The sequence below is a fragment of the Bufo gargarizans genome, chromosome 2 (assembly GCF_014858855.1).
Source record: "Bufo gargarizans isolate SCDJY-AF-19 chromosome 2, ASM1485885v1, whole genome shotgun sequence".
Taxonomy (NCBI): domain Eukaryota; kingdom Metazoa; phylum Chordata; class Amphibia; order Anura; family Bufonidae; genus Bufo; species Bufo gargarizans.
The window spans coordinates 417833043-417905131 of NC_058081.1; positions in this window are offsets into that span (position 1 = coordinate 417833043).

The following is a 72089-nucleotide window of genomic DNA, read 5'->3' on the forward strand; positions in this document are numbered from 1 at the left end:
TTTCCATCTGAACACATGATTCTCTGCTTCTTGCTTGTGGGCCAATGATAAGCAAGCAATGTCAAGTTCACAACAATACTTAGTGCACAAATAAGTAATCTGTAGTCACACCTGCTAAAATGTGAAGTTGCACGTAGTGCGAAAAAATATTCTAATCAATGCCGATTAGCGCAATCACGAATATATTGGAGCACTTGACTCTAACTGCATATAAAGCAATTGTAATGTAAAATAATCTCCAATTCTCGAATTTGCAAATATATGATGAATATTCTACAAAATATTTGTGAAATATAGTGAATTTGAATATAGCCCCTGCCGCTCATCACTAGTTATGGCTGATAACTGAAGGACAGTCCAGCAAACAAGCCGACTCCAACCTCATTCCTTGATGAGCTAGGTTGCTGATAAGTGGATTCTAAAGTGTCTGAAGAAATGCGAGTAAAGACATTGGAATAAATTGTTCACTTCCTCCAATGTGACCTCGTCCTTTGATTTATGAATATCATTTCATAAAGTCTTGAAGTCCTATATGTGGATGGCATAAGAAATGTCCATGCGAGGTTTGACGGGCACAGAGTGGAGGCTTGGATGAAATTTGTATCAGCACAGCCAGTGGATCTCTGTCCTTTCCTTTGAGTCCAGGTAAACAGGAAAATGTGGCTTTTGGGTTCAGCTCTGAGCCCACTAGAATGGCAAGATGCTTCTGCTTCTCGACAGCTATGTGGGCAGACAGGTGCTTGGAATACTCTTTCAGTTTGGTGTATGAGAAATTATACATTGGTGTCACGCTGTACAGAGTCCATTGTTTTTGAAGGAGCAAAGCAGCCTCTGCCGGATCAAGAGTTTCCTACAAGGGGGTGCACTGAGGGATTTTTCTTTTAGACAAGCTTTGCAATGCAGCCCGTCAATGTGCAGAGGTCAAGCTTCCGGGAGGATACCTCGAGCTGTGAAAATGACTGCTCCTTCATGCCGATGACCTACTTCTGGGGGTTAACACTAAAGATGAGCGAATTGAAGCTGACGAAGTGGAATTCATTTAGAATTTCAGAAAAAAATTGATTCTCAACTAATGCAAATTTCCTCGCGCTTCATGGTAACAAATCACAATTTTTCTAAAATGGTGACTACACGTGTGAGGACTAAGGACATTGGGCATGGAACTCTGGAAAGGTGGGATCAGCCAGATTGACATGCCTGCCTGCAGCCAATAAGCAGCCAGCGAGCCCTGTGATTTCACAGCCCTATAAATACGGCAGCCATTTTAGAGTCTGCCATTTTTTAGCAATCAGAGTGCAGGGACAGACGTGTGAGGGCACTAGGAACAGCTAATGGAAAAACGTCTCTGTTTATTTTTATTTTTTCTAAGGATTTATAAGTGCAGGGAAAGGATAGGGAGGAATCATCTTAGGGCTGTTTCACACAAGTGAGTCCATTGCGGGAATCATGCTCCGTGTGTGAGTGTGATCCTCCTCTCTGGACTTGCAGGAGTGCACGGCATTATGATGCTTTATAATGCTATGTGCCTCTGCTTGACCTTATTTCTACAGAATCATACTGTCAGCTTTATGTCACTATGATTCTGTAGCAGTAAGGTCAAGCAGATACACACAGCATTATAAATCATGATAATACCATGCGCTCCTGCAAGTCCAGAGAGGGGGATCACACTCACACACGGAGCGCGATTCCCGCAATGGACTCACTCGTGTGAAACAGCCCTTAGTGCAGTGAGAGACGTCAGAAGGCACTAGGGATATTGATCGGAAAGTGATTTACAAGTGCAGGGAACGATTATTTGGGGATCCAAATAGTCATTAGACAGCTCTGTCAGTCCAGTTTTTGTTATTGGGCTGCAAGTGTTATGTTGGAAAGCTTTTAGTGGCTTATATCTTAGTATTTTGTTCAGTACGACAATAAAAATATATACCCACATTTCACTTCTGCAGTTATTTCTGTTGAAAGCATATAGGGGCGTATAAGTACAACAAGAAAAATATATACGCACTGCACTGTTGCAGTTATTTCTGGTCAAACCATATGGGGGCGTATTACAGTAAAAAAAGGAAATATATACGCACTGCACTGTTGCAGTTATTTCTGGTGAAAGCGTATAGGGGAGTATTTCAGTAAAATAAGAAAAATATATACGCACTGCACTAATTAATTGTTTTCTGGTTAGAGCGTATAGTGGCCTATTTCATTCCAACAAGAAATATATACCGTATTTTTGGCCCCTGCGTCTTATGGGGCGAATACTTATGAAGCGCTTACATTATGGAAGCACTTCATTAGTACCTGAGGATCAGGAAGCGGTGAAGGCTTTGTACTCACCGCTTCCTGGTCCTCGGCTGTCGGCTGTGCATGGCTGCGCACAGCGTGAGTCGCTCTGTGACATCATGCTGTACATGCTGGTTCACATAACACAGCTGACAGCCGGATGAAGAGGATCACGGGTGGTGAGGAGCAGCAGCGTCCAGGAGCAGGAGAGGTATGTGTTTTTTATTTTATTTTAGAAAGCATGAGGCTGCTGGGGGCATAATGGGGGCTTAAAAGCTGATAATTGGGGCTGATAATGGGTGCATAAAAGCTGATAATGGGGGGCTGATAATGGGGAGGCATAATGGGGGCTTAAAAGCTGATAATGGGGGCTGAGAGGCATAATAGTTGATAATGGGGCAGAGAGGCATAATAGGGGCTGAGAGGCATAAGAGCTGCTAAGGGGGCTGATGAGAGGCATGGGGCTCTTATCTGAGGTCTAATTGGGTGTCATTTACATTGGGGTTTGAGCTAAGGTATGATTGGGGGTCTGATTTAAGGTCTTATTGGGGTCTTATTAACATTGGGGTTCTGATTGGTGCTGTCAGCTGAGGTCTGATTAACATTGGATGTGTATTTCAGTAAAATAAGAAAAAATAAAATAATATATATATATATATATATATATATATATATATTTATATATATATATACACACACAGTTTGATATTTAATTGTTTTCTGGTTAAAGCGTATAGGGACCTATTTCAGTCCAACAAGAAATATATATTCTCAGGTCACTTCTGCAGTTATTTCTGTTGAAAGCGTATAGGGGCATATTACAGTAAAAAAAAAATATATATACACACACACACATATATACACACACACACATTTCACTGGTGCACTTATTTGTGGCAAAAGAGTTCAGTAGCCTATTTCAGTACAGAAAGAAAAATATATACGCACCTCACTGGTGCAATTAATTCTGCTGAAAGCGTTTACTGGCCTATTTCAGTACAAAAAGAATAATATATTCTCAGTTCACGTCGGCGGCAGCTAGACATAGATCAGAACCTGAACCAGCAGGTGGTGGCATACTTGGACAGCACCCTGCCAACCCACATTAAAGATCCGCTGGACTACTGGTTAGCCAAACTGGATTTCTGGCCGCAACTAGCAGAGTTTGCCCTGGAAAAGCTGTCCTGCCCAGCTAGTAGTGTGGCATCAGAGCGGGTGTTTAGTGCGGTGGGGGCCATAGTTACCCCAAGGAGAACTCACCTGTCCCAAAATGTGTAGAGACTAACCTTTGTGTGGGGGCAAAGACTCCTTATTCTAATTTATGCTGAGTTCCAAATCATCATTGCCCATAGATTTAGTAATGGGTACCCATTGAGGATTGATAGACCGACACTCAGTGATCAAACAAGTCTGTCTATTCAAAGCAAAATGTATATAATCTTATACAGTTTTTTGGGGGGAGGAAGAAAAACACCCACACACGTCTTTTTAATAAAGGTCATGATCCCATTTGCTTACAGAGCAGAAAATATTAAACAACCACAATTGCTGAGATGAGGGTAATCACAAATTAGGAACCTAGTTTCTAGGAAAATTATATTGTTTCATACCAGGTGCAAACAGTTAAAACTGCAATGACATTTAAAAATGAAAAAGACAGAAGAGGAAGTATGTGAAATATGTAACCATTATTTTAAAATAATCACAACAACTTCAACCTTTTAAGATGGCTGACATGAGACAAGAATAGATCTCTTGTCCTCAACCTTTTAAGATGGCTGACATAAGACATGAATAAATCTCTTATCCCTCACACTTTGTCAAGATGAATCAGGCATAGATCAGCCAGGATTTCCAATCACCAATTATTGATGCATCAGACTATATCATCCATGGTGCACCACCAACACTTTGATAAAAGAGACCGGTTTCTTTTGACTACCTGCCTCAGCTATTGCTCTGAAGCTGCAACCCGACTGATGCCAAACATCTGATGCCAAGTGCCCCTTCTTGCACCCAACTTCGTCAGCGGGTACTGGTATTGCCACCCACTGCCACACTCTGTTACCGGGTCATGTTGTGGTCTCCTGATGAAGCTGCTGCTGCCATCTTCAAACTGTCACCTTGCCACTCTGTGACCTCCTCATGCTGCTGCCATAGCCACACTATGTCACCTTGCCACTCTGTGGTCTTCTGATGCTGCTGCTACTGTCATCTCCACATTATGTTGCCTTGCCACTCTGTGGCCTCCTCATTTTGCTGCCATCTCCACACTATGTCACCTTGCCACTCTGTGGTCTCCTCATGATGCTGCCATCTTCACACTATGTCACCATGCCACTCTGTGGTATCCTGCTGCTGCCATATCCACACTATATCACCTTGCCACTCTGTGGTCTGCTCATGCTGCTGCCATCTTCACACTATGTCACCTTCCCACTCTGTGGCCTCCTGATGTTGTTGCCACCTCCAAACAATGTCACCTTGCAACCTTGTGTGGTATCCTGCTGCTGCCATCACCACGCTATCTCACCTTGCCACTCTGTGGCCTCTTGATGCTGTTGCCACCTCCAAACTATGTCACCTTGCCACTCTGTGGCCTCCTCATGCTGCTGTTATCTCCACACTATGTCACCTTGCCACTTTGTGTTCTCCTTATGCTTCTGCCATCTTCACACTATGTCACCTTGCCACTCTGTGGTCTCTTCATGCTGCTGCCATCTACAGACTCTGTTATTGTGCTACTCTTTCAAAGTGTTTTTTTTCCGGTAAAAATAATGGGTGACTGAAAAACTCCTTTTGCTGTATGGACTGAATGCATCATGTGAGGTTGTGTGATGTCTTAAAGTGGTAGGAAAATATATATTATGAAACAACAAATATACAAAAAGTTCATAAAAACAATGACAACCTCCTGATGCTGCCGCCACCTCCAGACTCTGTCATTGTGCCACTCTGTGGCCTTCCCATGATGCTGTTGCTGCATCTGCCACCTCTAGATTCTGTAATTGTGCCACTCAGTGGCCTCATCATACTGCTGCCATATACAGACTCTGTCATTGTGCCACTCCGTGGCTTTCTCATGATGCTGCCACCTCCTAACTCAGTCATTGAGCCACTCTGTGGCCTCCTCATACTGCTGGCACCTCCAAATTCTGTCATTGTGCCACTTGGTGGCCTCCTAATACTGCCGCCACCTCCAGACTGGGTCATTGTGCCACTCGGTGGCCTCCTAATACTGCCACCACCTCCAGACTCTGTTATTGTGCTACTTGGTGGCCTACTCATACTGGTGCCAAATTCATTTTTTTGGGCATTAGCAATACTGATGGATTATTGAGCAAATTCTCACGAGTGAAGGCGTATGCTCCACAGACAGGATCTGGTTTTTGTGGGTTATTGTTCTGGCGGATCAGAGGAAGGGCAAATTAATCAGTGACTCTGTCCGTGGGGCTCTACTTGTATACACATTTAATAGAACAGTTTCTGTAGACATCTATGTGGAATCAGCTGGCGACGGTGTCAAAGGAGTGTGTTTCTTCTTGATGCTAACATCGATCTGTAAGTTCATATTTGAGTTATTTGGTCAGTTTTGGCCCTGTGACTGCCCTAGTAATTGAAGTGTGCAGTGATTTTAAGAGAGATGCCAGTCATCTGCATGTCATACGGACTCACAGTATTATTTCACTACCACAGCACACTCCCTATGCGTGTTACTACAAGGCAGTGTTCTACACCACTATAAAGGCTCTCAGCAGACAGTAAATAGCCCTTTTTTAATGCGATTCGCCACAAATAAATTCGGATAAAATCAAATTTTTCTTTTCTCATCTCTAGTTAACACCTCATCGGTTGGTGTTAGCATATCCTTGCGATAAATGATGTTCCTGTTCACTGACTGTAAACAGAGATCTTGACAGTCAAATGTATCAAACTCTGCCACCATCTTTCTATGCGCCACGTCTCCAGTTCCCTGACTAGCCAGATTAACCAGCATCTGTTCCAGGACATGAAGTAGTGGAATTAAATTGTTCATCCTGTAGTCCTGGTGACTGACAAATAACATGGCCTCCTCAAAGGGCCTGAGAAAACGGCAGGTGTCATGCATGAGCTGCCACTGGCTGACATTGAAGGTACACAGGGGACTACTCCTGTCCGCTTGGTTCATCAAGAAATCGTTGATGGCCTTTCTCTGTTTGTATAGTCGGTCCAACATATGGAGGGTGGAATTACTATGGGTGGAACCATCGCATATCAGCCTATATTGGGGTATGCCGTTCTGCCGCTGCAGGTCAAGGAGGGTGTGCTTTCCGTTGTGGGTGAGGTGAAGTGCATGCAAAGTTTCCTGGACATTTTTAGGATGTATTGCAGATGGGTGGAAGACTTCATTAACCACTTGACAACCAGATTGAGCACGTGTGTCATGCAAGACTCATGGCTCAGCCATCCTTGACGCCGCGCCAACACTATGTTCTTCCCATTGTCGGTCACCGTTGTTTCGATTTTCACGGAGAAAGCCAGGATTTGATTTCTTGATGAAGGACACAGAGCAGTTTCTCCCCTGTGTGACTCCATTTGCCCAGGCAAACCAGGTACAGAACAGCATGATAGTGATGAGAGGGGTTGCACATGGCTTGCATACACATGCCTCCAACATAATTCTTGGATCGCTATATGAAAATAATGTATTTGGTGTAAATTGTACAACGGGCATAGTTGGAGACATTGACTTCACAAGAGATAAAGAGCAGCGTGGTTTGCTTTGAAATTAAAAATTTCACCACTGTGTAATTTGTCCCATACAGCAAAAGAAGCTGTACAGTCACCCATCAATTTTCCCTTTTCACCCAGCTAAACGGCAATTAGGCCCTATTTTTATTTCTATTTTTACACTACACGAAAGGCTTTTCAACAGATAAGTGCAGTGCTGAACTGCAATAATATTTTTATTACAAGTGCAACACTGAATTGTGATTATATTTATATTTCTCCACTAATACATGGCAAACTGGGCTGTAGAATATATCACTGCATTGCTGAACGGCAATTAGGCCCTAATTTTTTTCTACTTTTACACAACACAACAGGCTTTTCAACAGATAAGTGCAGTGCTGAACTGCAATAATATTTTTATTTTGCCACTAAAACACGGCAAACTGTGCTTTAGAGTATATCACTGCACCGCACAAGGGCAATTAGGCCCTAATTTGTTTCAAGTTTTACACTACACAAAAGGCTTTTCAACAGATAAGTGCAACACTGGACGGTGAATATATTTTTATTTTGCCACTAATACACGGCAAACAGTTCTTTAGAATATATCACTGCACCGCTGAACAGCAATTAGGTCCTAATTTTTTTCTACTTTTACACTACCCATAAGTGCAATGCTGGATGGTAAATATATTTTTATTTCCCCATAAATACATGGCAAACAGGGTTGTGGAATATATCACTGCGTCGATGAATGGCAATTAGATACTAATCTTTTCCCCCCACTTTTACACAGCACAAAAGGTTTTTCAACAGATAAGTGCAATGCTGGACAGTAAATATATTTTAATTTCACCACTAATACACAGAAAAAAGGTCTTAACATATAAATGCACCACACAAGGGCAAATAAGACGTACTATAGAAATATTGTAATATATTGTAATAAACCTTGTTAATGGCTGTATGAAAAAGCACTTGCGCCCCAATAGCAAGAACGGTTTGCTGGAATGACAGACCTGTATAATGGCAATTTGGATCCCCAGTCAGTGCAGAAAGGTTGTAACAGGATTGTTCCTGTTACCCAATCTGCAATCTCCCCTACTGAACCCAGTTCTACATAAATGCTGTGGAATGATTCCTCCTTATCCTTTCCCTGCACTTATAAATCATTTTTTCACCACAATTAAATCTTTCCTATCACTGTCCCTAACGCCTGCAGACGTCTCTCCCTGCACTAAGTACACTGGTAAATGGCAGAATCTAAGATGGCTGCTGCTATTTATAGGGCTGTGACATCCCTTGGCTGGCTGCATGCATGGGTGATCCTGCCTTTCCAGAGTTCCTTTCTCCATGTCCTCACATGTGCAGCTGCCATTTTAGTAAAAAACGTGATTCGTTACCATGGAGCGCGAGGAAATTTGCCTTCGGTGCGAATTGAATTTCTCCTGAAATTCGGAACTAATTCCACTTTGTCAGCTTCGATTTGCTCATCTCTAGTTGGAAATAAGTGGAGAGCAGTAAGAACCATCACAAACAGGAACAGTGTTCTAAAACATTTATGTAAAATTCAGGAGCATCACCAGCTAGGTGAAGGACTTAAATATGCTAGGTAGATATATCAATGTCATTACGCCTGGAAAAGCTCTTGAATTGCACCACAATGTGTGGGTCACACTTGCTGCACTAAATATATGAAATTTATGTACAATCATTTTGCTTCATTTATGACATGCTAGACACAAGGGGAAGAGTTATCAAAAATGTCTTAGGCCAAGTTTACACCAGTTATTTGGTCAGTTTTTTTCATCAATTATTGTGAGCCAATTCCAGGTGTGAGTCAAAAGCACAGAACAGGTGCAGATCTTTCCATTATTGCTTATCTCTGTGTAGCCTCCACTACTGATTTTGGCTAACAAAAACTCAGGGAAATAACTGACCAAATAACTGAAGTGTGAACTCAGCCTTAGTTGCCCATAGAAATCTTTCAGATTTCACCTTTTATATTTCACACCTCCTTTAGAAAATGAAAGGTGCAATTTGATTGGTTGCTATGGGCAACTAAGCCAGTTTTTCTTTACACCACTTTTGATAAATCTTCCCCTTGTCTTTTTAGACAACTTTTTCACAATTTTTTTGTAATTCTGTGCCTTTTTTGGCACAGTCTTAGACAGTTTTTGGTGCATCTTTTGGACAAAAACAATACAGGCTCCAAGTTGGTATAAAAAGTGGTGTAATATTCTGATGGTATAAAGCCCTATGGAGCATTGTGTTGCATCTTCCCTTCAACAATATCACAGATTTGGATACATTTATTAACCCAAATAATACATTTGTCACACAATAAAAGTGGCGCCAGCACAATATTCTGGCCCAAAATTAACCATAATCTTAAATCTTAATCTAACTGCCCCATTGTTCAGATACATAATGGTATGATTATTCAATTAAGGTTATTTAGAAACTTGCTTAAGTTTACATTTTGGAAGCAAATGAAAAATAAACAGAAATTTTCATGTCAAAGGTATCCACTTAATTACAAAAATTTCATGTTGCTTTTCTATTGAGAAAAGTAGTCTATTTGGTGATTTCTCCTTTCCCACATTTCTCCTTTCCCACATTTCTCCTTTTCCACATCATCTAATATCGATGGGAATATGTCATCAGGAACATCTAACTCCTCCTCTCTCTGCATCTTGCTGACTTTTCTAGGACTTGGAGACTTTGAAGGATTATTTAGAAGAAGTAAAGCCAGCAAAAGAGGATTATGGTCATCATTAAGACCCCCCCCCCCCCAAGGGGTGCAGACTGTAAGGTATTGGTTGGAAATCTGGCAGCGGAAAAATAAAGGCTTCCATCTTATTGGTATTCAATTACATATCTTAGTATACGGCTGATGTAGAAATAAGTAAATGTAGGGATATATAAACATAGATGACACAGAATACATCTCCCTGCACTCTATCTACACTCTTCCTCTCTAATAATCTTCTATTAATCGTTTTCAGCAACACTGTCCCTAGCACATGAGCTCTTACGAATCTCTCCCTATGCTTAGCTCACAGGACAATGGTGGAGATCACACAGGTTGAAGGTTTTATAGAGAAGTGACATCACAGGGATGGCTATCTGTAGATTGGCTGGCTGCACTGCATTATGGGTTGTGTCCTCTACACTTAGTTTAGCTTTGTAACATGCCTTTTTAGGAAAACCTGATTCATTACCACAAAGTGTGAAAAGTTTCCTGATTCCTTACCACATTGTGAATCGAAGTTTTACTAAACTTCAGACCAAATTTCACTTTGAATGCTTCACTTTGCTCCACACTAGTTACTAGGTCTGTACAGTTTTAGTGATCCCATTTAGTCAGATTCTGAATTTTGGGTGAGAAACCTAAAGATTTTTTAAAATTGTTCAAACAGTTTAGATAAGAAGGCATGAGGCCTAAAGAGCAGTAGATGTACAGTCGTGGCCAAAAGTTTTGAGAATTACATAAATATTGGAAATTGGAAAAGTTGCGGCTTAAGTTTTTATAATAGCAATTTGCATATACTCCAAAATGTTATGAAGAGTGATCAGATGAATTTTATAGTCCTTCTTTGCCATGAAAATTAACTTAATCCCCCAAAAGAACTTTCCACTGCATTTCATTGCGGTCATTAAAAGACCTGCTGAGATCATTTCAATAATCGTCTTGTTAACTCAGGTGAGAATGTTGACGAGCACAAGGATGGAGATCATTATGTCAGGCTGATTGGGTTAAAATGGCAGACTTGACCTGATAAAAGGAGGGTGATGCTTGAAATCATTGTTCTTCCATTGTTAACCATGGTGACCTGCAAAGAAACGCGTGCAGCCATCATTGCATTGCATAAAAATGGCTTCACAGGCAAGGATATTGTGGCTACTAAGATTGCACCTCAATCAACAATTTATAGGATCATCAAGAAATTCAAGGAAAGAGGTTCAATTCTTGTTAAGAAGGCTTGCGGGATCGGAGTGCCACCAGTGCAGAGCTTGCTCAGGAATGGCAACAGGCAGGTGTGAGCGCATCTGCACGCACAGTGAGGCAAGGACTTTTGGAAGATGGCTTGGTGTCAAGAAGGGCAGCAAATTAGCCACTTCTCTCCAAAAAAACCCATCAGGGACAGATTGATCTTCTGCAGAAAATATGGTGAATGGACTGCTGAGGACTGGGGCAAAGTCATATTCTCAGATGAAGCCTCTTTCCGATTGTTTGGGGCATCAGGAAAAAGGCTTGTCCGGAGAAGAAAAGGTGAGTGCTACCATCAGTCCTGTGTCATGCCAACAGTAAAGCATCCTGAGACCATTCATGTGTGGGGTTGCTTCTCATCCAAGGGAGTGGGCTCACTCACAATTTTGCACCAAAACACAGCCATGAATAAAGAATGGTACCAAAACACCCTCCAACAGCAACTTCTTCCAACAATCCAACAACAGTTTGGTGAAGAACAATGCATTTTCCAGCACGTTGGAGCACCGTGCCATAAGGCAAAAGTGATAACTAAGTGGCTCGGGGACCAAAACGTTGACATTTTGGGTCCATGGCCTGGTAATTCCCCAGATCTTAATCCCTTTGAGAACTTGTGGTCAATCCTCAAGAGGCAGGTGGACAAACAAAAACTCACTAATTCTGACAAACTCCAAGAAGTGATTATGAAAGAATGGGTTGCTATCAGTCAGGAATTGGCCCAGAAGTTGATTGAGAGCATGCCCACTCGAATTGCAGAGGTCCTGAAAAAGAAGGGCCAACACTGCAAATACTGACTCTTTGCCTAAATGTCATGTAATTGTCGATAAAAGCCTTTAAAATGTATGAAGTGCATGTAATTATATTTCACTATATCACAGAAACAACTGAAACAAAGATCTAAAAGCAGTTTAGCAGCAAACTTTGTGAAAACTAATATTTGTGTAATTCTCAAAACTTTTGGCCACGACTGTAGAACACAATTATGAATGTATGATTGAAGAAGTGAAAATATCACTACTCTGCTATATTTAAAAAAAAAATTATCTAATGTCTTCCTTTTATATTTTAAAGTGCATCTGTCATCAGATTTCTACCTATGAAGCTGGCTGACCTGTTACATGTGCACTTGACAGCTGAAGGCATCTGTGTTGGTCCTATGTTTGCATGTGCCTGCATTGCTAAAAAAAAAAATGCTCTTTTAATATATGCAAATTAGCCTCTAGGGTCAACAGGGGCATTGTCATTACACCTAGAGGCTCTGCTCTCTCTGAAACAGCTGTCCCCTCTGCACTTTGAATTGCAGGACCAAGTGTGATAACTTTTTCACTGCCTGGCCTTGTCAATCTAAATTATGAGGATGTGGGAGTTTCAGAGGAAGCAGAGCCTCTAGGTTTAATGGCAATGTCCCTGTTGCTCCTAGAGGCTCATTTGCATTATTTAAAACATAATTTTTCTTACCAATGCAGGCACATGAACATAGGACCAACACAGAAGCCTTCAGCTACCAAGCGCACATGCAACATGTCAGCCAGTTTAATAGGTACAAATTTGCTGACAGATGCCCTTTAAAATACATTTGGGGAATTGATACCCCCTGTGCTGCCAGAGGAGCATGACTCGTCATAAATTAATCATAGTCTCCAATTATAGACAACCAGACAAAGAACTGGCAGGACATAAGTGAATCCAAGCCAAAACATGGACAGAAACAGACTGAGGATAAACAGGCAGAGAACATACAATATTCACTGAAAAGACTTCAGGAACTTAGCAAGACTAAAACATAGTTCAAAGACCTCTGGGACACTGTTCATACATAGCAGAAACATAATGTATAGAGAAACTTATCAATACGGAGCAGGTACAAAACTCTAAAGGAATATTTTAGACATAGCAGGTCCAGATACAGAAACTTGGCAAGGCAGAATAGACAAGGACTAGAACTAGGGACTACACGTAATCCAGACACAGACAGATCTAGTTCAGTGACCAGGCAGCAGGGGCATGCTTAAGTGTGGGTGGCTTGATGGATGTAGTAGTTCGCCCGACGGTCGTTTCATGGCAAACTTTGCTCGTTCTCGATTCACCGAAGATGCAAACATATGGCGATGTCCGCCGGCGCCATATTCTTTCGCATTGCGCCGATCTTTGGCCCATGACACATCCATCAGGTGGTACAGAACATCCAGAGATGTTTAGGCACATGGACACTCCCCCTACCCTATAAATAAATCCGATCTGGCCGCCATTTTACATTCAGTCTGATGAGAGGTTGATGTGTGGAGCAGGGACAGACTGTTAGGGACAACAAGCGCTAGCTAATAGGGCCACAAAAGTCCATTTAAGGATAGATATAGGTGCGCTATCAAAACTGAGGGGTGTGATATACTTATAATTTCTAACATAGAAAATATATTATAGTGCATTTGCATTATGCAGCAGTTCTGTGTGGCTCTGCTTCGATACTGCAGCTATACAGAGTGACAAACGCTATTGGAACAACTAATTGCAACTGGTATGATATACCAGTTGCCCCCCCAAAAAATTGATTAAGGCAGGGGTGTGATATACCTTTAATATAATTTCTCTATAGTGCATTTGTGTTGTGCAGCAGTTGTGTGTGGTTCTGCAGCGATACTGCAGCTATACAGAGGGACAAAAGCTATTGGAACAATGAAATGCAACTGGTGTAATATACCAGTTGCCCCCCAATAATACTGATTTAGGCAGGGGTGTGATATACCTATAATATAATTTCTATATAGTGCATTTAAATTTTGTAGCAGTTGTGTACGGTTATGCTGAGATACCGCAACTATACAGAGGGACAAAAACTATTGAAACAACTAATTGCAACTGATGTGATATACCATTTGCCCCCCCCCCCCCCACAAAAAAAAACTGATTGAGGTAAGGGTGTGATATACCTTTAATATAATTTCTATATAGTGCATTTGTATTGTGCAGCCGTTGTGTGCGGTTCTGCTGATATACCGCAACTATACAGAGGAACAAACACTATTGGAACAACTAATTGCAAATGGTGTGATAAACCAGTTGCGCCCCCCCCCCCCAAAAAAAAACAAACTTATTGAGGCAGGTGTGTAAAATACCTATAATATAATTTCTATATAGTGCATTTTTATTATGTAGCAGTTGTGTGCAGTTCTGCTGAGATACCACAGCTATACAGAGGAACAAACACTACTGGAACAACTAATAGCAACAGCTGTGATATACCAGTTGTCCCCTAAAAAAACTGATTGAGGCAGGTGTGTGATATAACTATAATTAGGGTTGAGTGAACCTGAACTGTTAGGTTTAGGTTCGTACCGAACTTTAGGATTTTTGGACCCTGGACCCGAACACGAACAATAAAAATTTTTGGTTCGGTGTTTGGCACTTTCTTGGCGCTTTTTGAAAGGCTGCAGAGTAGCCAATCAACAAGCGTTTAACTCTGTGCCCTTAGAAGCCATCACAGCCATGCTACTAATGGCATAGCTTATGATTGGCCAGTGCAGCATGTGACCTAGCCTCTATATAAGCTGGAGTCATGTAGCACTGCATGTCACTCTGCTGTGCTTAGTGTAGGGAGAGGATGCTGCTGCTGTGAGGGAGCAAATAGGACAGAGTCTTTAATCAGAACTCAAATTAAACTTAGCGATCAACATAGATTTAGCTTTGTGGGTGCAGTGCACAATCTTTTTACCCTGCCCTGAGCCCAGTGACAGAGAAAAATAACTTTTATCCGTCTGTTAGGTGGGCAGCGGCAGCCATTTTATGCAAGCTCAGTGCACCAGCACTGCATATGTGCTTTTGTGACATTCAAACCCAAGCTTGAAATACTGCAATAATAATCTGGTTTAAAAAAAAAAAAAAAACACCCTTTTTTGGCAATATCCTACAAGTGGTGCCTTTGCAGCATTAGTCAGTGTGCAATTTAAGCTAAAAATACAGCTATAATTTTCAGTTTTTTGGGGGGCAAAATACACAATTTTACAGCCCTTGCTGCATCTGCACGTGTGAAATTCAAGCGTTATATACAGCTGTCATATTCTGTTATTAAAACAAAACACCTTTTTGGGCAAAATACTTAATATTGCAGCCCTTGCTGCATCTGTTATTGTTAAAAACAAGTTTTAAATTCTTCAATCATTTTCTGGATTTGAAAAAAAACACAAATTTTTGGCAATAACCTTCATTTTAGACCTCTGCCACATTAGTCATTGTGCAATATAAGCTAGAAATACAGCTATGATTTTCTGGGTTTTAAAAAACACCCTTTTTGGGCAAAATACACTATTTTACAGCCCTTGCTGCATCTGAACATGTGAAATTCAAGAGTTATATACTGTTGTCATATTCTGTTATTAAAAAACAAACAAATTTTTGGGCAAAAAATCTTGATTTTGCGGCCTTTGCTGCGTATGTCATTATGAGATACACACTTTAGATACTGTAGTTCTATTCTGCTATTAATAAAACCCCTCTTTTGGGCACAAATATTTAATTTCGGCCTAGTCTAGATCTGTATGTGTGAGATACACCCTTTACATACTGTGGTTCTATTCTGCTATTAATAAAACACCCTTTTTGGGCAAAATACACAATTTTACAGCCCTTGCTGCATCTGCACATGTGAAATTCAAGGGTTATATACTGCTGTCATATTCTGTTATTTAAAAAAAAAAAAACATTTTGGGCAAAAAACAATAATTTGCAGCCTTTGCTGCATATGTCATTGTGAGATGCACCCTTTAGATACTGTAGTTCTATTCTGTTATTAATAAAACACCCCTTTTGGGCAAAAATCTTTAATTGCGGCCTACTCTGCATCTGTACGTGTGACATACACACTTTACATACTGTCGTTCTATTCTACTATTAATAAAACACCAATTTAGGGCAAGATCCTAAATTCAAGAAATATGAGGAGAGCGTCAAATAAGGGACGTGGCCCAGGTTGTGGTGCTGCTGGTGGAGCTCCTGTTGCAGGAAGAGAACGTGGTCGATTTGTGCCAGCTACACGCACAAGTGAAACCCCTTCCTCAGTTGCAAGTAGGCAACATAACCTGCAGTGGTATTTGGTCGGGTCCAATGCGGCTCTACGAATGGTGAGGCCAGAACAAGTACAGGCAATAGTAGATTGGGTTTCTGACAGTGCCTCCAGTTCCTTCACATTGTCTCCCACCCAGTCTCCTGCTGAAAGATCAGAGTTGGCACCTGCAGCCGATGTTCATCAGTATTTCACCTCACCCCCTTGCAAATCAGCCAAGCAGTCAGAGCCCCAAGTCATGCAGCAGTCCCTTCTGCTTTTTGATGACTCTGTTAGCAGGGTTTACCAGGGCCATCCACCTATCCCTGCCCCAGAAGTGGAAGAGATGCCCAACCACTTATGTTTTAAGATGAATACATGGGAGGACCATCGCATCATGTCTCGGATGATCACGAAACGCAGGTGCCAACTGCTGGGGCTTTCGAAAGTGTACAGTCCGACAAGGAGGGCAGGGGTGAAGACTGGGTGGAAGATGATGTGGAGGACGATGAAGTCCTTGACCCCACATGAAATCAAGTTAATTCGAGTGACCTGTGTAGTTCGGAGGAAGAGGCGGTGGTCGCACAGAGCCACCATGCACAGCAGAAGAGTAGAGATGTCGCGAACATAAAATTTTCCGTTCGCAAACGGTGAACGCAAATTTCCACAAATGTTCGCGAACGTGCGAACCCTGGCGAACCGCTATTGACTTCTATAGGCAGGCAAATTTTAAAACTCACAGGGACTCTTTCTGGCCACAATAGTGATGGAAAAGTTGTTTCAAGGGGACTAACACCTGGACTGTGGCATGCCGGAGGGGGATCCATGGCAAAACTCCCATGGAAAATTACATAGTTGACGCAGAGTTGGATTTTAATCCATAAAGGGCATAAATCACCTAACAATCCAATTTTTTTTGAACAATGTGGTTTAAAACATCCAGTGTGTGTATACAATCAGGTATGATATTGTATCAGTCAGGTAGTGTAAGGGTTATGCCCGCTTCACAGACATTGACAGACCAAACTCCCCTTTTAATTCACCGCAAACAACTGCAAACAGTCCATTTGCCCAACCGCAAACTTCCCATTTGCACAAGGTTGGATACCAAGCTAGCCATGTCCCGTTGAGGTCATTGAAGGTTTCTTCCTCCATCCAGCTACGTACAACACCAAGGGTCCCGGAAAGGTGAATTGAATAGATTTTTCGAATGGGGAGATGGTTAAGAAAAACGCTGGCTCCCTCCCCTTTGTTTGAATCCACGGTCACTGCGTCTGTGCCGTGCAATTTACTGTCCCACCCGATATGAGTGGTATTTTCTATAGTTCTCTCTTTTCATCAGTTTAATCCCTGTTACGTTCCCAATCTGGGGTCCATTTATTAAATAGATTTTTCGAACAGGGAGATGGTTAAAAAATTGCTGGCTCCCTCCCCTTTGTTTGAATCCACGCCACGGTCACTGCGTCTGCGCCGTGCAATTTACTGTCACACCCGATATGAGTGCTATTTTCTGTAGTACTATTCTCATCAGTTTAATACCTGTTACGTCCCATGGGATTGCCTTTTGTGAAAAAAAATTAGGCCCGGTACCTTCAACTGCCTTCACAGTGACAGACCAAACTCTGATACACGGAACCGGGAGATGGAAAAAGCAGCTTGGTCGGTCCTCTTACTTTATATGAGTGGTGTCTTAACTAGTACTATTCCTATCAGTTTAATCCCTGTTACGTCCCCTATCCGGGGACGTGTGTCAAATTGATTAACCATTGTCGAATTAACGAACCATTACGACATCCTGGAATAATTTAGTTCTGAGCTTTGTACTTGATTTGTATTGGAATTGTTGGGGATTTTTTAAATTGTCAGCATTATTTCTAATAAACTATTAAGAGACTTTATTATGATTTTTTTATTTTATGTATTAAAAACCCACCCATACAACTTAAAAAATAAATTTAAAAAATTAAGTTTTTTCTATGAAAAAACATCCGGCCGCCCCGATCGCTTTTGGTCTAATCATAATGAAGCAACGGCCTTATCAACTGTGGTGTGGCAACATTGCCAACACACTCATAGAGGTGATGATCGCTTCAAGGTAACGATCACGAAAGGGGAATTGACACTGGTATGTGCCTTTTTTTTGTTTTGTTTTTGCAGCCACAGTGCAGCACCAGAGGCCAGAAAAATTAGGCATGTGTAAAAACAATGTTATTGTTGCAGCCGCTGCGGCCGGAAAAATTGATGTTTTCAAGGCAGAAAGGTGACAAAAACATTGCGGCTTGAACCCTAGTTGGTGGCAGAGAATTCACGAAAGTCATCTGGTATGCAGACATTAAATACAGCAGCGTGGGGACCAATTTGAGGCCAAGGCATGTCAGGCCTTTTGTTAGTTAAACGTATCCCCTACTGTCAGTCCCTTCGGGATCCATGTCTCATTCATCTTAATGAAGGTGAGGTAATCAACACTTTTTTGACCGAGGCGACTTCTTTTGTCAGTGACAATGCCTCCTGCTGCACTGAAGGTCCTTTCTGACAGGACACTTGAAGCGGGGCAGGCCAGAAGTTCTATCGCAAACTGGGATAGCTCAGGCCACAGGTCAAGCCTGCACACCCAGTAGTCAAGGGGTTCATCGCTCCTCAGAGCGTCGATATCTGCAGTTAAGGCGAGGTAGTCTGCCACCTGTCGGTCGGGTCATTTTTTAAGGCTGGATCCCGAAGGGCTGTGGCGATGTGTAGGACTGAAAAAACTCTGCATGTCCTCTATCAACAACACAACTGTAAAGCGTCCTGTCCTTGCCGCTGTGGTCGTGGTAGGAGGAGGATTACTTTGACCAGTTAGATTCCCGTTGGGCTGTGACATCCCCCTTATAAGCTGTGTAAAGCATATTTTTTAGTTTGGTTTTGAACTGCTGCATCCTTTCTGACTTCCGGTAATTTGGTAACATTTCCGCCACTTTCTGCTTATACCGGGGGTCTAGTAGCGTGGCCACCCAGTACAGGTCGTTCTCCTTCATCCTTTTTATACAAGGGTCCCTCAACAGACATGACAGCATGAAAGACCCCATTTGCATAAGGTTGGATGACGAGCTACTCATTTCCCGTTCCTCCTCCTCCTCACTGATGTCATTGACGGTCTGTTCTTCCTCCCAGCCACGTACAAGACCACGGGTCCCAGATAGGTGACAACAACGAGCATCCTGGGATGCCTGCTGTGGTTGGTCTGCCTCCTCCTCAAAGCCACATTTCTCTTCTGACTCCTGGTCCTCATACTCCTCTTGCAGCGTTGCCGCAGGTCCGGCAGGCGATGATGACAAGGCTGTTTCTGGTGGTGATGGTGACCACAACTCTTCCTCTTCACGCTCATCTACAGCCTGATCCAGCACTCTTCGCAGGGCACGCTCCAGGAAGAAAACAAATGGGATGAGGTTGCTGATGGTGCCTTCGGTGCGACTGACTAGGTTTGTCACCTCCTGAAAAGGACGCATGAGCCTCCAGGCATTGCGCATGAGCGTCCAGTAACGTGGCAAAAAAATTCCCAGCTCCGCAGAGGCTGTCCTAGCACCCCGGTCATACAAATACTCGTTGACGGTTTTTTCTTGTTGGAGCAGGCGGTCGAACATTAGGAGTGTTGAATTCCAACGTCTCAGGCTGTCGCAAATCAAGCGCCTCACTGGCATGTTGTTTTGGCGCTGAATGTCTGTAAAGTGTGCCATGGCCGTGTAGGAACACCTGAAATGGCCACGCACCTTCCTGGCCTGCTTGACGACGTCCTGTAAGCCTGGGTACTTAGACACAAAGCGTTGTACTGCACATGTGACAACTTGCCCAAATTCAATGCCGCCAACAAATTGCTTCCATTGTCACACACCACTTTGCCGATCTCCAGTTGGTGCGGAGTCAGTCACTGATCCACCTGTGCGTTCAGGGCGGACAGGAATGCTGGTCCGGTGTGGCTCTCTGCTTTCAGGCAAGTCAACCCCAAGACAGCGTGACACTGTCGTATCCGGGATGTGGAATAGCCCCTTGGGAGCTGGGGGTATTCAGTTGATGTGCAGCCAGACACCGCAGCAGAAGAGGACTCAGCCGAGGAGGTTATGGAAGAGGATGGAGTAGGAGGAGTAGAGGAGGTGGCAGTAGGCCTGCCTGCAAGTCATGGCGGTGTCACCAACTCCGCTGCAGAGCCACGCATTCCATGCTTGGCAGCCGTCAACAGGTTGACCCAATGTGCAGTGTAGGTGATATACCTGCCCTGACTGTGCTTTGCAGACCAGGTATCAGTGGTCAGATGGACCCTTGCCCCAACACTGTATGCCAGAGATGCCATGACTTCCATTTCAATCACCGAGTAGAGGTTTGGGATTGCCTTATTATAAAAAAAAAAATTAGTCCGGATACCTTCCACTGTGGTGTCCCAATAGCGACAAATTTTTTGAATGCCTCAGACTCCACCAGCTGGTATGGTAAAAGCTGACTGGCTAAGAGTTCTGTCAAAGCCAGCTGTCAGACGCCGGGCAAGGGGGTGACTCTGTGACATTGGCTTCTTAAGCTCAAACATTTCCTTTACAGACACCTGACTGTGGGCATATGAGATGGAACTGCTGAAGGTGAGAGGCGGAGTGGCGGGTGGTTGAGAGGGGGCAAGGAGGACAGCAGTGGTTGACGTGGCTGAAGATGCTGGACCAGGAGGAGGATGGTGGTTTTGAGTTTGTGTGCTGCTTGTACTGATGTGTTGATCCCATTGGCGTCTGTGATGTGAGATCATGTGCCTTCACAAAGCAGTTGTACCTAGGTGGGTGTTGGATTTCCCATAACTCAGTTTATTTTGGCACAGGTTGCAAATGGCATCGCTGTTGTCAGAGGCAGACACACAAAAAAAATGCCACACTGCTGAGCTTTGCAATTGTGGCATTCTGGTGGTGGCAACAGCATGCGTTGATTGGCGTGCTGTCTGGCTGACCCCGGGTGCCGATACATGCTGTCTGACTGTGCCACTAGCTCCTTGTGATGACCTCCCCCTGCTTCCAACTCGTCTCCTCCTTCTCTCTGTCTCCCCTTCTGAACTTTCCCCCTCTTCTTCTTCTCTTCGAGCAGGCACCCAAGTGGCATCCACGGACACATCGTCATCAACCACTTCACTTGTATCTGACACCTCAGCAAAGGAAGCAGCAGCGGGTACAACATCTTCATCATCATCATCACACTGTACGTCCATGTGTGTAATGCTGCCTGACTGAGACATATCCCTGTTATCTACATTCCCTTGGCAATAATGGTTGCGCATCACTAATTGCATCCAACTGATAAATAACACCTCTGAGGGATCAAGTGAAGCGGTTGTGGTGGCTGTGGTGGTAGTGGTGGTGGTGGTGGCGGGCGGGAGAGTGGTAACTTGAAAGCAGGTGACCAAAGCTGAGCTGGAGGAGGATGGTGCGTCAAGGTTCTTAGCGGAAGCTGTTGCAGATTGGGTGTCCTGTGTAAGCCAGTCAACTATTTTCCCAGAATTTTTGGGGTTCAGGCTACGTGGCCTCTGAACACTGGGCATTATTCCAGGGCCAGTGGAAATCACAGCACCATTAACACGACGGCCCCCGCGGTGTGGCCTGCCTCTGCCTGTCATTTTTTATTAAATAAGTGTTACTATGCGTGCAAGGTACTGTGCCACTCTATATAAGTGGTGGGCAGTGGGCACAGTACAGTCTGTGTTGGCCTGACACACACGGGCTTGCAAATGTGATTATATCACAGTTAAATTTAAAATAGATTTTTTTTTTCTGAAAGGTATTTGGGTGAATGACACCCTGTAACGGTATGAGTGTGGGCCTAGCCACTATCCAGTGGCCACAATACAGTATGTGTGGGGGCCTAACACACACGGGCTTGCAAATGTGATTAGATCACAGTAAAATTTTAAATATAATTTTTTTTTAATCTGCAAGGTTTCTGTCACACCCTGTATGAATGGTGTGCACTGTGCACACAGTGCTGTCTATAACTGAGCCTGCAGCCTCTCACACACGGGCAGCCAGGCAACTGCAAAATATATATATATATATATATATATAAAAAGAAGAAAAAAGCACACTCATGTACCAGCCCTGAAAAGGGCTTTTTGGGGTGCTGTCTGGATGCTGTTCTTACAGCAGAAGTGCAGGATTTGCTCCCTTGTATATATGCACGACTGCATGTGGGTTTGAGCACCTCCTGCTAATGCCACCCTGTCTTTTTAGTTTGTATATATAGATTCCTGGAGGTGTATAAACTCCAATTTAAATGTGCCTGTTTTCCATCTACAGGCCACATTTAGGTGCACCCGCGAGGCCTGGGCCATATCAGCCAGCCTTGAGTGGGACTCGCAGACTCCTCCCTCCTCCCATTGCAAGCATGGTTACATGCTGGAGGTAACTGGTGAGCTGTTTGTGAGTCAGCCTCATGCTCCTGTAATTTGCTCACTGGCTCCTGGTATTGCCCATACGGCTCAGGTAGGAGAGTGTTAGGTCCCGGGCTACTTGAGAAACCTTGGCGTGGTGCCCGGGCTTAGACATGTTCTACACCGTAGGACATGTTGACTAATCTCTCAATTTTAAAATCAGTTTGAGGGTTTAGTGAGACTGCAGAGTGCACCTGTCTTTTGCTATTGTTTTGTTATATTGTTATACCGGCCTTAACCAGCCATTGTTATACTACAGCGCAATTGCTCATTCTTGTATTTTGGATATTTCACACTCTTTTGGAGTGTATCCAATTTTTTTTTTAAATTAAAACCAGAAACCAGTGTTGGCTACCTCGTCCTCCTCCACCGCCACATCCACCTACACCGCTATGTCCACCGCCTCCTCAAAATCCTACTCCATATGGACCTCCACCGTATAAATCAAGTTTTCACTAATTTGTCTGTTACATTCTATGGTGAAATTTATAAATTTTTGGGTGTGATATACCACTGCTATACCTAGTAGACAGGTATAAAAAATAAATAAAAAAATCACTCATTTATCTGTTACATTTTCGAGTGAAATTCACCAAATTTTGGGTGTGATATACCCATGCTTTACCTATGTCACGGATGTAGTAGGGGAGAACACCAAAAGACAACAAGAAGGATGAAAAAGACACTAGGCCTCACCGCTAGGGAAGGAAAAGGGTATCTAGGTCCCAACCTAGGTCCCAACTTCCAAGAAGGTACCTTAAGTTTAATGTTTCTTGTAGACAGCCACACAGGATCACCCACTCTCAGGTCCGGACCACTCATACGTTTCCTGTCAGCTTATACCTGTTGCCCATCTTTTCCAGGTTATTTTAGATTTTCTGCCAAATAGAAGACAAAGAAGAGGAAAATTGTTCCTCCTCAGGAATGCCAGAATTATGAGCACTGGTAAATGCTCATAACTGTGGATGGAACCCATATGCCCCAAAAAACGGCGACTTATCAGTGGATTCCTGTCTACGGTTATTTATAGCAAACTCAGCTAACAACAAAAATGAAGACCACTCTTCCTGATTCTCTGAAACAAAACATCTCAAGTAAGTCTCCAGATTCTGATTAGTGTGCTCCGTCTGTCCGTTCGACTGAGGATGAAAAGCCGCAAAGAAGGATAATTGTACACCCAGACGAGTACAAACAATCTCCAGAATCTGCAAACAAACTGAGTCCCTCTATCAGACACCACATCAGAGGGAATGCCATGTAGTTTCTTGATGTTGTCGACAAACACCTGTGCAAGAGTTTTAGCATTGGGAAGACTAGTTAATGCAATAAAGTGTGCGATTTTACTAAAACGATCAACAACCACCAGAATCACGGTCTTTCCCGAAGAATTCGGTAAATCCGTGATAAAATCCATAGACAAATGGGTCCAAGGTCTGTACAGGATGGGCAATGGAAGCAGAGGTCCGGAAGGCCGAGTATGTGTTACCTTAGCACGTGCACAGGTACCACAGGCTGACACATAGTCCTCAATACACTTACGCAACCTCGGCCACCAAAATCTGCCAGAGATGAGATCGACAGTCGATCTACTCCCAGGGTGCCCAGCAAGCACCGTAGAGTGATGTTCCTCAAACACCTTGTGGCGTAATTCGGAGGGAACAAACAACTTCCCCTGAGGACAAGAGTCTGGATCATCCTCCTCTGCCTCCAACACCCTGGCCTTGAGATCAGAATAAAGAGCGGATATAACCACCCATAAAATGGGACTAGGGTCATTAGACTCCCCCCCTTCCCCAGGAAAGCTACGTGACAAAGCATCCGCCTTGACGTTCATAACCCCAGGGCAGTAAGTGACGATGAAGTTAAGTCTGGTGAAAAACAATGACCATCTGGCCTGCCATGGGTTCAGTCGCTTAGCCAACTCCAAGTAGGCCAGATTCTTATGATCCGTAATTACCCTAATAGGATGAATTGCTCCTTCCAACAAATGCCGCCATTCCTCGAACGCCAATTTAATGGCCAGCAATTCCCTAATCTCCACATCATAATTATTTTCAGCAGTCGAGAGTTTTTTAGAGAAAAATGCACATGGGCGCCATTTACTGGGTGAAGGACCCTGCGACAATATTGCTCCTACCCCTACCTCAGACGCGTCAACCTAAACAATAAATGGCTGAGACACGTCCGGTTGCACCAGAATAGGGGCCGAAGCAAAACATTATTTCACAGCAGAAAACAGCCCTTCCTAGTCATGTCTGTTAAAGGTTTAACCACCAATGAATAGTTCAAAATACATTTACGGTAGTAGTTGGTAAAGCCCAAAAACCGCATAAGCGCTTTCAGATTTTCGGGTCGATTCCAGTCCAACATGGCATGGACCTTCTCGGGATCCATACGAAAACCTGAGGATGAGAGCAGGTAACCCAGAAATTGCACTTCCTGTACAGCAAATACACACTTTTCCATCTTAGCATACAACTTATTCTCTCTTAGGATCTTAACCATTAGGCGAATTAGGCGAATAAATGAGTATGTCATCAAGGTATACAACGACAGACCTCCCCACCAGATGATGAAATATGTCATTGACAAAGTGTTGAAAAACCACAGGAGCATTGGTTAACCCAAAGGGCATGACCAGGTTTTCAAAATGACCCTCAGGGGGTATTGAATGCGGTCTTCCACTCATCCCCCTCCTTGATCCTTACCAAATTATATGCCCTCCCTCAGATCCAATTTAGAGAACACCTTGGCACGACAATCTGACTAAACAAATCCGGAATCAAAAGGAAGGGGGTAAGGATCACGGACAGTAATATGATTTGAGCTCACGGAAGTCCAGATATAGTCTCAGGGTACCATCCTTTTTCTTTACAAAGAAAAATCCAGCAGCCACTGGGAACTTGGATGGTCTAATATGTCCCTTTGCCAAACTCTCGGTGATATACTCTTGCATAGGCCTTTCTTTCGGCAATTTATACAACCGAGATTTGGGCAATTTAGCTCCGAGAATAAGATTGATGGGACAGTCATACTCTCAGTGAAGAGGCAAATTCTGATTATCACTCTCGGAAAACAAATCAGAAAATTCAGAAATGAACGAGGGTACAGGTTTAGTGGTAACCATAGAGAACGATGCATTAAGATAGTTGTCCATGCAAAAATCACTCCAATCGAGAATCTGTCTTGCTTGACAATCGATGTTAGGGTTATGTTTGCTTAACCATGGTAAGCCTAACACCAACGGAGCAGGCAGACCCTCCAACACATAACAGGAGAGATTCCTGATGCAAATCACCCACTATTAAATAAAAGTCATTTACTACCTGCGACAGGCATTTTTGGGCGAGGGGTGCTGAGTCAATTGCAAAGACAGAAATACTATTCTCTAATGCATAAGTAGTCAACCCGTGAATGCGTACAAACTCCTGCCCCACTGTCGATAAATGCTTTGATTTTCACAGTTTTGAACTCTAGCGCCACCTCGGCAGACAGGAGAAAGCGGGTACTACCAGTAAAAGACAAAAAGTAGGTTTTCTTGCTTCCCACCCACACTACCAATAGTAATTTGGGGATTAAACTTTTTTTCCTTTTTGTTTACACCTTGATACTGCAAGTACGGACAAATATTCACAAAATGTCCCTTCTTGCCACAACAAAAGCAGACTCCTTTCACATGACCCAAGCTTTTGCCAGTAGTTCCAGGAGTAGCTCCTCCTAACTGCATAGGCTCATCACAAGGCACAACCACCCGTGTCTCTCCACCATAAGTGTCAAAGGAAGCAGTACCCTTATTCGACAGTACGTCCTGAAGGTGAGGACCCCTAGATCTCTCCCTCAGGCGTCTATCAAGACATACAGCAAGGGACATAGCTGCTTCCAATGACTCAGGATTTTCATGAAAAGCCAATGCATCCTGCAGTCTCTCAGAGAGACCCTGGCAGAATTGGCCATGGAGAGCAGAATCGTTCCACTCTGTATCCGTAGCCCATCTCCTAAATTCAGAGTAATAGGTCTCCGCAGAACATTCTCCCTGCTGCAAACCCCGTAACTCGGGGCCTGAGAGATCATATCCGGGTCATCATAGATAAGATCCAAGGCTCTAAAGAATTCATCTACCGACCGGAGGGATGGTGATCCGGTTGGCAGAGAAAAAGCCCAAGATTGGGCGTCCTCTTTAAGCAATTGAATAATCATACCCACACATTGACACTCATCACCAGAAGAGTATGGACGCAGCCTAAAGTATAATTTACATGACTCCCTGAACCGGATGAAATTGTCACTACCCCCGGAAAACCTGTCCGGGGGAGGTACCTTCGGTTCAGGGCAGGCCTGGAAGCCACCACCGGCACGAGCAGCCTGTGGACTCTGAATCTACAAAACCATTGCACGGAGGTCTGCTTCCTCCAAAGTCAGATTCTGCAGCTGTTCGACCAGTGCAGTCATAGCATCCATAGCATGGACTCTGGATAATGTCACGGATTTAGTAGGGGAGAACACCAAAATACAACAAGAAGGAAGGGAAAAGACACTAGGCCTCACCGCTAGGGAAGGAAAAGGGTCACCACCTACAAAACCCTGCTCTTTGCCCTAACTCCTATCCATATGGGACCTCCCGATGGTAGAGATGTGTAAAGGGGGAATATTAATCACCAATATTATGCGAATATCGATAATTAATATTCCTAAATAGGAGGAGCCGTCTAGTGATGGCTCCGCCTATTTATGCCTTTATATAACAATTACACAATATCTTCGCTATGCCTTACACTAACCACTATACTAGCTGCATGCGCCTTACTTACTACCGCTAACAAGTACACACTACAAAGGGTACAAGTAACACAGTATTTATTAACACCTGACACTACGTACACAGTAATACAGCACTAAATATACAATACTCAACTACACTACACGTTCCCAAATTCCACCCACAAACTAACTATACAATACACACATACAGGTATAACAACCCACCCACCTGACTAATATTCTATCCCTAGAGGGCACGACGAGGGTTGACGGTGGTCGTGCTGGGGTAAAGCAGACCACAAACCAATGCAGGGGCGATAACTAAGGGAATGAGGGTATGGCAAGGGTTAATATAATAACCAGGGGCAAGGGTATGGCAAGGGTTACCAGGGGAATATCGGGGGATGGTATATAATAACCAGGGGCAAGGGTTATTATAATGGGGGGTATGGAAGAATGGGGGTATTGTGGGATTGTGGGGGGGCTTAGCGTTGGTGGGATAGTGGAGGGGATAATAGCGTTGGTGGGATAATGGGGGGTTGGTGGGATAGTGGGGGGGATAATAGATTGGAGGGGATGATAGCGTTGGTGGGATAGTGGGGGGGGGTAAATAGAGTGGAGGGGATGGTGGGATAGTGTTGGTGGGATAGTGGGGGGGGGGAGTAAATAGAGTGGATAATCGTTGGTGGGATAGTGGGGGTTAATGAAGATACTTAGGGTCCGGCTCGTTGTCCAGGGGGGCTCGTCTGTCCAGGGGATGATTCTCCAGGTAAGGTGGGTGGGCGGCCGGCTCTCTTCTCCCTAGTGTCGGGCCAGCCGGACTTATATGTCCAGCCGCCCGCACTCCGTACCGCCCACACAGCGGCGCGCGAGCGCGCACCACTGTGAGGAACACGTGGGCCGGCGCGGTGAGATGATGTCACCGCGCCTGCCCGCGCATCCCTGCACGCGCGCCGCAGGGCCGCGTGTACTGGCTGACAGGCGGGAGATCCTTTGATCTCCCGTCTGCAGCTCTTAGCATTCCGGACATCGCAATGGTAATTGCGATGCCGGAATGCGCATAATAGAGGGAGCGGAGGTGTCTCCACTTTCTCTATTATGCTCCAATTATCTCCCGCCGGGCTGGAGATAATTGGAACAAAAGGATTCAGATTCATTAGAATCCGAATCCTTTTGAGGTCACCAGAATGACCGGACCTTATCCGGTCATCCTGGCGCCTTTACTCAGAATGCATCAATGTGAATGCTTGGGCCACATTCACATTGATGCATCTGGGTCCATGTAGGGGGGGTTTAATGTATGTGGGGCTGTGTGTGTGGCATATGCTTCAGGGGGCATGAAGGGGGACATATATATCTATATACTAAAGGGGCCCACAATATATACTAAAGGGGCCCACAATATATACTAAAGGGGCCCACAACCTATTAAATGGGCACGTGTATACGTATATGCATTCGCGGGCCACACTATATGAATTCCCACAGGGGCATGGATGAGCCCCTGGGGAATATCGGAGGCGGATGGGCGCAGGTGCTGGGCACATTTGCGCACATCGTCCTCTGCACCGCCGATACATATACATACACACACACCCACACAATACGCGCCACCCTTCCTCAACAATCCCCCTGTTGTCGGAAATGCGACAATCTTTTGGGGGGAAGGGTGGAGGCATCTTTGCCCCCCTCAACCCCATCCTTGGTAATGGTCCAGGAAAACCGGAGTGCACCCTGTCTCTTAGGTACCTAGACATCATCTAACCCGATGACTTCCTCCGACCTGCCCTTCACCGTAACCGACTCCCCCATCCACAGGATACACCGTCATCTTCTTTTCCCAGGAACTCTCTTCTACCTTGATTGTTATGGTGTCAGCCCCTCCTACTGTCCGGAATGGCTTGAACCTCGCAGTCTTTGACTGGTCTTTCTTCTCACTTCTTCCGGTGTTGGTCACTCCTGAAGTTTAGAATGACCACACCCTCGCCGTCTCTTGGCCTTGCTGCCGATCTTCAGGTGTTGTCCACGCCCAAAGAATCTGGAGTGGGTCCACCCTTGCAGTCTCAGTCTCCATTCTGTGCCAACTGTCCTTAAGCATGTCTTGTTCCATCTTGATTGAAGGATGGGTGCGGTTCTCCCATGGACAGCTGAATCGGTCTTTACAAAGCAGGTCAGATATATATCCTCAATAGAGGTGATGTCACGGTACCTAAATTCTAACAACGGGAGTATCTCCGTTACACTACACATCCAGGTTTTCCCTCATGGTCCTTACCGTTCAGGGGTCAAAGTGGCAAATGGCAACCAGAGGGGGCCTGTCCCTATTGTGCCCTATTCTATCCCCATTCACACCACCTATTTACACAATAACCCCCAACCCCCCCCCCCCCCCAAACCCAAGAGTTCCGTCCAATATCCCTGTCCTTTGGGTGATTAGGCCTCAGGACTTCTTGTGAAGTCAAGCCCTGGGCCTTCGGCGGTTGACTTCATGAAGTGCCGTCTGGTTCTGGTTTAGTTGGTCCGTTAGTCTCTTGACTCTCCGATACATCCACCATAGTCCAAGGTACATGAGTCCAACCAGAACCAGAAGCACTATCACCGGGTGTATCAATAAATTGAAAAATGACGTTGCCTTAGGACTGTATCCGAAAAGACTCTCCCACCACGAAACCTTTGAGTCCTTGTCCAATGCTGTGGCAACCGCGATAATCTTTGTTCTGTCATGGGTGAGTTGAATGGTGGCTTGCTTCTCCGTCTCCCGAAGACGTTGTATGATCTCTTCCTCTTGGCTGAAATCCATCAGGAGATGTCTAAGTTCTTTGCCGAACCCAAGAGGAATCTTCTGAAGTCTTACAGGAACATCGGGGCGGATGTCAAGTCTTTTCTCTGGGGTAATCGGGGTTCTTCCCTGCTGCTCTGCGACGTTCAAACCTAAAACGGGACTAAGGGTGCAGTACGCTCCGGGGCGGAGTGTTCCTCGTTCGGTGCAGTTAAGCCCAAAAATTGCATATGATGGATCACTCCCTTGGTACCAACACCAATACCCCTGCCCCAAATATTTCAAAGAGGATGAGGGCATTGGGTTGGCCTTCATCTCACAGGACCCCTCGGTGTTCCAACACTGGTGTCTGAGCATCCGCTCCCGACTACCCTGACAGAGGATGGCATTCTCCTTTATCCGACATCCCTCTGTATCAAACAAAGAGGGATGGCCCTCCTCATAGGTTAGAACGCCCGAGGGGAGCTGGGGATGAAGCACCGTCTGGTTGTTAATCATCGTTCCTAGATTGATGACACTGTATCCTTGTCTGATGCGACCGGACACAGGTGCCAGGGACGAAGCAGTGCAGGTTAAATTTCGACATCCATGCCACTGAACCACCCACCAGTTGGTGTGATTAATGGCAAAAGGAGAAATCAGTGGACTTATTCGCTGACGGAGGTTGAATGGGAAGTGGCCGTTATGAAGTGCCGTGACAATATGTTTAAGGTTGTCCGAGAGTTCACTTTGGACCTGCGTACACGCCAGGGCAAGCTGAGCCCGATCCTGCTCCTCCAAAAGACCCACAACTAACCTCCTAAACTTCTCACGTATAGCAGAAGATAGAGAGGTAGTGGCATCAATGTGCGAGTGTTGTAAACCCTCTAAGACGTGGTCTACATCAATCTGGGTCTTGAATCCCTCCCCGGCGTGTCGCGCAACCTCCCCAAGCTTACTTCTCAGGACTTCCATATCCATAGTGTTCAGGGCACCCACTCCCAAAGCACCTCCGCCAAGTCCCATAGCCACCAGGTCTCTCCTCCCCCTGTTCTTCCTGGGTCGAGAGTCGTCTTTCCTGACCTCTTGCCCCGCCTCTATCCAACCTCTTACCATGTCAATTTGGTTCCCGACAAACTCCTCACACCTGTGATCCCAGTGATCAACTCAGAAGTCATCTACGGAAATTCTCCAGGTAAACAGGATGAATTTTGCCTCTGTGATGATCTTCCAGGGGGATGACAGTTGAGGAGCTACAGGGTCTGCCAATTGATGGATAGGGGTGGTGCAAGAGTCTGAATGTGGTCTTACGGGTTGGAGACCTTCTGTTTCGTAAGGGACCCTTACTACCGTAACACAGACCTGTCCCCGTCCTTTGAATGGATACCATTGTTCGTCTTCTCCAGCTTGTAACACTAGTTTCCCTACGGGTTTGGTTTGAGACAGATAGACCCATTGAGTAAAGGTCCAGCACCCTTCGTCGGCTGCCTCGCAAAAAGGCCACTTGAATGAACCATCTATATTGATGTCAAAGTTAATGTCCCTGCCTCTGGGGTCTGTCCAATCGGAAGACACATACCTACCCCGGTATTCTTCAGTCATAGGGGTACCATCCATCCATACATCCACTGTAGGGGTGTCCACCCCATTACACACTAAATCCCACCTCCAGGGATTAGTGTCTAACATCACCATCTGGGTATCCTGTTCCCAGTGGGCATAGGTGATGAAATAGTATCCCGTCACCTCAGGAACGCAGTTGTCTCTCATGATCGTAATCATGAAAGACCGTATGGATGGAGACCCCTTTAACTGCGCATACCTTGGGTCCTTGGCATCGGTCCGTACCTTTAAAACTGTGGCTCGATACAAACCCTCCAGTTTTACCGGACCACTCTGATCATTCCAGATGGCCTGATCAGAGTCACTGCAATTTAACTTTAACATCATTATGCTGGTTCGCAAGTAATCTGTGGATACATGTCCCTGTACATAACTGGATTCCCTGGTGATAATCATCTGGGAATCCCTCAACATACAATAAGCCTTCAGGGTGCCTTTTACCGGAATGGGCCTATCGAAATATGTCCTAACCCTCAACCCGTTTCTGCTATCCTTCCCTAGGAAGGTAGCTTTCAGGATATACCAACCGCTGTACTCTGCCCCAGTGACATCTTCAGGACTCAGTAAACCCTCCTTTGTACACAACACTGAGGTAGTGTTGGCTCTCACTTGCTGGTAAGGGTGCAGGTGTGGATTCCTAGACACCCATCTTAAGGATTTGATAGGTACAGGGTCCAAGTCCTGAAAATGCCTGTATTCCTTGAGACAGAGAGCGTGCAAGTCATGTTGTATGGCAGACACATTCTCCACCGGGGTATAATGCTGAATTACACCGTTGGCAAAACCCTCTCTCTGGAAACCATACAGATACCATTGACCTGGTGTAAAGGTAACGTGCTCGTATGGTTCCAGGATTTTGCCACCCAAACATTCCACCATTAAAAGGCCGGGTCCATCAAGTGATATGCTGGTCATACCAATATTAGTCCCCAGGTCCTCCCCTGAAGAGGCTGAGCCTGCCGCCAACATGCTTACCACCAGTGTCACAAGCTGGATACGTATCCCATTCAGAGGATGCCTAGCTCTTCCCTGGTAGTGAGGTCCCATGGAGTGTCTCCCTCTTGTGTTCTGCAATGAGATGGAATGTGTATAAGTGTATTGGATTCACCTTCGACCCACCAAGCCCTTTCCTCCCCCCCCCCCCCCCCTCACCCAACTCGGAACGGTCTTCGTTATTGAGTTGGGGAGGCTCGGGTGGCTTTGGCCTGGTCGATGTGAATCCAAAAAACTTCCTGGCGTCTACGGGATTTCCTCTTGCTCGTGATAGGCCTTTGTACCTTCAGCATGGTGTCCCCCATCACTTCAAGGACCTTGTACGGTCCTTCCCAGTTTGCGTCCCAAGGGCCGACCCGACGAAAGACTTTCACCATTACCATTTCTCCTACAGAGGGCATAGGTGTTTCCCCCTGTAGATACGGTTTGTGTAACCGTATAGCTGCATGAGGCAGTAACTCCTTCAGGTTCTGCTGAACCTGTTGAAGAAACAAGTCCCTGGCGATGGCGTTCTTCGTGGGCTCCGACACTTGGGGTTCGTTTGGTAGAAATAGGGGCATCTTACGTCCGGTCATGAGTTCAAATGGGGAGATACCGGTAGTAGAGGCCTCTGTGGCTCGGATACCCATTAGCACAGCTGGAAGGGAGGTTACCCAAGAGGAACCTTTCTCCAGCAATGCCTTTGAAAGCCGGGTTTTGATGGTCCTGTTCATCCGCTCCACGATGCCCGCTGACTGAGGGTGATAAGGGACATGAAACCTTTGCTTTATGTCTAGGAGACCACAAAGCGCTTTCATGACCTTACCCGTGAAATGGGTCCCTCTGTCAGATTCTATCAATCTGGGGATCCCCCATCGTGACAGAACTTGTTCCCAGAGAACACGGGCAGTGGTGGAGGCCGAATCATTGACCGTAGGGATGGCTTCTACCCACTTCGAGAAGACATCCACTACCACCAGGGCGTAACGACAGTTACGACTCCCAGTTGGCAAAGGTCCGATGAAATCAATTTGGATAGCGGACCATGGACCATCAGCAGGAGGAACCCGCTGTAACACTGGCTTCAAGGCAGATGCCCTTGGGTTAACCTGAGCACACACCAGGCACTGTTGCGTAACCTCCTCTACTGTGTTGGACATTCCGGGCCAGTACAATTTGTCTCTCAGGAGAGGCAAGAGCTTATTCCGGCCAAGATGTCCAAACATTTGGTGGTTCAACCGTGTCAGCTCTGCTTGCAGATGCTGAGGAACCACCGGGAGAGGAAGTGACTGTGTACCGGTGTCGTAACACAGGATCCCCTGTTGTAAGGACCAGGGATGCTGTGGTACTTGGATGTGTGTCATTAGAAGAGGATCCTTAGCTTGTTCCTCCTCGAATGACACCGGGCTGTCACTCAGATGGGTATTTGCTGCAATCCGGAATGCGGGCCGTGGCTCAGTGCCTGGTTCCCTAAAGGTCCCAGATACTGCTGCTAGTTTTGCCAGTTCGTCTGCCTGGTTGTTACCTATTGTCAAAGGTTCATCCCCTTTTTGATGCGCCGGGATTTTTATGATGGCTGCTTCCGCCACGTGTGCCATACCCCACTCCCACAGTTCCTTCAGGACTGACACATGAGCCAGAGGTTTGTTTTGGCTGTCCACAAATCCTCTTCTCTTCCAAACGTCCAGGTGCAATGTGAGGGAGCGAACTACATATGAGCTGTCGCTATATATAGTTCGTTTCCCTGGAGGGTGAAGAAGCAGAGCCTCTTTAACAGCCTCCAACTCTGCCCGTTGTGCTGACATGTGACCCGGTAACCGGACAAGACTCTGGGTACCAGTGGTCTCATCCAGCACAGCAAAACCTGTGACATATTCCCCATCCAGATAGAACCGAGAGCCATCAACAAAGATGACTCTGTCATCTGGATGCTTGTCAGTCCTGAACATCTGTGGAGAGTCGTCCATTACCGGTTGGCCACAGTCATGTTCAGTTCCAGTCAGGTTAAGCAACTGGGACAGAACATACTTGGCATTGTGGTCCACCTGCAGATTCCGGCCGCTGAGATCCATGATCCATCTCCCGAATCTCTGTTGGGAGACTCCAGGGAGAGTATCACGGAGTAAAAGGGTCAACGGTGAATGTGGAGTCTGCAAAGTGAGGGGCCGGAAGCCAACAATATGCTCAGTGGTCTTAACAGCATAGTGTATGGCTGCCAATTGCTTGGCGCATTCATCGAACCCTCGTTCGACGGGCGAAAGCAGCCTGGAGAAGTATCCCAGCGGTCTAGTCTCGTAGCCTACTTTCTGTACTAGGACCGCTGCGATAGACTCGATCCCTGCATGCGCCTGTATGGCCAGTTCCCCATCTGAATGTGGAGTGGCCAACACAGGCGCCGAGGAGAGGTCCCTTTTCAGGGTTGAAAAGGCCTCTTCCTGCGCATCGGACCATCCTTTGATTGAGGGTTCCTCTCCCCGAAGGAGTTCGTAGAGAGGTTTCGCTTTGGCCGCGAAATCCTCTATGAACTCCCTCATGAAGTTGGCAACCCCCAGGAATTTTCTCAAATCCTGAAGGGTGCCAGGCCTGGGTAACTTTACCATGGCTTCCACACGGGCCGTCATGATACCTTTGGTTCCACAGGAAATTTGGACCCCAAGGAAAGTTACCTCTGCTTTAGCCAGATTTGCCTTATGGGGACTCAGTTTGAGTCCTGACTTTGCCAGGAGTCCTAGCAGCTCTTTCAACAGAACCAAGTGTTCCTCCATGGTTTCTGTATGCAAAAGCAAGTCGTCCACGTATTGTAAAAGGCATTCCGGTCGTGAGAACACACTCAGCACAGCCGCCAATGCCTGATGGAAATACGTGGGGCTGCTATGGAACCCCTGGGGCAGTACCGCAAACATGTACTGTTTGTCCCCCACCGTGAAAGCAAATTTGTACCGACACGACTCCGTGAGTTCGATGGAGAAGAACCCGTTGGCAACATCGATGGTCGAGAATACGCGGCTTTTGCCACTTATTCTGGCCATGATGTCGGGAGTTTGGGCCACCACTGGGGCTGACATTGGGGTGTATTTGTTAAGGACACGGAGGTCTATGGTCAGCCTCCATGCATTTGTGTCCTTTTTCTTAACTGGCCAGAGGGCATTGTTGCACTTTGAGTTGCCCTCAATGACCACACCCCTAGTCTTCAATTCAAGGATTGTGTCCATAATTGAATGGGTGGCCTCTGGTGGAAATCGATATTGGCGTTGAGGTGGAGGGTCAGGACCCTCGATGTCTACCAAAACGCCAATCAGTCTGCCACAGTCATTCTTACTTTGGGCCCACAGATCAGGGTGCTTGTACACAATAGGCTCAAGGTCTGGATTGTGTGAGACCTCAGGCCACTTGTGTTCCAGCACATCAGTAGAGTTATCTACTGCTGGCAAAGGTGGTCCCAGATACTGGCGTTGAATGACAAACACCTTGGCTCGTCTGGGACCTCTCCACACAATGCAATTTGCCAGATCCAGGATCCACCCATTTTGTGTCATTACATCGGTTCCGATAATGTTATCAGAACCGGGGTAATACCACATGGGTATCCTGAGGGTAGTGCACCTGGTAATCTGAATGATTACCTCATCAATTCTGTGGGCCTTCACCCCCCCTTGTTGGTGATCAAATCCGATCACCACACACTGAGGGCTGTTGGGGAGTAGATCATGCTTGATATTGGTAATGGAAATTTCCGCCCCAGTATCAAGCATGATTTCCGTTTCTTTATCTTTTATCGTGGCTTTTATATGGGGTCTCCCTGAAGGATCCAGTATGATTGGACATACTGGTGCCAACTCTTTAGGGACCCCTAATCCTCATTCGATATCCACCAGACTCCCAGTAGGTACTTGTGTGGTACATACTGCCACTCTTGCGCTCTGTTCCTGATCCTTAGGTGTGGAATCTCTTGATTCCACGCCCCCTGGGACATTCATGACCGCCAAGCATTTTGGTGCTTGCCCTGATGAATGTCCCAGATTCATATCACCCTGTCCCCCCACAGGCCTGGCAAAATTGGGTTTCATCCTGAAACCGTTATTATTGCCATTTTTATCCGAATTTGTCCGGTTAATGTTTAACCACTGTGGACAATTTCTTTTTATATGCCCCTCTTGTAAGCACAGGAAACAACGAAAGTTTCCTGACCTTTCCAACGGTGGGGCCGTGGGGCGAACGGTGGATGTATACCTCGTGTGTTGTACCCGGTCGTCTTGTGACCTACCGTATACAGGCACACGCTCCCTCACTTTCACAGACTTCTTGCTGAGCAGTATGTCTTGTCTACACTGCTCAATAATCATGGCTGCGTCCGTGAGGGATGGCTCCCTAGCTGCACTCAGCCGGATTGCAGTATCAAGATATGGGAATTTTTCCACAAACATGCGCACCATGCCTTGTGGAATCCCAATACCCTGATCTTTGGTAACCCTCCTGTACATTGCTTCAAACCGACTACACAATGACAAGGGTTCATCATGTATAGTAGGCTTGAATTTTGACAGAACCTCTGGAGTGACATCCCAGTGACCCGTGGCCAGTCTCGTGAGTATGGAGAGACGTTCTTCCTTATCATGAAACTGGCCATTCGTGGGTTGCATCCTCCCCGTTACCTCATACCTTTGATTAAGGTGTGTTGGTAACCATAATCTGAACAGCTCCATGCGATATTCAGGAGCCACTGAATATTTGTTGCAGTGACCTTCGAAAATATCGCATGAAGCGAACGGATCTACATGGGGATCATATTTCGGGATCTCCTTGCAGATCCGTAACAGGAAGTTTATCCTTTCCATACTTGAATGGTTAGGATACATCTCTTCCTGTTTTTCCGGACGTGTTGGCGGATTGGAAGCGGAATATACTCCTCCACTCTCCTCTCCCCAACCGTTGTCCTGTTCCTGGTAACGGTTGCTACTCCTATTCTCCCCGGGTGTCGGGGTGAATCGTAGTGACCGCTCCACATGTCCCCTAGTGTCTACCACTGCGGATGTATTATCCGTCGAAGACCCTGGCGTTGTCGCCGCTGTCTCCCCCTGTGCCGTTCCCGAAACACAAACTTGTTTCGTGGGCACCATACCGTTGGTACTAGGCCTGGACAAATTGGAGATTGCCCGCTGCAAGTCTGCAATTGTTTGCGTCTTTGCAGCCAGGTCCTCCCTCATCTGAACAATCAGGGCATCTGTAGATACCGTATTATTCCTATACTGATTAATCTCAGTGTACAGCCGGAGTAGCTCTCTATCCAAGTCAGAGTAGAGACTGTCCTTATCCGAGAGTCTCGACTCTAACACACAGATTTCTCTGCCCCTCTCGACCGTACACTGGGCTTCCTCTTGTAATTGAACCTCTAGTGTGTGAATTCTTCTATAGTTATCAACACAACAATTGCAGTGGAAGTTTGCCTTGTCCGCAACCTCCCCTGCCTTTCTTGTGCTGGCAAGTGTCTCTGTGTGTTCCGCCTTCCAAATGGTATCCTCATAGGAAAGAACCAATTTGGCTAGCATTTGGAGGCGTTTGGTGGTCTTGTTAAAGACACTCCTACTAATACAAACCTGGTCATGAGCGTACACCTGGTCCAGTAAAGCGGACCACAGCAGCTCAGCGGATTTGTATGTAGTAGGAACAATGGGATTAAAAGTGCTGTTTTTGGCTAAGTGTTGGAGTGTGGAGAAGTTCATACTCACATTTTTCTGAGCCTCCATCTTCTTGTTGGTGCTGTACTCTCCCGTCCCTTGCAGCTGCTTGAAAGAAGTCCTTTTCTTCCGGAACGCTTTTTCCCGACCAGCCGGACTTCTATGTACCTCCAACGAAGATGGATCTCTTTCCGTGACGTATCCTTCTTCACACCCCAGCAGCGGTGACCGTGTAAAGCAAATACAAAAATATTAGTACACAGATAGACTATAAGTTCTCTGCAAAAGATTTTGTTTTATTTCTGGTACTGTAAGGGAAGTATCGCTTCTCCTGTCCGAATTATCGGGTCCTAGACGCTCAGACACTCCGCTGACCGCGTCTCTCCTGCCCGCTAATTCACAGTACTAGCGACCCTTAGCCTTAAGACCAAAAACAAACGCAAAATCTACGCAGTGGGCCTGGCTCGCCAATGTAAAGGGGGAATATTAATCACCAATATTATGCGAATATCGATAATTAATATTCCTAAATAGGAGGAGCCGTCTAGTGATGGCTCCGCCTATTTATGCCTTTATATAACAATTACACAATATCTTCGCTATGCCTTACACTAACCACTATACTAGCTGCATGCGCCTTACTTACTACCGCTAACAAGTACACACTACAAAGGGTACAAGTAACACAGTATTTATTAACACCTGACACTACGTACACAATACAGTAATACAGCACTAAATATACAATACTCAACTACACTACACGTTCCCAAATTCCACCCACAAACTAACTATACAATACACACATACAGGTATAACAACCCACCCACCTGACTAATATTCTATCCCTAGAGGGCACGACGAGGGTTGACGGTGGTCGTGCTGGGGTAAAGCAGACCACAAACCAATGCAGGGGCGATAACTAAGGGAATGAGGGTATGGCAAGGGTTAATATAATAACCAGGGGCAAGGGTATGAGGGTATGGCAAGGGTTACCAGGGGAATATCGGGGGATGGTATATAATAACCAGGGGCAAGGGTTATTATAATGGGGGGTATGGAAGAATGGGGGTATTGTGGGATTGTGGGGGGGCTTAGCGTTGGTGGGATAGTGGAGGGGATAATAGCGTTGGTGGGATAATGGGGGGTTGGTGGGATAGTGGGGGGGATAATAGATTGGAGGGGATGATAGCGTTGGTGGGATAGTGGGGGGGGGTAAATAGAGTGGAGGGGATGGTGGGATAGTGTTGGTGGGATAGTGGGGGGGGGGAGTAAATAGAGTGGATAATCGTTGGTGGGATAGTGGGGGTTAATGAAGATACTTAGGGTCCGGCTCGTTGTCCAGGGGGGCTCGTCTGTCCAGGGGATGATTCTCCAGGTAAGGTGGGTGGGCGGCCGGCTCTCTTCTCCCTAGTGTCGGGCCAGCCGGACTTATATGTCCAGCCGCCCGCACTCCGTACCGCCCACACAGCGGCGCGCGAGCGCGCACCACTGTGAGGAACACGTGGGCCGGCGCGGTGAGATGACGTCACCGCGCCTGCCCGCGCATCCCTGCACGCGCGCCGCAGGGCCGCGTGTACTGGCTGACAGGCGGGAGATCCTTTGATCTCCCGTCTGCAGCTCTTAGCATTCCGGACATCGCAATGGTAATTGCGATGCCGGAATGCGCATAATAGAGGGAGCGGAGGTGTCTCCACTTTCTCTATTATGCTCCAATTATCTCCAGCCGGGCTGGAGATAATTGGAACAAAAGGATTCAGATTCATTAGAATCCGAATCCTTTTGAGGTCACCAGAATGACCGGACCTTATCCGGTCATCCTGGAGCCTTTACTCAGAATGCATCAATGTGAATGCTTGGGCCACATTCACATTGATGCATCTGGGTCCATGTAGGGGGGGTTTAATGTATGTGGGGCTGTGTGTGTGGCATATGCTTCAGGGGGCATGAAGGGGGACATATATATCTATATACTAAAGGGGCCCACAATATATACTAAAGGGGCCCACAATATATACTAAAGGGGCCCACAACCTATTAAATGGGCACGTGTATACGTATATGCAATCGCGGGCCACACTATATGAATTCCCACAGGGGCATGGATGAGCCCCTGGGGAATATCGGAGGCGGATGGGCGCAGGTGCTGGGCACATTTGCGCACATCGTCCTCTGCACCGCCGATACATATACATACACACACACCCACACAATACGCGCCACCCTTCCTCAACAAGATGCCAATACACAGGAATCTAGAAAACCCTGGTGGCCCTCGGATGCCCTAATGGTAATGACAGGGCAGAGACAACCCGCTCCTTCCCTGGTGAAAGAACCAGCGTCTAGCTGAGGCCTAGTAAACAACAAAGGTGGGGGGGAATACAAAATACAACAAGCGGAACTTAACTTCTGAGGCTGATGGATGATGGATGATGGATGAACAGAACTTCAACTAGAACCACACTCCAGCTCTTCCAAAAACCAAATGAAGCTATCCAGAGCAAGGAGTGATGGGTAAAGTCAGACTAAATAGGGGGAGGTAAAGGACACATGATCCACACCTGAACAGGAGGTGTGGACATACAAGCAACACACAGACAAAGTGAAACAAAAACCAAAAGAGGCTGTCAGATCACTAATGTGCAGATCTTTCAGACCTTCTAAAATCTGTCACCGGTGTGACAACCTAGTAGACAGGTTACATTTCACTAATTTGTCTGTTGCATTTTTGGGTGAAATTCACCAATTTTTGGGTGTGATATACCACTGCTATACCTAGTAGACAGGTAAAAAAATAAAAAAAATCACTAATTTGTTACTTTCTTGGGTGACATTTAACCATTTTTGCTGTCATTAAACCCCTGCTCTGCATAAGTGATAGGGACCTACATTTCCAAAAATCATCTGTTACAAGGTGACATTTTACCAATTTTGCCATATAAAAAAACCCTGCTCTGCATAGGTGACAGGGAATCAAATTTTAAAAAATTATTCTTTAATCGCCTCCCAACCGCTCAACGCACGGATGCATCCGGGAGGCGGTCGATTCATTCCTCCTGGACGCATCTGCGCGTCATCTCGCGAGAGGCGAGATTTCCTGTGAACGCGCACACAGGCGCGCGCGTTCACAGGAACGGAAGGTAAGCGAGTGGATCTCCAGCCTGCCAGCGGCGATCGTTCGCTGGCAGGCTGGAGATGCGATTTTTTTTAACCCCTAACAGGTATATTAGACGCTGTTTTGATAACAGCATCTAATATACCTGCTACCTGGTCCTCTGGTGGTCCCTTTTGCTTGGATCGACCACCAGAGGACACAGGTAGCTCAGTAAAATACCACCAAACACCACTACACTACACTAAACCCCCCACCCTGTCACTTATTAACCCCTTATGAACTCCTGATCACCCATGATCACCCCATATAGACTCCCTGATCACCCCCTTTCATTGATCACCCCCCTGTAAGGCTCCATTCAGACGTCCGTATGATTTTTACGGATCCACGGATACATGGATTGGATCCGCAAAACACATACGGACGTCTGAATGGAGACTTACAGGGGGGTTATCAATTTCAGGGGGGTGATCACCCATATAGTCTCCCTGATCACCCCTGTCATTGATCACTCCCCTGTAAGGCTCCATTCAGACTTTTTTTTTTGCCCAAGTTAGCGGAAATTATAATTATTATTTTTTTCTTACAAAGTCTCATATTCTACTAACTTGTGTCAAAAAATAAAATCTTACATGAACTCACCATACCCCTGACGAAATCCAAATGCGTGAAATTTTTTAAACATTTATATTCCAGACTTCTTCTCACGCTTTAGGGCCCCTAAAATGCCAGGGCAGTATAAATACCCCACATGTGACCCCATTTTGGAAAGAAGACACCCAAGGTATTCCGTGAGGGGCATATTGAGTCCATGAAAGATTTAAATTTTTGTCCCAAGGGAGACTTTGTGGGGAAAAAAAAATTCCGCTAACTTGTGCCCAAAAAAATAAAAAATTCAATGAACTCGCCATGCCCCTCATTGAATACCTTGGGGTGTCTTCTTTCCAAAATGGGGTCACATGTGGGGTATTTATACTGCCCTGGCTTTTTAGGGGCCCTAAAGTGTGAGAAGAAGTCTGGGATCCAAATGTCTAAAAATGCCCTCCGAAAAGGAATTTGGGCCACTTTGCGCATCTAGGCTGCAAAAAAGTGTCACACATGTGGTATCGCCGTACTCAGGAGAAGTTGGGGAATGTGTTTTGGGGTGTCATTTTACATATACCCATGGTGAGTGAGAGAAATATCTTGGTCAAGTGCCAACTTTGTATAAAAAAATGGGAAAAGTTGTCTTTTGCCAAGATATTTCTCTCACCCAGCATGGGTATATGTAAAATGACACCCCAAAACACATGAGTACAGCGATACCACATGTGTGAAACTTTTTTGCCGCCTAGATGGGCAAAGGGGCACACATTCCAAAGAGCACCTTTAGGATTTCACAGGTCATTTTTTTACACATTTTGATTTCAAACTACTTACCACACATTAGGGCCCCTAGAATGCCAGGGCAGTATAACTACCCCACAAGTGACCCCATTTTGGAAAGAAAACACACCAAGGTATTCCGTGAGGGGCATGGCGAGTTCCTAGAATTTTTTATTTTTTGTCACAAGTTAGCGGAAAATGATGATTTTTTATTTATTTATTTTTTCTTGCAAAGTCTCATATTCCACTAACTTGTGACAAAAAATAAAAAATTCTAGGAACTCGCCATGCCCTTCACACAATACCTTGGGGTGTCTTCTTTCCAAAATGTGGTCACTTGTGGGGTAGTTATACTGCCCTGGCATTTTAGGGGCCCATATGCGTGAGAAGTAGTTTGCAATCAAAATCTGTAAAAAATGGCCTGTGAAATCCGAAAGGTGCTCTTTGGAATGTGTGCCCCTTTGCCCACCTTTGCCGGAAAAAAAGTGTCACACATGTGGTATCGCCGTACTCAGGAGAAGTTGGGGAATGTGTTTTGGGGTGTCATTTTACATATACCCATGCTGGGTGAGATAAATATCTTGGTCAAATACCAACTTTGTATAAAAAAATTGAAAATGTCTTTTGCCAAGATGTGCACTTTTCGGATTTCACCGGTCATTTTTTTACAGACTTTGATTTCAAACTTCTTCTCATGCATCTGGGCCCCTAAAATGCCAGGGCAGTATAACTACCCCACAAGTGACCCCATTTTGGAAAGAAGACACCCCAAGGTATTTTGTGATGGGCATAGTGAGTTCATGGAAGTTTTAATTTTTTGTCACAAGTTAGTGGAATATGAGACTTTGCAAGAAAAAAAAATCATAATTTTCTGCTAACTTGTGACAAAAAATAAAAAGTTCTATGAACTCACTATGCCCATCAGTGAATACCTTAGGGTGTCTACTTTCTGAAATGGGGTCATTTGTGGGGTGTTTGTACTGTCTGGGCATTGTAGAACCTCAGGAAACATGACAGGTGCTCAGAAAGTCAGAGCTGCTTCAAAAAGTGGAAATTCACATGTTTGTACCATAGTTTGTAAACGCTATAACTTTTACCCAAACCATTTTTTTTCCCAAACATTTTTTGTTTTTTATTAAAGACATGTAGAACAATAAATTTAGCGAAAAATTTATATATGGATGTCATTTTTTTTGCAAAATTTTACAACTAAAAGTGAAAAAATGTCATATTTCAGCAGCAATGAAATACCACCAAATGAAAGCTCTATTAGTGAGAAGAAAAGGAGGTAAAATTCATTTGGGTGGTAAGTTGCATGACCGAGCAATAAACGGTGAAAGTAGTGTAGTGCAGAAGTGTAAAAAGTGGCCTGGTCATTAGGGGGGTTGAAGTGGTTAATTGATGTGCGCCCCCTCCGTTCATTCACTGCTTAAACTTTAATAACTTGTCCTGCATTTGCGCTTCAATAATTTGTCCCACTTTTCGGCTCAATCATATTTAGTTTAAAAAAATTAACCTCCCTTGGATGTGGTCTCTGTTTCTCTCTCTCTGGTGTGAAACCCTGATTCGCTGATAACCGTGATTAACATGGTAGGCTCAGAAAAGAAAGTTGATAGAGAAGGTATCCTAAATATCCCAGTGACATTCCCTATAATATTGTATTAATCATTCCAATAACAGGGCATCTTAAGAGTCCTGTATTGTTATTTATTGTCACTACCTCCCCAAGTCGGGAGTGGGTAATTGCCGTTTACCCCCTCCTTTCTTTCGATTCTTTTTCTTTAATAACTTTTCCCAAATTGCCACTTGATCATAATTAAATTTCATCCATTGATTTCACTTGGATGTGGTCTCTCTTTCTCATGCTCCCTCTCCGGAGTGTAACCCTGATTCGCCGATAACCGTGTTCAACATGGTAGGCTCAGAAAAGAACATTGAAAGTTGATAGAGAAGAAATCCAAATGGATCGTCGACATGTGACATGGTGTGCACACGCCTGGACGTGTGACATGGTGTGCACACGCCTACACAAACTGACTGATGGGTCTCCAAATTAGGCACATGGCCTGATCTTGCCCTTTACGCCTTGGAGGTGCTGACCTGCCCTGCAGCCAGTCATGTGTTTAGCATGACTGGAGGGGTTATCACAGGTTACATTTCCCAATGTTTTGGGGTGTACCCTAATTTTAAAAAATAAAAATAAATTTAAAACCAAAACGCAGTGTAGGCTAACTCCTCCTCCTCCACCGCATACGTATTTTATGTTATTTAAAGTCATTTGACATTTGTTTGCAGAGCACTTGCCATGCTCTTAACCACATTTTTATGCCATTTGCAGCCCTCTACCCCTTTCCTCCATTACATTTTTACAGCCATTTTAGTGCTCAAAGGTTCAGGTCCCCATTTACTTCAATGGGGTTCGGGGTCAAGTTTGGATCTCAAACTCAAACTTTTTGGTGACGGTCGTCTGAACCCGTCGAACTTGAACATCCAGGTATCTGCTCAACTCTACTTGATCTCCCTTCTCGACCCCTGCTACAAAGAGAGCTTCTCATCTCTCATGCCTCTGGTGGAGAGGACAAGAAAAATGGTGCTATACAAGAAGGTCCTTGTTGAAAAATTGCTCCAAAGTTGATAGGGCAGACATCCAATTGGATTGTAGCCGTCACAGGTGTAGTGTCCCACTAGGTGGGAGTGGGCACTACACAAGGGTCACTTGGGTAACGTGTTACTTCTGCTCACAAGGGACAGTGATATTGTATTAATCCATTCATTGTAATGTAATTTACTGTGTGTATTACATATGTTGGTTTCCCCTGTTATATGCTTATCAGGCCTAGTTGGATGTAATTGAACATTCCAGACACTAGACGGAGATAGGGAGCCCTTAGTATAAATGTACGGGCCCAGAAAGGGAGGGGTTAGGTCATAGTCAGGAGTCTGTGGAGACAGAAGTGAGAAGGCACTAGCCTAAGATATGCTGAGGGTCTCCTCCTGACATGCAGCTAGATAGTCCTGGTTCCTAGCTGCACCAGGAGGCTAGAAGGAGTACAGCCTGCTTGGAGACCGAGTGTATTCCAGGGGACTAGAGGAGTCACCTAGTCAGCCTGAAGCTCCTGAGGCTAAGGATAGCTCAGTTGAGATACCCCAGTAGTAGGACAGCACCTCCTGGGAGAAACCTGCAGTCACCTTTCCAATCCAGCAGTGAAGACAGCTAGGAAAAGAAGGTATTGTAACCTTAAGCAAGTGCCAATACTGGAGGAAGGAATTTATATACCAAGGATTTAAGCCAGCAATTAGGCATCCGGGCCTTGGGATCCAGCCAGCTAGAATAGCTGAGGGGATAGAGCAGCATTGTACTGCAAAGCATTAACTGTATACCCTCCAACTATCTTGCAAGATTGAAACCTGCTGTGAAGTAAACCTGCTGTGCATTTTGTACTGTAAAGGACTGCATTATATACCACTGCAACTGATTGTAAAAAGTTGGACTGTTTCACCAATAAAGCAACGTTTGGTTTCCCAACTGTCTACTCCATTAATCCTCCTGCAAAACCGATGTGCCACCGTTACAGGCACTGGCATCACGATTCTTAAAGGGACCTTACCTAAGGCACTCAAAACACCTGCAACATCCAAGGCACCTCACATACCATCAGGCCTGGTCCCTATCTACAGTGTGCCCCAGAGGAACTAGTGTCAACCTCTCCTTCACTGTTGCATGCCTGCCCAGGGTTCTCCTCAGAAAAGTGAGTAACCCTCGATTGCCCATACCGTGACCTCACTGTCGCTAATACCCTGCAGGTCTGGCGTACTGCACAGGGACGTGCAATCGCCTAAAAGTTATCAAGAGTCAACAAAGCGGCAGCAGGCCCTCACCTACTAGTCCAGTCTCAGTAGCCAAGAGTCTGGTGAACACAATCCTCACCATGATGGCACACTGGGTGAACGTTGTGGAGGCCAGGAGCAAGTTGGATGCTGGCACCAGACTTGCCCTCCAATAGATCCTCGTTAACGGAAAGTGTTCTTATTCCAATAACAGGGCCACTTAGGAGTGCTGTATTGTTATTTATCGTCGCTACATCCCCGAGTGGGGAGTGGGTAATTGTCGCGCACCTGTTGCCTTCCTTGCATGCTTGTGCTTTAATAACTTGACCCACCCTCTCTGGGTGGTTCACAATTAGGGGAAAAAAAGGGGCAAGGCAACAACAGCCAATCAGATTTCAGCCATTGACCTCCCTTGGATGTGGTAGCCCTTTCTCAGGCTCCCTCTCTGGCATTGAACCCTTATTCCCAGTTACCCGTGATCCAGTGGCGTTGCTAGGGCTGGTGTCACCCAGTGCGGTAGAAAATGGTGTCACCCCCGGAAGCAATAATTTTTTATTCATATAACCAATAATTTAGTTATATAATGATTTAGTTATATAATGTGGTACAATAATTTAGGCTACTTTTACACTAGCGTTCGGGGCTCCGCTTGTGAGTTCCGTTTGAAGGGGCTCACAAGCAGCCCTGAACGCATCCGTACTGCCCTAATGCATTCTGAGTGGATGCGGATCCGCTCAGAATGCATCAGTCTGGCAGCGTTCAGCCTCCGCTCCGCTCAGCAGGCGGACACTTGAACGCTGCTTGCAGCGTTCGGGTGTCCGCCTGGCCGTGCGGAGGCATGCGGATCCGTCCAGACTTACAATGTAAGTCTATGGGGACGGATCAGTTTGAAGATGACACAATATGGCTCAATCTTCAAACGGATCCGTCCCCCATTGACTTTACATTGAGTCCATTTTCACAGTTAGAAATATTTTAACAATATAATGCAGACGGATCCGCTCTGAACGCAAGTGTGAAAGTAGCCTTAGTTAATAATAATTTAGTTATATAATGTGGTACATAATGTGGGCAAAATATACCTAATTACATACCATTCCCAATACATAAACTTATTTTTATGTGAAAAATGGCTATTTTTGTATTTATTTTTTAAAGTGATACACTTTGGTGCCAGGTGGTGTACCATAATAAAAATGCCAGGGTACACCCCCTGGCACCAAAGAGTATCACTAATAAAAGTTTAAAATAGCCTTTTTTCACATAAAAATAAGTTTATTTATTGGGAATGTTATGCAATTAGGTATATTTTGGCCACATTATGTACTGTGGGACTCTTTATTTATTACATATAAATATAGGGGACACGTACTGTGCAGTAAAAATATTGCTATTGCCAAAGTCAGAAGGTAGGCAGGCTGGCAGCTCCAACAGCCCTCCGATGCGGCGCTTGCAGGAGTGTCACTGTACGGGCCTGCGCCTGCGCACTGGATATTCCGATGCTTCTGCTAGTAATCGGAAAACCAGTGCGCAGGCGCGAACATCCAGATCCTCGGCACAGGCGCAGGATTTGGCCACTGGAGGAGGAGGACAAGCTGAAGACACTGAGCGGGCCGCCTGTGTGAGTGAGTCACTGCTGTCACGCGGAGGTGACCAGGGCAGGTGCAAGAATTTTTTGGCAACACAAGCAAAGCTACATCTCAGCGACCCCCCCGCCCGCAGCTCACCTGGTCCTGGTTCTGTCTGCAGCAGCTGGCTTCTCCTCTGTGTGGTCCTGGTATCTTCGCTCTGCTTCAATCGCTGGTTTGAGGACTGTACTTTTCGCCCTATAAGACGCACATAGGTTTTAGAGGAGTATAATAAGAAACAATATTTTCCATTATACCTCAGGTCAGACCCCCAATGTTAATCATACCTCAAATCAGCCCCCATATCAGCCGTCAGCCCCCATATATCATGCCCCTCATGTCAGCCATCATGCCCTCATGTCAGCCCCCCATGTCAGCCGTCAGCCCCCATCCATCATGCCCCCCATGTCAGCCGTCAGCCCCCATCCATCATGCCCCCCATGTCAGTTGTCAGCCCCCTGTCCATTATGCTCCCTAATGGGGGACAATGTTGGAGTCTGCACCATCAGGTGGGGTGACATGATGAACGACAATGTTGGAGGGGGGTGGCACATTTCTTTTCTTCCCCTCCAGGCTCCATGGCATGGACACGTTGTACATTTTGTCCCCCATCTCTTCTCTCCCCCTCTTTTACAATACAGTCCCCCCCCCCCTCCAATCAACTCAGCAGCTCCTCTGGGCTGAGAATGATCAGTAGTACTGTACCTGATATATCACTAGGGTCTGGCTGGAGTGGGGTCGGGTCCTGGCTCCAGTCTCAGCCTTAAGTTGTCTTCTCCAGTCCAGCAGGGTCAGCCAACAAGTTGTGCCTCACTCAGTCTTCTCTGTGTTCTTCTGCTGCCAGCCTGGAGAGGCAGCTTTTACAGGCCACAGAAGAGCAGCTCCACCTCCTCGCCTCCCTCCATCCAGAGTCCTCCAGACAGCTACGCAGGCGCTGCCGTCCGCCGCGGCCCCACTGACAGACTCAGTCACGCCTCCTTGGGCCTGAGCGCCGCACGCACCGCACGGCACACACGTAGGCTGGCACGTAGGCTTACACAATTTAGAGATGGGAAGTTCGGATCTTTTTCATGAATCGGATCTTCGGTTCACTTCCTGAGCCGGCAGAAGCAAGTGAACTGAAGATCAATGCGCATGCGCAGCTCATCGAATCTTCGGTTCACTTGCTGAGTCGGCTCTCAAGTGAACCGAAGGTCTGCAGTGAATGCAGTGGAGCAGACTGATGTAATTACACTGTATAGTTATTGCAGGGATTTAGATAATTGTCTAAGAGTTTATTAGTTAAAAGAATCCTGTCACCGAGTCCCTGCCAGGCTTCCTACTCTGCTACAAGCACCCTATACACACACAGTTACACACACAGCTCTGCTACATGCAATGTATACCCCCCTATAGCACCCTATACACACACAGCTCTGCTACATGCAATACACCCCCCCCCCTCCCCCTTCCTTGTCAGGAGACAGGGAGCCGCAGAGCAGGGAGCCTGGCAGGGACTCAGTGACACGATTCTTTTAACTAATAAACTCAGACGATTCTCTGAGTCCCTGCACGACTCCCCTGTGCTGTGAGTCAGTGCTGGACTGCTGGCTGCCTCTGATTGGTTGGGGGGCGGGGAGGGGCGGGGCTAGCTTCCACTGTAGGCTCCTATTACACTGCCTGCTGCTGCCTCTAGCCTATCTGACTGAGCTGTTTCACTCGATCAGCTCAGTCAGAATACACATAGTAAGTCAGTCCGGCGGCCGGTGGGGGCGGGTGACACCCCATCAGACTGGTGTCACCCGGTGCGGCCCGCACCCCCCGCACCCCCCTTGCAACGCCACTGCCGTGATCAACATGGTAGGTGCAGAAAAGAACATCGAAAGTTGATAGAGCAGACATCCAAATGGATCGTCGCCATCCCGGGGACGTCCAATCGCCCAAAAGGTTATCTAGAGTCACCAATGCAGCAGCAGGCCCTCGCCCCTAAGGTTTTAGATGGTCAGATCAGCAGGCCCTTGCTCCAAATGTTTTTGAGGGTCACCAGCAGGCCATCAATCAAAATTGTTATAGGGTGCTTATGATGCCCTCCTTTATGTGTAACAAAAGGTGTTTTGGAGTGCCGGTAATGTTTGGTAGCCCTTTCACTTAGTGCATAGGTTTTATGAGTGTAGGAGTCCAACTACCTGAACTATTGTACCACAATGTGAATGAGGCCCTCCATTATGTGATATACAGGTTGTATCGGGGTACCTATTCCTTGTCATTTTTGGCAGCACTTGCACTTTATATACAAGTAAATATACAGGAAATAATGTTTCTTAACATCACTTGTACCTGTATTGAGTAGCTTCCGATAAAACTGTATGGGCATACAGAGAAAGAAAAATTTTTTACAGTAAAGGAACAATAACTTTTATCGTCGAAAAGCTGTACCAAAGGAAATTGCGGAACAGAGTGTCAACTCCCGCGATCTTTGGAACTCCCACGAAATTTGAACCAGCTTGCTGGAAGGAGCGATCAAATAAGCCGGCAGACATTTAAAGCTCCACTCAAGCAACAGGGAGACAGCAGACACCAGACGGTAAGCCAAATACCGATTTACAGTTTACTTCGACTTTAAAAGGAAATACCAAAAGAGACTTTTTATTCTAACATTATCAGAATTCCTGTGGACCTACAATATTCCTGTGGACCTACAATATTGTGACACTCATTTCCCAATCTGGGATAGATTCACAGAGGAAATACCTCCCCCTTCATAATAACAGCATATATAAGACCTGGACAATACTTGAAGTTTTTGGTGTGTGATTTATATCAGTGAATTTATCGACTATAGATTAGTATTTTAACAGAGGGTGGGGTGATTCCCTCTATATGAGCTTGCAGCACCACCCTGTAACTACTAGGGAGTGGGCCACTACAATCCACTACTATTTCCTGAACATCCTCCCCATGGTGTTCCTGAATGATTTCAGTGGTGTTTCCATTAATTTATGAAGTTTTCTATGAACCAGGCACCCTCACCTCTTCAGAGCAGGAGGTGCCTGGTTTAATGCTCGGGTTCTCCCATTGAATTCCATTATATTATACCAATAAATATACCAATAAATGAAGTATCCTCAGATGTAACAGTTCTCACCACTATACATATAATCAGAGGCCAAAAGGTGTCTTTTTAAAATTGTTGAAGCAATATTTCTTACTCTGTTCTTTGCTAACTGACTTGAACCATAGCATCCAGATGTGTGGTGTAATACTTTACATCAGGCAAGATCTTGCAACCAATAAAGGTGTTCCCCTCTGCGGCAGGCATACACTTTTGCCATAATATTTGTGCAAGTCAGTCTTCCACCTTGGGATGTGGAGATATACACAGGTGGGTCAAATTAAGTGCAGTGTGCTCAGGCATCAGAGGCTGTTCCTGAATACCGGTGCCGTAAGGTCAATAAAGTCATTTTTAAGACTGGTCACCTCTACAGATCTTGCATCTGATCTGCTTTCTGGAGATATTCTGGCTCTATTCTGGATGGTACCAGGTCCAGGAGTTGGCATGTCACTAACATATTTGTACTATCTTCTCCTAGCCCTAGGCTAGACTGGACAAGACTGATATAGGCTGACTAGAATGTTCTTCCCTCTCTATATAGAGGGTGACATGAGCTCCATCTATTGGTGGCTAAGAATTTGGCCTCTTTTTACTATTAGCACATGCATACAAAATAAAGTATATACATTTATTAACCCTCTGCAGTTTCCAGTATAGAGAGACTCCTGGAGTAGGATTCTGCACATGCAAAGAACCAACAGAATATGAAAGCAGAATTTGAGATTAAACAGCCAGGGGCAGGACACAAACTCAGGAAATAAATAATAGACTTAATAAACTCTTTAGTCAATCAGATGCAAACACAAGGCCAGAGAACAATAAGATATACAATACGCAACTGAGGAGAGATACAATGCACATTGGCTCTTATTCACATCCACAAGTAACTAAGACAAGGGCGCACGGAAAAGTGGCAACATAACCATGACTTTGAACACAACGGCACAAATTCAAACCAGTGAGAAACCAGTGCCTAAACATAGGGTACAATGGTACAAGGGAAGCATTAATAGCAGCAATTTAATTTGTTTTACCTGCCACAAAGCCATTTACCCTTGCAAGTCTTAAATAATCATGTTTTCTACTAAGTGGTTACTTTGCATCGCATTCTGTAACAAATGATGTTTAGCACTGTCCATTATTGGCACACTCACAACAGACAAGACATTCTGTCTTTGCTATCACAACAACCTACTTTATAAAGCGAAAATACAAATAATTTAAAGTATGTCTAGTGGTCTAATCATGGCATCTCGATGGTAAAATAAAGCCTAATTTGCCTGCAATGTCTTTCTTTAATCAAGTCGTAGCTGAAAGAATGAAACTTCCATTATGTCACCTTGGCAAAGTCTGTTTCCGAGTGTAATATCAATTAGCCTAATCCTATTGATTTGTGAAGCTGTCCTATCCTATTGTCTTGGTTTGCATGATTAATGAGACTCCCATTATGAACAAGTATTTTATTTGACACAAGTAAAAAAAGAGATAACTGTTACCACATTTAGTGTTTCCAATGCAGTGGAAAAGTGCTAAACATATAACCTCACAGCACAAATAATTTATTTTTGTATCAAGGTTTCAATTAAAAGATCTGTATTGTTGAAAAAAAAAATGCTGGATAATTGCCGCCCAAATGTAAGTAATTGAATACGTCTTAAGACAATTAATTAATTAATTAATTAATTAATTAATTAATATAGGCAGCACGGTGGCTCAGTGGTTAGCACTGGTGCCTTGCAGCGCTGGGGTCCTAGGTTCGAATCCGACCAAGGGTAACATCTGCCTGGAGTTTGTATGTTCTCCCCGTGTTTGCGTGGGTTTCCTCCGGGTACTCCGGTTTCCTCCCACACTCCAAAGACATACTGATAGGGACCTTAGATTGTGAGCCCCATTGGGGACAGTTGGATGATAATGTTTGTAAAGCGCTGCGGAATTAGTAGCACTATATAAGTGTGTATAATAAAAATAAATTAATGAGCTATAAGAAGCCTATGACCTATTCTGTGTGCTACTCTGGTTAATAAAAGTGAACTGTGCAGCTTAGGCTACTTTCACACTGGCGTTTTGGCTTTCCGTTGAGATCCGTTCAGGGCTCTCGCAAGCGGTCCAAAACGGATCAGTTTTGCCCTTATGTATTCTGAATGGAAAAGGATACGCTCAGAATGCATCAGTTTGCCTCAGTTCTGTCTCCATTCAACACTGGTTTTGGAGTCCATCTGACGAAACTGAGCCAAACTGATCCGTTCTGACATACAATGTAAGTCAATAGAGACGGATCCGTTATACTGTCTTGGCTATGTTAAAGATAATACAAACGGATCCGTTCTGAACGGATGCAGATGTTTGTATTAGGCTACTTTCACACTTGCGTTCGGAGCGGATCCGTCTGGTGTCTGCACAGACGGATCCGCTCCTATAATGCAAACAATAGTATCCGTTCAGAGCGGATTCGTCTTTTTTTTTCAGATCTGATTTTTCACTTCGTGAAAACTCAGATCCGACAGTATATTCTAACACAGAGGCGTTCCCATGGTGATGGGGACGCTTCAAGTTAGAATATACTAAGAACTGTGTACATGACTGCCCCCTGCTGCCTGGCAGCACCCGATCTCTTACAGAGGGCTGTGATTCTCACAATTAAACCCTCAGGTGCCGCACCTGAGGGGTTAATTGTGCGGATCTCAGCCCCCAGATCGGGTGCTGCCAGGCAGCAGGGGCCAGACCCCCCTCCCTCCCCAGTTTCAAATTCATTGGTGGCAGTGCAGCCCCCCTCCCTCCCTCCCCAGTATTGTATTCATTGGTGGCCAGTGCGACCCCCCTCCCTCCCTCCCCAGTATTAAATTCATTGGTGGCCAGTGCTGTGACCAGCCGGGCGCTCCTCCCACTGGTATGTGAAAGGTCTGAGCTATAAGCAATGCGCCGCACAGACCTTTCACTTACCAGTTGGAGGAGCGCCCGGCCGATCACAGACATCGCAGGTAAGTATAATGCTTCTAAAATTGCTAAGTGATCATGGCAGCCAGAACTGCAGTAGCATCCTGGTTGCCATGGTTACTAATCGGAGCCCCAGCGATTAAACTGGGACTCCGATCGGAACTCTCCGCTGCCACCAATGATGGGGGGGTGATTTTAATTAGGGGGGGAGAGGGGAGGCCGCACTGGTCACCAATGAATATAATACTGGGGAGGGAGGGGGGCCGCACTGGCCACCAATGAATTTAATACTGGGGAGGGAGGGAGGGGGGCCGCACTGGCCACCAATGAATTTAATACTGGGGAGGGAGGGAGGGGTGGCCGCACTGGCCACCAATGAATATAATACTGGGGAGGGAGGGGGCTGCACTGGCCACCAATGAATTTAAAAATAGGGAGGGAGGGGGGTCTGGCAGCACCCGATCTGGGGCACCTGAGGGGTTAATTGTGCGGATCACAGCCCCCTGTAAGAGATCAGGTGCTGCCAGGCAGCAGGGGGCAATTATTACCAGTTCTCAGTATATTCTAACTTGAAGTGTCCCCATCACTATGGGAACACCTCTGTGTTAGAATATGCTGTTGGATCTGAGTTTCACGATCTAACTCAAATCCGATGGTATATTCTAACATAGAGGTGTTCCCATAGTGATGGGGACGCTTTAAGTTAAAATATACCATCAGATTGGAGAAAACTCTGATCCGATGGTATATTATTAAGGACTCCTGACTTTACATTGAAAGTCAATGGGGGACGGATCCGTTTGCAATTGCACCATATTGTGTCATCGTCAAACCAATCCGTCCCCATTGACTTGCATTGTAGCCTTAACCGCCTCCGAACCGCCTAACGCCTAACGCAGGATCTCGGTCCGGAGGCGGCTGTCTCAAGCAGAGTCACGCATCTATCAAAACTGTTTTGATATTTTTTATCATTCGCAGCGGCTTCCGGTACTTCGCTAGCCTCCCAGTTTTGATATTTTTTTATCAATCGCAGCGGCTTACAGTACTTTGCTAGACTCCCATTTGTAAGACAGGCTTGCTTTTTTTCTTGGGTAGTCTCAGGGAATACCCCCTAAATTTAGTTGACCAAATGGCGAACAAGGGGTATTTTTCTGAAGAGGCCTACAGGCTTCTGACCCAGTCAGATGAGGAATGGGAACCCCCATCTGACGAATCCAGCGGGTCAGAATATTAACCTGTAGAAAGCAGTGTCAGTCTGATCCAAAGTTCGGACGAGGAGGTTGAGGTCCCTGATACCACCAGGCGTCGGGCCCCGTGCTGCTACACCACAGAGGTTGCGCAGGATCCAATTCAAGGGCAGCAGAGTGGGGCTGGCGCTGTCGGATTACGTGGTGAGGCATACACCAGCAGCGCAGCCCACCCTGGACCTAGTACCAGCACTGCCGTACAACATGGTGAAGTGGCGAGAGCCAGAAGGGCAGTTGAAGCTGGCACGGTGGCACATGCAGTAGTTACCCCGTCGCAGCCACCGCACAGACAGGCCCGTAGAGCCACTAGAGTCCCTGAGGTGCTGGCAAACCCTGATTGGCAGCCCCAACTTCAGCCACACCAGTAGTTCCCCCTGTCACCGCCCAGTCTGGAGTTCAGGTTGAGACAGCTCAGATCGGTTCGGCACTGGGATTTTTTTTAGCTGTTCTTGACTGCGGAGCTGTTGGACTTAGTCGTGGCAGAAACAAATCAATATGCCACTCAATTTATAGCCGCCAACCGGGGAAGTTAGTATGCCCAGCCTTTCCGGTGGAAACCCGTCCAAATTTCTGAATAAAATTATTTTCTGGGCCTTCTCCTCAACATGGGTCTAACCAAAAAGCATGAATTGTGGTCATATTGGTCCACGAACCCAATTCATCACATGCCCATGTTCTCTGCTGCCATGTCCAGGGCACGATTTTAGGCCATCTTGTGTTTCCTGCACTTTAGAGACAACAGCACCTCTCGTCCCAGAGGCCACCCAGCTTTTGACCGGCTCCACAAAATTCGGCCCCTCATAGACCACTTCAACACCAAATTTGCAGATTTGTATACCCCTGAGTAAAACATCTGCGTAGACGAGTCCCTTATACATTTTACCGGGTGCCTTGGCTTCAAACAATACATCCCAAGCAAGCACGCCCAGTATGGGATCAAATTATATAAGCTCTGTGAAAGGGCCACAGGCTATACCCACAAATTTCGGATCTATGAGGGTAAAGATCAGACCCTGGAGCCGGTCGGTTGCCCTGACTACCTTAGGAGCAGTGGGAAGACAGTCTGGGACTTGGTGTCACACTTATTTGGCAAGGGGTACCATCTTTATGTGGACAATTTCTACACAAGTGTGCCCTTCTTCAGGCATTTGTTCCTAGAACAGATTGGCTGCTGTGGCACCGCGCGACCTAGGCGCCAGGGCTTTCCCCAACGGCTCGTTACCACCCGCCTTGCAAGGGGGGAGAGGGCTGCCTTGTGTAACCAAGAACTGCTTGCGGTGAAATGGAGAGACAAGCGTAACATTTACATGCTCTCCTTCATTCACGCAGACAATAGAATGAGCAAACAGTGTCATTGAAAAGCCCCTCTCGGTCCACGACTATAATTCGCTCATGGGAGGGGTGAACTTCAATGACCAGATGTTGGCTCCTTATTTAGTTTCCCGACGCATCAGACGCTGGTATAAGAAGGTGTCTGTATATTTGATTCAATTGGCTGTATATAATAGTTTTGTTCTCTACAGTAAGGCTGGGAGAACAGGATCCTTCCTCAAATTTCAGGAAGAGATCATTGAGAACCTCCTGTATCCAGGAGGTTCCTTGGCCCCATCCACCAGTGTAGTGAGCCGTCTACACGAGCAACATTTCCCCAGTGTCGTTGCTGGTACCTCAACACAACCGTCACCCCAAAAAAGATGTTGTGTCTGTAGCAGGAGTGGAATAAGGCGTGACACCTGCTATTTCTGTCCTGACTGCCCTGACCACCCTGCCCTATATTTTCGGGAGTGTTTCTGGAAGTACCATATACAGGTACACTTAGCATAGGGATTGCGTTACACAAGAGAGGCACACAGGGCTATTAGGGCCCTTTCACTCACAGCTGCTGCAAACCTCTCCTTTCACCTGGGACAAAGTGCATAATGTACTTTGCCACATCTTTAGGCGATTTGCGCTTTGCACATTGTCCCAAGGGGAAGGAGAGGTTTGTCCTATAAAAGGTAAAAAATAAAAATAAATCACCGGTAAGCAAAAAAGTTAACGTTCTGTTCAAAAAGTTATATAAAGTTTATATGTTCCGTTCAAATGTTATTAAAAGTTAACAAATTTATGGTGTTGCGGCCTGGTTTTTTCTTTTTTGTTTTCTTTTTTTTTTACCTTCCAGGTGGACCAACCGATCGACTAGCTGCAGCACTGATGTGCATTCTGAAAGAAGCATTGCGCTGCTGTCAGATTACACAAAAGTCGATGTATGCGGCACTGCAAGACGAGATTTCTCCTCTGCAGTAAAATATACGTTTGCCGAGGCATATGAGCTGAGGGGGAGGCGGTGTTCATATGCTTTGGCAAACACTTTGTATATAAAAAAATAATAATAAAATCCCGGCAATGAATTATTCATCCACATCGATTGATGTGAATGGAGAAAATCGGGTTTGCCAGGGCATACTAGCTAAGTGGGTTTGGATGTTGGGCGGAGCTCCTATGTCCTGGCAGACGCCTTTCCCCTCCTTTTTTTTTTTTTTTTTTGGGGCAGAAATTTTTTCATCCACATTGATCGATGTGAATGAAGAAATCTGTGCCGTTCATTTTTTCTTTCAGCCCAGAGCCTGAACGGAAAAAAAAAATATCTCATTACCCGTATGCTCAATATAAGGAGAATAGCAGAAACTCCTAATGCTGGCCATACATGTAATAATTGCGGAGACCCTCAAATGCCAGGGCAGTACAAACACCCCACAAATGACCCAATTTTGGAAAGAAGATACCCAAAGGTATTCGCTGAGGGGCATATTGAGTCCATGAAAGATTGAAATTTTTGTCCCAAGTTTGCGGAAAGGGAGACTTTGTGAGAAAAAAAAAAATTCCGCTAACTTGTGCCAATTTTTTTTTTTTTTATTATATGAACTCGCCATGCCTCTCATTGGATACCTTGGGGTGTCTTCTTTCCAAAATGGGGTCACATGTGGGGTATTTATACTGTCCTGGCATTTTAGGGGCCCTAAAGCATGAGAAGAAGTCTGGGATCCAAATGTGTAAAAATGCCCTCCTAAAAGGAATTTGAGTCCCTTTGCACATCTAGGCTGCAAACAAGTGTCACACGTGGTATTGCCGTACTCAGGAGAAGTTGGGCAATGTGTTTTGGGGTGTTATTTTACATATACCCATGCTGGGTGAGATAAGTATCTTGGTCAGATGATATTTCTCTCACCCAGCATGGGTATATGTAAAAAGACACCCCAAAACACATTGCCCTACTACTTCTGAGTACGGCGATACCACATGTGTGACACTTTTTTGCAGCCTAGGTGGGCAAAGGGGCCCACATTCCAAAGAGCACCTTTAGGATTTCACAGGGCAATTTATTTTTACACATTTTGATTTCAAACTACTTCTCACACATTAGGGCCCCTAAAATGCCAGGGCAGTATAACTACCCCACAAGTGACCCCATTTTGGAAAGAAGACACCCAAGGTATTTCGTGATGGGCATAGTGAGTTCATGGAAGTTTTTATTTTTTGTCACAAGTTAGGGGGTAGTTATACTGCCCTGGCATTTTAGGGGCCCTAATGCGTGAGAAGTAGTTTGAAATCAAAATGTGTAAAAAATGCCCTGTGAAATCCTAAAGGTGCTCTTTGGAATGTGGGCCCCTTTGCCCACTTAGGCTGCAAAAAAGTGTCACACATGTGGTATCGCCGTACTCAGGAGAAGTTGGGCAATGTGTTTTGTGGTGTCATTTTACATATACACATGCTGGGTGAGAGAAATATCTCGGCAAAAGACAACTTTTCCCATTTTTTTATACAAAGTTGGCATTTGACCGAAATATTTCTCTCACCCAGCATGGGTATATGTAAAATGACACCCCAAAACACATTGCCCAACTTTTCCCGAGTACGGCGATACCACATGTGTGACACTTTTTTCTCAGCCTAGGTGGGCAAAGGGGCCCACATTCCAAAGAGCACCTTTAGGATTTCACAGGGTATTTTTTTTTTTTTTCTTACACATTTTGATTTCAAACTACTTCTCACTCCTTAGGGCCCCTAAAATGCCAGGGCAGTATAACTACCCCACAAGTGACCCCATTTTGGAAAGAAGACACCCCAAGGTATTTAGTGATGGGCATAGTGAGTTCATGGAAGTTTTTATTTTTTGTCACAAGTTAGTATAATATGAGACTTTGTAAGAAAAAAAAAACATAATTTTCCGCTAACTTGTGACAAAAAATAAAAAGTTCTATGAACTCACTATGCCCATCAGCGAATACCTTAGGGTGTCTACTTTCCGAAATGGGGTCATTTGTGGGGTTTTTCTACTGTCTGGGCATTGTAGAACCTCAAGAAACATGACAGGTGCTCAGAAAGTCAGAGCTGCTTCAAAAAGTGAAAATTCAAATTTTTGTGCCATAGTTAGTAAACGCTATAACTTTTACCCAAACCATTTTTTTTTACCCAAACATTTTTTTTATCAAAGACATGTAGAACAATACATTTAGAGAAAAATTTAGATATAGATGTAATAAAAAAAAAATAATTACAACTGAAAGTGAAAAATTTCATTTTTTTGCACAAATTTTGGTAAATTTTGATTAATAACAAAAAAAAGTAAAAATGTCAGCAGCAATGAAATACCATCAAATGAAAGCTCTATTAGTGAGAAGAAAGGGTGGTAAAATTAATTTGGGTGGTAAGTTGCATTACCGAGCAATAAACTGTGAATATAGTGTAGTGCAGAATTGTAAAAAGTTGTCTAGTCATTAAGGGTGTTTAAGCTAGGGGAGCTGAGGTGGTTAAAGATGTATTGCTGTGTCAACACTTGTTGACAGTAGCTGTCTAGTTTTAGCTATTGTTTTTGCCTAAAATAATACTTGTATGGGTTTCTCATTATGAGCTACTTTTATACAAAAATGCAATACACTCACTTGACAGACACTTCAGATGCAACACAAACAATAAATCTGGCTTCTCTGCAGGAAATGGTAGCATTCTCATTTTAGTTTAATTTGAGCACAGTGCCAAAATTTAATTGCAGTATTTCCATTTCAGATTGTGAAATATATTTTGATAAGTCTTTGTTTAAAAAAAAAAATAACACTGAAGGTACAGTCATGTGAAAAAATTAGGACACCCTTTGAAAGCATGTGGTTTTTTGTAACATTTTTAATAAAAGGTTATTTCATCTCCGTTTCAACAATACAGAGAGATTAAAGTAATCCAACTAAACAAAGAAAACTGAAGAAAAGTCTTTTCAAGATCTTCTGTAAATGTCATTCTACAAAAATGCCTATTCTAACTGAGGAAAAAGATAGGACACCCTCACATGTATTCCCTCTTAAATTGGCTCAGATCTCACACAGGTATATCACACCAGGTGCACATAATTAGTAGATCGTTACTCTGCATGTTGAATGAGGCTTGCCCTATTTAAACCTCAGACATTTAGTTTGGTGTGCTCCTGACTGTTGAAGTGAGAGTGAGCACCATGGTGAGAGCAAAAGAGCTGTCAGAGGACTTCAGAAAAAAGATTGTAGCAGCCTATGAGTCTGGGAAGGGATTTAAAAAGATCTCAAAAGATTTTGAAATCAGCCATTCCACTGTCCGGAAGATAGTCTACAAGTGGAGGGCTTTCAAAACAACTGCCAACATGCCCAGGACTGGTCGCCCCAGCAAGTTCACCCCAAAAGCAGACCGCAAGATGCTAAAAGAGGTCTCCAAAAACCCTAAAGTGTCATCTCGAGAACTACAGCAGGCTCTGGCTACTGTTGATGTAGAAGTACATGCCTCTACAATCAGAAAGAGACTGTACAAGTTTAACTTGCATGGGAGGTGTGCAAGGAGGAAACCTTTGCTTTCCAAGAGAAACATCGAGGCCAGACTGACATTTGCCAGAGATAAAGTTGACAAAGACCAGGACTTCTGGAATAATGTTCTTCGGACAGATGAGTCCAAAATTGAATTATTTGGACACAACAGCAGAGGACATGTTTGGCGTAAACCAAACACAGCATTCCAAGAAAAGAACCTCATACCAACTGTGAAGCATGGAGGTGGAAGTGTCATGGTTTGGGGCTGCTTTGCTGCAGCAGGACCTGGTCAGCTCACCATCATAGAATCCACGATGAATTCTACTGTGTATCAGAAGGTGCTTGAAGAACATGTGAGACCATCAGTTAGAAAATTAAAGCTGAAGCGGAACTGGACCATGCAACATGACAATGACCCAAAACATACTAGTAAATCAACCAAAGATTGGCTGAAAAAGAAGAAATGGAGAGTCCTGGAATGGCCAAGTCAAAGTCCAGATTTGAATCCCATTGAGATGCTGTGGGGTGACTTGAAAAGGGCTGTACGTGCAAGAAACCCCTCAAACATCTCACAGCTGAAAAAGTTCTGCATTGAGGAGTGGGGTAAAATTTCCTCAGACCGATGTCGAAGACTGGTAGATGGCTACAAGAACCGTCTCACTGCAGTTATTTCAGCCAAAGGAGGTAACACTCGCTATTAGGGGCAAGGGTGTCCTATCTTTTTCCTCAGTTAGAATAGGCATTTTTGTAGAATGACATTTACAGAAGATCTTGAAAAGACTTTTCTTCAGTTTTCTTTGTTTAGTCGGATTACTTTAATCTCTCTGTATTGTTGAAACGGAGATGAAATAACCTTTTATTAAAAATGTTACAAAAAACCACATGCTTTCAAAGGGTGTCCTAATTTTTTCACATGACTGTATTATATCTTATCATGTAGCCACAACTGTTGCATACTTTGACATTGCATTTTCGGTGCTAGCACACATTTGCAGCTAAGCCTGAGGTAAGAACACACAAAATACCGCTAAATGCTAGCCTGTATCTGTGACTTGCAGCGGTTTTAAAGGAAATAACCGGAAAGTTACCCATTATATAAATAACATTATGGTTCATTGTCTAGTTATTTATATATATATTTTTTTTAATTTTTGATTATTTTTGTTTTAATTTGCCATGTCACTAACTATATTAGAGAACAAAAAATAAAATCACGCAGTCTTCACACTAACCTCTAGGCAGAATAATATATCAAGATTTCCTGTTCTGTACAAGTAACTTTTTTAAATATCAATGTCAAATATCACATTTTAAAAAATAACACAGGATCAACCATCTACAATAGATTATTCATAACTTATTTACTCCCTTCTGACCTCTGCACAGGTCATAGAGCAGCCTACAAAACTGTCCTGTAGAATTGTGTTTATGACCATTATGGCTGCTGTAGGGGGAAGTGCCTGAAAAAAAAAAAATAGATATGTATATACAGTGGATATACAAGTCTACATACCCCTGTTAAAATGTCAGGTTTCTGTGATGTAAAAAAAATGAGACAAAGATAAATAATTTCAGAACTTTTTCCACCTTTAATGTGACCTATAAACTGTACAACTCAATTGAAAAACAAACTGAAATCTTTTAGGTAGAGGGAAGAAAAAAATGTAAAAATAAAATAATATGGTTGCATAAGTGTTCACACCTTTAAACTTTTAACACTTTGTTGAAGCACTTTTTTTTACATCACTCAGTCTTTTGGGGTATGCGTCTATCAGCATGGCACATTTTGACTTGGCAAGATTTGCCCACTTTTCTTTGCAAAAACACTTCAAATCTGTCAGATTGTGAGGGCATCTCCTGTGCACAGCCCTCTTCAGATCACCCTACAGATTTTCAATCAGATTCAGGTCTGGGCTCTGGCTGGGCCATTCCAAAACTTTAATCTTCTTGTGGTGAAGCCATTCCTTTGTTGATTTGGATGTATGCTTTGGGTCGTTGTCATGCTATGCTCCAATCCGATGGTATATTTTAACTTTAAGCGTCCCCATCACCATAGAAATGCCTCTGTGTTAGAATATACTGTCGGATCTGAGTTTTCACAATCTAACTCAAATCCGATGGTATATTCTAACATAGAGGCGTTCCCATGGTGATGGGGACGCTTCAAGTTAAAATATACCATCGGATTGGAGAAAACTCAGATCAGATGGTATATTAATATTACCCGAACACCAAACCCGAACTTTTACTGAAATGTTCGGGTTTGGGTGCCAAATACCGGAAAGTTCGGTACGAACCCGAACTTTACAGTTTGGGTTTGCTCAACCCTAAACAGGAAGTCTTGTGTGGTGTGAAGTTGCAACTTTTTGTGACTTTTGAAAAAGTTGTTCTTCATAAACATGATACAAATGAGATCTACTTTAAAATTCTGACCAAATTTTGACTCCACATGTGAAATGGGTTGCTGGAAGGCAGAGTGCTCAAAAAGTTGCAAAACGTATGCACAAGTGACTGCAAAAAGTTGCAAACCTCCTATTGCGACTTTTTGAAGCCAGAATCCCGGCATGCAGGACTTGATAAATTCCCCCGATGTGTATTATTCATGTCCATTATAGTTATTTGTAAAAGAAAGAGGTTCTGCGTCTGCGCGAAATCACTAGTAGAGACGGTCTTAATAGATGGATTCTTCTTGTTTATTAGAAACAACGCGTTTCGGAGATCAGGATCTCCCCTTCATCAGGTTTCACAATAATATACATTATAGTTATTTGACATTAGAAGAACAAACTCCACTGCATTTTAAAGAAGCACTATAGTCTATATCGCACACCATAAGTTATTATTAATGAATAATGTTGAGGCCCTACATTACCTATTTTAGTTTATGTAGGTTGTCTGTCACCTTATATTTCAAGTTTTCCCCTGATGTGATTCACCTAAGACTTTAGACAAGGGCTAGAATCATTGAGTAGCTGTGATTCCATAAAAATAAATGGATTGCAGCAACAGTTGCAAGAAACCCAGCCGTGTTTCCCATTCATTTCTATGTGATCACCGCTACTCAGGGATCCTGGCAAGACAGGTGTTGTGGGACCAGTGTCCCTGTGTAGTCCTTGCCTTAAAAAAAGGCAGAGTCTCATTACACTGCAATTACTCTGCTCTGAGTCTATTTAAGAGAAACCAGAGACAGATAAAAGACAACTTCTTTCCTTTAACTACACTGCACAATGTAAGTCACACACACAAATAGTAAGGACAGTTATTGCGCAACAAGGAAGTTGCATAACTACAGCTAATCATTGTATGAACTCACCTAATATATGATTGCAATCTTGGTCTCTTAGATAAGATGGAAACACAGTTGTCATCAAGCACAGTTGTCATCAAGCACAAGCAGACTGCACATCAAATATGTAAAAATACATGACAATATTTATTAAGCACAACAAAGTTAAAATACTGTATGCAATAAAGATCCTATGAGGAATAAAAAAAAAGTACTAGACATAGGAAATTATCTAAATCTGTGCCAGCAAGGAAGCTGGTGTAGATGCTCCTAAGTTATGTAGAGGCCGGCGCCTGTACATAACTTAGGCGCATCATGCGCCAGTGGAAATGGTATTAAGACCGACGTCTTAATAAATGACCAGCGTAATAAATGTATGCATGCTGCAACTGGGATGAAACAATTCACACTACTAGTATATTGCTAGTTCACAATCTAAGGCCTCTTGCACACGACTGTATGGCTTTTTCAGTATTTTGCGGTCCGCAAACAACTGATCCGCAAAAAATACGGATGATGAACGTGTGCATTCCGTTTTAGGCGGAACGGAACAGCTGGGGCCTGATAGAACAGTACTATCCTTGTCCGTTATGCGGAAAATAATAGGACATGTTCTATCTAAGAACAGAGCGGAAAAACGGAAATACGGAAACAGAATGCATACGGAATACATTCCTTTATTTGCAGACCCATTGAAATGAATGGTTGCATATACGGATCATATACAGAACGCAAAAAACGTAACGTAAACAAAAAAAAAAAAGTTTGTGTGCAAGAGGCCTCAAACCTTGTTCACACATCCATGTCCGTGACAATTATGCAGTGCTGAGCAGTGGCCATTGCTTCTCTTGTGCTGTGCTGGTGGAGGGTTGGCACCCAGGGCCAAGGTGGCTTTGCCGCACAGTGAGGGCGCTGTGTGACTACTGGGTCCCGTCGCCTGCTGGCGCAGTGTGGAGGTGCTGGTGGTCGCTGTGCAGTGCTGCGCTAAAGTTAGAGTAGGTCCCCACTTGAAGAGGCAACCTTGTCGCGGTAAGTGGGCCTATGCTCTTTGATCAAACTGTATACCAATGCCTCCTTTTAGTGCATATCATAAGGTTATATTTATTAATATTGTGCTGAGAAGACATGTTTATGTTTTTTTATGCTGAAAAACACTTGTTATATCAAAGGCATAGTATTGAGGATGTGCGGTCCAGATTCACTCTGACTTGTTATACATGTCCGTGACAATGTCCATAATAAGACTGTCAGTGTTTCATCTGTGATAATGTCATTGAAGGGTCCATTGTTGGTCCATGAACATGTGTCCTCTGTGTGTCATTCCTGTGGTAAAACAAAGGTGCACAAGCAACAAACCTCAGGAGTGCCACAGGTTGATTACCTCCATGCCATGCTGCATTAATGCAGTAATTTATGCAAATGGTGCCCTGACCAAGTATTGAGTACATATATTGTACATACTTTTTAGTAAGCCAACATTTCTGTATTAAAAATCATTTTCTTATTTGGTCTAATATATTATTCAAATTTTCTGAGGTACCAACTTTAGGGTTTTCATGAGTTGTAAGCCGTAATCATCAACATAAAAAATAAAAATAAATAAACAGATGAAATAGATCACTCTGCATGTTAAGGAAGCTATATAATACTAGACATTAAGCCTGTTACAATAACGGGTGCTAGAACAGTAGTGCATAAACATTAGTAGGAACAGTCTATATTAAATAGCAAGGGAATTTGACCACATTGTATTTCTTCTTTTATTTTTATTTTTTTTGGTTTAGGCTGGCACTGACTGGTGTCTGAGACGACTGGAACTAAATAATGGCCGAAACTGCTGGCACTGTGACTGACTGCTGAGACGGCTGACACTGAGTGGTGGCTGAGACGGTGGGCAATGTGACTGGTGGGTGAGATGGCTGGTACTGACTGGTGGCTGAGGCTGTGAGCAATGTGACTGGTGGCTGAGACAGCTGGAACTGACTGGTGGCTGAGACTGCAGGCACTGTGAATGGTGGCTGAGATGGCTGGCACTGACTGCTAGCACTGAATGGTGCTGCTGAGACTGCAGCTGTGGCTGATACTGTTGACTGCGACTAATTGCTGAGACTGCTGGCATTGCGACTGGTGGCTGTGGCTGGTGGCACTGACTGATGGCTGAGACTGCTGGCACTGTGACTGATGGCTGAGACGGCTGGCACTGACTGGTGGCTGAGACAGCGGGCCTTATGACTGGTGGCTGAGATGGCTGACAGTGACTGCCGGCACTGACTGGTGGTGCTGAGACTGCAGATATGGCTGAGACTGCTGACTGGGGCTAATTGCTGAGACTGCTGGTGCTGTGACTGATAGCTGTGGCTGGTGGAACTGACTGATGGCTGAGACAGCTGGCAATGACTGGTGGCAGAGACGGCTTGAACTGACTGGTGGCTGAGACGGATGGCACTGACTGGTGGCTGAGACGGATGGCACTGACTGGTGGCTGAGACTGCAGGCACTGACTGATGGCTGAGACGGATGGCACTGACTGGTGGTGCTGAGACTGTGGCTGTGGCTGAGACTGTTAAGTGCAGCTAATTGTTAAGACTTCTGTCACTATGACTGCTGGCTGTGGCTGGTGGCACTGACTGGTGGCTGTGACTGCGGGCACAGTGACTGGTGGCTGAGACGGCTGGCACTAACTGCTGGCACTGACTGGTGGTGTTGAGACTGCTGGCAATCACTGATGACTGACATAGTTGGCACTGACTGGTGGCTGAAACTGCTGGCACTGTGACTGGTGTCTGAGATGGCTGGCACTGACTGGTGGTGCTGAGACCGCAGCTGTGGCTGAGACTGTTGACTGAGGCTAATTGCTGAGACGTCTGGCGCTGACTGGTGGTGCTGAGACAGCTGGCAATGATTGATGGCTAAGACGACTGGCAATGACTGGTGGTGCTGAGACAGCTGGCAATGATTGATGGCTAAGACGACTGGCACTGACTGGTGGTGCTGAGACTCCTGGCACTGTAACTGGTGTCTGAGACGGCTGGCACTGACTGATGGTTAAGACGACTGACACTGAATGGTGGTTGAGACTGCGGGCACTGTGCCTTTTGGCTGAGATGGCTGGCACTGACTGGTGGAGCTGAGACTGCTGGCACTGTGACTGGAGGCAATCACTGATGGCTGAGACGGCTGTCACTGACTGGTGATGCTGAGACCACTGGCAGCAACTGGTGGCTAATACTGCTGACAGTAGCAGCTGCTGTATCTGTGTCTGACAGGACTGTAATAGTGGCACTTGTGGGAGGTCCAGGCGGCTGTGTGGTGTGCCGACCAGTAGAATCACATGCGCATTTAATTCGGCGCATCCACATTTAAATTGGCACATCGCCCATGTGCATTTAACTCTGCACATAGCGCATGCACATTTAACTTCGCCACACACACACACACGGACACATCACGGGCCCACAGGGCTCTTATTATATAGGAGATATACGTTTCACTTTTTTAATTGAATTACTTAAATCAAGTTTTTGATATTTTAATCTATTGAGATGCACCTGTGTGTGTGTGTGTTTGGCTCTTTATTTGTTCTTTCCTTTTGCAGTTCCACAATCCTCTAGTATTATTCACTTTGGTTTCTACAAAAAATAATTGTGAAAGCATGGTCTTACTTTTTTGCAGTAATTGGAGCACTAAAGGGTCAAATCTAGGTACTATGCAAGCCAAAATGTATAGGATGCAATTGATAAATGCAAACTGATGCAGATTACCAATTAAACTTAAGGGTGTTTTGAGGTGGTACAGTTTAGGTAAGGTTAAATTCAAAGGAAAACCACATTAAGAAATCCCACAATTTTCACAGTTGCAGTTTTTTATGTGGTTTTGGTTTTTAACATGGTTAATTTTGTCTACTGTGGTCACTGCAACACACCAGACCACAGGGAAGGCATGGGGTGGCATTAGAGAGGATGTGGACAGTAGTGGCGAAGAGGGGGGTTGTAGTCCTCACAGTGACTAATCCCTCTCCCTAAGGCTGAGTTCGCACGGGCGAGATTTCCGCACGGGTGCAATGCGGGAGGGGAACGCATTGCACCTGCACTGAATCTGGACCCATTCATTTATATGGGGCTGTGCACATGGCTGTGATTTTCACGCATCACTTATGCGTTGCGTGAAAATCGCAGCATGCTCTATATTGTGCGTTTATCACGCAACGCAGGCCCCATAGAAGTGAATGTGGCTGAGTAAAAATCGCAAGCATCCGCAAGCAAGTGCAGATACGGTGCAATTTTCACGCATGGTTGCTAGGTGACAGTCTATTCACTGTATTATTTCCCCTTATAACATGGTTATAAGGGAAAATAATAGCATTCTTTAATACAGAATGCTTAGTAGGTGGTCAATTGAGGGTTAAAAAAAAAAAAAATTAACTCACCTTCTCCTCTGGATCGCGTAGTTGCCGGTCTCTTCGTACTTCTTCAATAATGAGCTGCCGGCTATAGGACCTGTGGTGACGTCAGATCACATGGTCCAATCATATGATCCACACGTTACGTCTATTAAAAAAACTGTCCTGGATGTCATTAATATTTTAGGAATGCGCACAATTTAAACAGGAGATGTGGCACAGATAATTTAACAGTCCGCAGCGGACACCGTCTACTGATGACGTGTTCCTTCCAGCCAATCACTGTAATACCAGTAGCCAACAGACTTAGCAGTCGCAAAACATGCGGGAAGGAGACTCGAGTACCTCCATGTGCCGAGCATAGCAATGCTCGAGCCGAACTAGTTTTTGGCTGAGCATGCTTGCTCAACACTAGAATCTTAGTATTAACACTTTAACAGTACATTACAATATTAATCCTTTAGCAGTGATCCACTGGGTAAGGCCTCATGCACACGACCATTGTGTGCATCCGTGGCCGTTGTGCCGTTTTCCGTTTTTTTTCCCGACAGTATATTCTAACACAGAGGCGTTCCCATGGTGATGGGGACGCTTCTAGTTACAATATACAACGAACTGTGTACATGACTGCCCCCTGCTGCCTGGCAGCACCCGATCTCTTACAGGGGGCCGTGATCCGTACAATTAACCCCTTAGGTGCTGCACCTGAAGGGGTTAATTGTGCTATCATAGCCCCCTGTAAGAGATCCGGGGCTGCCAGGCAGCAGGGGGCAGACCCCCCTCCCGCCACAGTTTAAATTTCATTGGTGGCCAGTGCGCCCCCCTCCCTCCCTCTATTGTAATGATAACATTGGTGGCACAGTGTGCGCCCCCCCCAGCCCCCTCCTCCCTCCCTCTATTGTAATAATAGCATTGGTGGCACAGTGTGCGGCCCCCCTCCCTCTATTGCATTAACATTGGTAACTGTGTGCGCCCCCCCTCCTCCCTCTATTGTTTTAATACATTGGTGGCAGTGTGCGCCCCCCTCTCCCCCCCCCTCTATTGTTTTAATACATTGGTGGCAGTGTGCGCTCCCCCCTACCTCCCTCTATTGTTTTAATACATTGGTGGCAGTGTGCACCCCCCCCTTCCTCCCTCTATTCTTTGAATACATTGGTGGCAGTGTGCTATTATTACAATAGAGGGAGGGAGGGGAGGGGCGCACACTGCCACCAATGCTATTATTACAATAGAGGGAGGGAGGGGAGGGGCGCACACTGCCACCAATGCTATTATTACAATAGAGGGAGGGGGGGGCGCACACTGCCACCAATGCTATTATTACAATAGAGGGGGGGGGCGCACACTGCCACCAATGCTATTATTACAATAGAGGGAGGGGGGGGCACACACTGCCACCAATGCTATTATTACAATAGAGGAAGGGAGGGAGGGCGCACACCGGCCACCAACGAGTTAACTACAGGGGAGGGAGGGGGGGGGGCCACTGGCCACCAATGAGTTAAAAACAGGGGGCAGTCATGTACACAGTTTTTTTTGTATATTCTAACCTGAAGCGTCCCCATCACCATGGGAACGCCTCTGTGTTAGAATATACTGTTGGATCTGAGTTTCACGATGTAGCTCATACCCGACAGTATATTCTAACATAGAGGCGTTCCCATGGTGATGGAGACGCTTCAAGTTAAAATATACCATCGGATTGGAGAAAACTCCAATCCGATGGTATAAAAGAACTCCAGACTTTACATTTAAAGTCAATGGGGACGGATCCGTTTGAAATGGCACCATATTGTGTCAACGTCAAACGGATCCGTCCCCATTGACTTGCATTGTAATTCAGGACGGATCCGTTTGGCTCCGCACGGCCAGGTGGACACCAAAACAACTTTTTTTTCATGTCCGTGGATCCTCCGAAAATCAAGGAAGACCCACGGACGAAAAAACGGTCACGGATCACGGACCTACGGACCCCGTTTTTGTGGACCGTGAAAAAATACTGTTGTGTGCATGAGGCCTAACTATGTAATGCATTATGCTTATGTATATATATATATATATATATATGTATTTATATATTTAAATATATATATATATATATATATTTTATTTTTTATTTTATTTTTTAAGCTGTTTGAACTTCAAATGATTTAATTTTTACAATTTCTGAATACATCTAAATGTTTTTTTTTGTTTGTTTTTGTTTTTTTCATAAGGATGTATTTATATGAGATGTCTTTGACCCAAAAAAAAAAAGTAGAAATAAAATGATGCAGACCAGTTGCATGGATTTGTTATATGGTTATGGGTGCCTGACCTTTACAGCTCATAATTTCAATATTATTCACCTGTACAACCCAGTTTTTGATGCAATCAAAAATATTTATTGTATTGTAAATACAGTACATCCTTAGACCATTTTCACATGGGTCAGTATTTGGTCAGTATATTACATCAGTATTTTTAAGCAAAAACCAAAATGGGAAAATAGCATGAAAATGGGGGAAGCATGAAATTAAAAAAAAAACACAATTTTGTTTCTGCAGAATTCACTACATGCTAAAACGTACATGTTATTTTTTTATTGTATGGGTCAATAAAAAAAAAAAAACTGAATGAAAATGCTGTTGCGATGAAACCCTAATATTCTTTTTTCATTTCCATCCACAGAGCTATGTGAAGGGGCAAGCTGAACTTTCTATTTGTGCCATTTTGGGCGACAAAAAACTTTTTATTCAACCCATTTTCAAAAATATTTATCTTTTACTTCTGCTATTGGGCAGATTATCAAACAAACAATTAAACAATATGTGGATCTGTTAACATTGTCACTTCTGAAATGCAAGAAAATTTTTAATTTGCCTTTTATCAAAATTCAACAACAGGTCAGGGTAAAAAAACTGCATTTTATTCTTTAAACACTGCATAAAAGAGATGAATTACCAAAATGTCTTTAAGATAAAAATGGAATTCTGTTTCCATTATCAAATGTTTTCTTTAATTAAGTACAAGACATTATTGTGGATATATTAATTATAGCCAATATAATTTTACTACAGATTTTCACTATGCTTTCCCAATTACATCTTCTTCACCTTTAAATATGGCATTAACGGTAAGCTTATATCTATGGATAGTCCTCAAGCCCCAAATAACA